Source organism: Nycticebus coucang, chromosome 23 (assembly GCF_027406575.1).
Source record: "Nycticebus coucang isolate mNycCou1 chromosome 23, mNycCou1.pri, whole genome shotgun sequence".
Classification (NCBI taxonomy): domain Eukaryota; kingdom Metazoa; phylum Chordata; class Mammalia; order Primates; family Lorisidae; genus Nycticebus; species Nycticebus coucang.
The window spans coordinates 15,485,004-15,550,123 of record NC_069802.1 but is presented as its reverse complement, the minus strand read 5'-3'; the positions used below and the strand labels follow the sequence as shown (position 1 = coordinate 15,550,123).

General features: G+C 43.6%; 1 pseudogene; it reads right to left on the bottom strand.

Annotated features, from left to right (window-relative positions):
- Nucleotides 1–5,751: 5,751 nt before the first annotated feature.
- Nucleotides 5,752–44,380, bottom strand: LOC128575877 (gap junction alpha-4 protein-like; annotated as a pseudogene).
- Nucleotides 44,381–65,120: the final 20,740 nt, after the last annotated feature.

Here is a 65,120-nt window from a genome sequence, read left to right as displayed (position 1 = left end):
TATGTTTCTTCCACACCCTGCTTAATGCCTGCTAAGGTAGTACTTTTGGTTCCCGGAGGGGGGAGCTTACGCCAAGCACTAATGGCATTTTTTGTTATGGCTTCCAGAAATTGGCGGGGGATGGCCGTCTGTGTCTGAGGAGATGCAAAATCATCAGTTCCTAATAGCATAGCCATAGTGGGCTTAGGTCCCTTTCTACCAGAAAATTGAGTAATAGTATCTTTTGACCTATCTTCATATTCAGTTCTCCATAAGACATAATCACCAGGTGATAAAGTGGCTTTAGCTGTTTGATGCCAATCATAGGGAGTAAGCCAGAGGCTTCCAACTAAGTCTACAATCTGTAAAGTATATGGAGCAGAAGCGCCCGAAGTACGGACAGCCTGCTGCAATTCTTTCAATGTTTTAAGAGGCAGAGGTTCCCAGACGGGGTCCCCACCGTCATTAGCTGACACTTTCACTGGAAAAGCGAAAGTAAAATCCCCTTGTTTCCGTGCTTCCTGCACTGCGCCCTGAAAACCTCGGGCTTTCTGCCTTGCGTTCTGAAAACCCATGGGAGGCAAAGGTGACCAAGGGGCACGAGAGACCCTTTTAGCAGGACGTGCCTTTGTCATGCTTACAAACGCCATGGGGGGCTCATTATCATGATCAAAGAAATCCCCTTCCTCATCTTGTTTGGCCATTTCATCTGCTAAATCCCAATCATCATTATCAGACAAATCATCATTTTGTGGTGGTGGCGGCAATAGCTTTTTTAGAGTCGGCGCGGAGGGGACTACTCCCTCAGTACATGGCGCCGGCTCAGGCTCCGCAAGAGCCTCTGGAGGTACTTCATCATAAATGGGTGCTGCTTTAACTTCAGGGCTTTCAGCCTCAGAAGCGGTTTCCCTTATAAATGCCTCCAAAAATGTATTGTCAGTTAAAAGTTCTCTAATTTGCAACCATAAGGAAAAGGCTTGTGGGGGCAAAGTTTGCTCCCCATGCGCCTGCACATGAGCTCGCATTTCCCGTCCCACTCTTTTCCAATCAGATAGAGATAGCGATCCCTCCTCCACGAACCAAGGACTAACCAATTTTATAAAATGCATAAGCTCCTCCAACCTTTTGAGGGACACATGAAACCCATTTTTAACCAACAAACGCTGTAACATGACACCGAACATACGTTCTTCCTTAACCAATGCGTGCCCCATGGTACCTGCTGATTGCTCACACTTAACCGGTCAGCCTTTACCGGCGGGACTGCAACTCCCTGGTGAGAGTCGCCTTCAACCTGAGAAAAGATAGAAGAGGGGGAAAGAATACCTGTCCGTCGTCCCTGTTCGGGGCGCCACCTGCCGCGGACCACCCTGTCGGTGGGCTTCAGTCCGAGGGAAAGCAGGGAAACGGAGTCAGGTTGGTTGAAAGGTCGACGCAGGAAAATGACAGTCTGGCACACTATGGGTGAAGTATGCAGCTGTACTTTACTGAGTTTTAAGTACGGTTTTTATACAATTTACACAAAGCATTACAGGTTACACAAAGTATTTTTACAACTTGCTGACCTTTACAAGTTATATTTTAAGTTTGCAAACGTGGGTAGTTATCCATTACTATTTTTCAATATCCTGCCCTTAAAGAGAACAAAGGTTAGTGGTTATCAGCAAAAACTATTTGCTTCCTCTTGCTTCCTCTTATCTGAGGAATGTTAGTATAGTGTAATTCTTTACATTTGTGTTTAAGTAATAGTAAAGGCATAATTTGTTTTAAGGCTCTTATTAGATATATAAATTTTAAGTTAATGTTGGTTATATATACTTTTATTATGTGCTTATTATTAATCACATGTGCTTATTCTATTGTGATTTGATTGACTAAAAAGTAAGTGAAGTAAGATGTTTTTTAAGGAAAGTTTTACTGTGGGTGGTGATGGTGTATATCGTGCTGGAACATCTTGTTTGCTGTGCCTGCATTGTCTTAGTCCACTGGCGTTTATGGTGGGGACTTGCTTTTGTGCAGGCTTACTTGGAGCCACTGAGTCTGGCACAGTCATACTTCTAGTGCTGTTTCTGGATCAACTATCATTGTGTTCATTCTTTAAAACCTTATTGCTTACTTATCAGGACAAACAGACATTCAGCTTAACATACACGTACACTGTAACAGAAAGCCATACCCTTAGGTTAATGCGATAAAAAACAGCATGCTGGGCAACATCTCTGTCGCTGCGCACACTGGGGGTGCTGGGGGCTTCGCTCCAGGGAGCACAGACCTCCTTTCCGTCGTTTTACAACGCGGACAGCGCCACCTCGCTGCGGCTTGGTGCCGAGGGTGCGGCATGGAGCCAAACTGACCTTGTCCCCTGGCCGTCTTTAAATGTGGTGCAGGTAAAGGGACATATGGTAATAACAGCAATTGCGCAATTCTCTGTCCTTTATGAATTTGAGTTGTTTCCACTAAAGCTCTAACCATTATTTTAATTGTATTTTGAGTATCTGAATCAATTACTCCTGGAATAACTTCAAAATGTTTAGTATAATTTGAACTTCTCCCAATTATAATTCTAACTGTCCCCGGCAAAAGTTGCCCTTTTACTGCAGTGGGGATTAAAGTAACACCGTCCCATTTGGATAATAATACATCCTTTTTACTTGCAAGATCTAAACTTGCACTCCCAGGAGTGCCCCGTGAAAGGTCATGAATAGTAAATTCAGGGGCTTGAGGATTTAAAGTAGATGAGTGCTGCACATCCTGCACCGCAGCATGATCTCCCTTGGGGTCCGGGCTGGGAGAATGCCTCTCACCTAGTTTTTTGACTTTCGTACTTCCTGATCCTCAGAATCAGTGTCTCCTTTGTCATTTAAGGGGGTTCCATCCTTATGAAATTTTGATTTGCATTCATTTCTCCAATGTCGCCCCTTCTTACAACGAGGGCATAAGCCGGGTGGGTCCCCCCTTGGCTTATTGGCATGGGACTGTTTACAGTCCTTCTGCATGTGTCCTGGCTTGCCACAATTGTAGCAAGTGTTAGCAGGAGCTCTTGGCCCCTTACCTCCTTTATTGAAGGTATTTTTAACATAGGCGCTGAATTTCTGTCCTTGCATTGTTGCAGCATAAGCCATATCCTGGACTATCGCTGGTGAGGCATCCATGCATGCTTTAATATAATCTGGTAAAGTACCTGTTTTTCTTAGAGGACGTATAAGGTCCTGACACAGCGTGTTGGCATTTTCCCATGCTAACTGTTTGAGCAACAGTGATGTGTCCTCAGACGGGGGGAGCATTCTATTAATGGCTTCTTCCAGCCTTGAAATAAAGTCTTGGTACGGCTCCTCCGTACCTTGCCTAATATTGGCTAATGTGCTGCCTTTGGCCCCGGGAGGAGGGAGCTTGCGCCAAGCACTGATGGCATTTTTTGTTATGGCTTCCAGAAATTGGCGGGGGATGGCCGTCTGTGCCTGAGGAGATGCAAAATCATCAGTTCCTAATAGCATAGCCATAGTGGGCTTAGGTCCCCTTCTACCAGAAAATTGAGTAATAGTATCTTTTGACCTATCTTCATATTCAGTTCTCCATAAGACATAATCACCAGGTGATAAAGTGGCTTTAGCTGTTTGATGCCAATCATAGGGAGTAAGCCAGAGGCTTCCAACTAAGTCTACAATCTGTAAAGTATATGGAGCAGAAGCGCCCGAAGTACGGACAGCCTGCTGCAATTCTTTCAATGTTTTAAGAGGCAGGGGTTCCCATACGGGGTCCCCACCGTCATTAGCTGACACTTTCACTGGAAAAGCGAAAGTAAAATCCCCTTGTTTCCGTGCTTCCTGCACTGTGCCCTGAAAACCTCTGGCTTCCTGCCTTGCGTTCTGAAAACCCATGGGAGGCAAAGGTGGCCAAGGGGCACGAGAGACCCTTTTAGCAGGACGTGCCTTTGTTATGCTTACAAACGCCATGGGGGGCTCATTATCATGATCAAAGAAATCCCCTTCCTCATCTTGTTTGGTCATTTCATCTGCTAAATCCCAATTATCATCGGAAGAATCTCCAAGCTTTGGAGGCGGAGGAAAAGAGTCCTCAGGCTCCGGTGGTGGGGGGAGCATCCCCACAGTACGCAGAAGCCCTGGCTCTGCCTCTTCACGAGTCTCTCTTGGTACTTCATCATGTATAGGTGGACTTTTAGCCTCTGGACTTTTAGTCTCTGAAGCAGTTTCTCGTACAAACGCCTCAAGAGACGTAGTATCAGTTAGCAATTCCCTAATCTGTAGCCACAGGGGGAAGGCTTGAGCGGGGAGTGTATGCTCCCCGTGTGCCTGCACATAACGGCGCATCTCCCTCCCAACTCTTTTCCAATCCGCTAGGGAGAGCGATCCCTCCTCCACGAACCAAGGGCTAACATGTCTAAGAAAATGCATAAGCTCCTCCAACCGTTTGAGGGACACATTGAACCCGTTCTTTGCCAACAAACGCTGCAACATAGTACTCAATATTTTTTCTTCCTTAGTTAATGCGTGCCCCATGAATCCTGTGATTGCTTACACTTAACCGGTCAGCCTTTACCGGCGGGACTGCAGCTCCCTGGTAAGAGCCGCCCTCAACCTTGAAAAAGAAAGAAAAGGAGAGAAGATTACCTGTCCTTCAGGTCCCTGTTCGGGCGCCACCTGCCACGGACCACCCTGTCGGTGGGCTCCAGTCCGAGGGAAAGCAGGGAGAAGGAACGAGGAAAGTTGAGAGGTCAGCGCAGGAATGACAGTCTGGCACACTACGGGTTAAAGTATGCAGCTGCAAATTTTACTGAGAGTATATGTTGGTATTTATACATTTTCTTTCTAAGGTTCAAACAATGCAATCTTCATTCTGCTTATGCTTGTAAATTATCTTTGTGTCTGCATATGCGGTTTATCATGCATTACATGTTTTCAAGGTTTTGCTCTCCGGAGGGAGGTGGTTTATCAGTAACACCTGCTTACTCCCTCTTTAGGAATGTCAAGGCTTACAACTCTTCTCAGTCCTGCAACTCTTTTCAGTTTCTTATGATCTTATTTTTAAAACAGCTGGACATATTCTTTTATGTATAATGCTTGACTACTTTTATATATATTTTCTATATATTTTTACTCTTATTAGTAACTATACTTTGATTCATAATTGATTGTTTGTTAAACATTAAACTACTCTATTGATTTGTATTACATGTGAAAATTAGTGAAGCAAGATGTTTGAACAAATCCTTATTGTGGGAGGTCATGTCTTGTAAAAGTTCTGCTTATGCATTCATTCTGTTTTTTCTGTCCCCACTGATATTTATGGTGGGAAAAACCTCTTTGTGTGTTCATTAGTAGTGCTACTGAGTCTAGTAAGCTCATGAGGTGGTGTTATATTTGGATCAACAGTGTATTGTGTTCATTCTTAAGAAAGTACATATTGATAGTTTATCAGAACAAACAGACTTCTGGTACAGAATGACAAACACATGAATAGATGCCACAATCTTTAAACTTAAGCGGGTAACTGAGCATGCTAGGCAACATTTCTGATGCTGTGCATACTGGGGGCGCTGGGGGCTAAGCTCCGTGGAGCACAATCCACCTTCCCGTCGTTCTAGAACGCGGACAGTGCCGCCTCACTACGGCTATGGTGCCGTGGGTGCGGCACCCTAGACAGCCAGCATTTGCTTCCCTAGTCTAGTCACCACTGCAGAGCCTTCAAGGAGGGGCACCCCGGGCAGCCAGACGTCTCAGGACCTCTCTTGTTGGGTGACATAAGCCCCAGGTGCTACACAGACTGCTTCTTGGAAGCAGAGCTGCCAGGGTGACTAGTGGATTTCCGGCCACCCTTGTGGGGAATCAGTGCAGGAAGGGGGGGGCCTGGAAGAAGCCAGCCTCTCCTCCGTGCTCATGTTGGCCCAGTTCTGCTCATTGGATGAGAGCCCATTGTAGGTGGGACATGATGGGGACGAGGGCCCCTGGCCCATGGGGAGGTAGAAGACCTGGTCCGTGTAAGGGTCCGAGGAGCTACCCTGGGCTGGGAGAGCGTCCTGGCCCATCCGGGCCTTTATCCCCTGCTGAAGCATCAACACAGCAGGTGCACCAGTTCCAGTAGGTTCCGCACCAGGGAGATGAGTCCAACATGAGCATGAAGATGATGAAGATAGTCTTCTCTGTGGGGCAAGAGACAAAGCAGTCACGAGGTTAGGGACAGGGTGCTCGCTGGCACACAGACACTCGCTGGCTCCATGGTCCAGCCGGAGAGACACCACTGGCCATAGAGGAAGCCCGCCTCTAGCACACTCATGCAGAGCATGAAGGCCACCTAAGTGCCCAGCAGTGCTCCACGGATCCGCTTGCCACTGAGATCCTGGCCATCTGATGCTCTATGGTCACCAGCGTCTGTTCCACCTGTGGGTCCTTGGCTGGCAGTGCCCACAGCTCCCCTCCTCCCGCCGAGACAGGTAGATGACGTGGCCCAGGCAGACCATGGTGGGTGTGCCGACGAGGAGGAACTGCAGCCCACAGTAGCGGATGTGGAGGATGGGGAAGGCCTGGCCATAGCGGACGGTGCAGCCTGAGTTATGGTAAGCGCAGTATCCTCCTGAGTTAAAGTATTTTTAAAAAATAAAGTAGTTTCTCAACAGCTCCTCTCTTCTTTCTCTTACTTACCTGGCTTAAGTTCATTGGCCCCCTTTCTGTTCCTTTTTATTTTATTTTATTTATTTATTTATTTTATTATTTTTTTCTAGAGACAGAGTCTCACTCTATTGCCCTCCGTAGAGTGCTGTGGCATCACAGCTCACAGCAACCTCCAACTCCTGGGCTTAGGTGATTCTCTGGCCTCAGCCTCCCAAGTAGCTGGTTCTACAGGCACCTGCCACAATTCCCAGCTACTTTTCTGTTGCAGTTTGGCCAGGGCCAGGTTCAAACCCACCACCCTTGGTATAATGCGGCCAGTGCCCTACCCACTGAGCCACAGGCACCACCCTCTGTTTCTTTTTTGTTTGTTTCTTTGTCTGTTTTTAAGAGATGGGTCTCTTGCCCAGGCTGGCCTTGAACTTTAGGCCTCAGGGACCCTCCCACCTCAACCTCCTGAATAGCCAGAACTACGGGCGTGTGCCACGGCACCTGGCCTCCCCTTTCTGTGTCTCCATGCTTACCCCCATCCCACGTCCACGCATCTGCTGTTCTCTCCGTCTGGAACTCTCTACTTCTGGTTCTCAAAGAAGTTACTTCCTTCTTATCCTCACACTCTGTCTGAATGTCCTTCAAGGGAGGACGTTATTCACTGTCCAGTTCAAAGAAGTCCCTGAGTCCCTCTCTTTCAAGTCTCTGCAAAGCCTTTCTCATGCTTATCATTTCAGTGTCTGTCTCCGCCCACTAGAACAGGCTCCGCTGGAGAACAACTGGGTCTTTCTTGCTATGTCTCCCATATGTAGGACAGGGTCCAGCCCACAGCTGGTACTTTAAAGTTATTTATTGAGTGGATGGAAGATTGGAGGAAAGCCACAACAGGAGTCCAGGCTCCCTCCTCCAGCACAAGTTGGGAGGCCTCAAGGCTGTGGGAGACACAGACTTGTTGAGTGGACCCTGCTTGTTAGTTTTCAGTCTACAGTGGGAAAACGATACCCATACAAACCTCTGTGAATTAGTCATGGGGTTCAGAGAAGAAAGAAATCACTTTTGGCTTCATAGGGGGATATTTGTGTTGTGTTGGGCCTTGTTTGATGAGCACAATTGGGATGAGGAAAGATGTTTGAGGGCAAGACAAGGGTGCCGATGTATCCTTAGCCTGAGGAACAAATCTGGGCTCCCACTTAGTCTTAGGTAATTGACCCAGAAAAGCCCCTTCCTGCTTTCAACAGACCAAAACTAGCTGTCTCACTCTTAAAGTTACAGCTCCTTTCAAAGCACAGGGAGTTGCTGACTAAACATCTCCCAGCTGCAAAACTTACTTCATCTCCCTGTCCCAATTATCCGCTGAAAATTTCAAACTGCCTGCCCCTAACGACTCTTCCCGCCAGAGCAGTAACTCCTTATTGGCTATTCTATCATCCCGTCACCATTCTAAGAATTCCCCTAACCGAACCTATATAAAAGTAGGCCCTTCTTTTACTCTGCCCCCTCTCTCTCTTTCTCTTTCCTCTCTTTGACTAATGTAAATAGCAGGTGAGATTTGGAGTTATCTGTCATTCACTCTGCCTGGGCCGAAACGCCAGCCCTACCACATACCAGCGAGCGTCCTTGGGCAACTTATATAATTTTCTAAAGTCTCTGTTTCCTCTTCTATAAAATGGGAATAGTCCTTCTTTAAATTATTTTGGGGAGGTGGTGCCTGTTGCTCAGTGGGTAGGGCACTGGCCCAATATACCGAGGGTGGCGGGTTCAAACCAGCCCCAGCCAAATTGCAACAACAACAATAATAGCCAGGAGTTGTGGCGGGCACCTGTAGTCCCAGCTACTCGAGAGGCAGAGGCAAGGGAATCGCTTAAGCCCAGGAGTTGGAGGTTGCTGTGAACTGTGATGCCACAGCACTCTACTGAGGGTGATAAAACGAAACTCTGTCTCAAAAAAAGAAAATTATTTTTGGAGAGTTAAATAAGATAAGTCACATAAGATAGCTGGCATAAACTGAGCTTACAACTAAAACAGATACATAGATATACACACTGATGGGGAATTCAGAGCACGTCCAATTATTCTTCAGAGTCTGCTAACATCCAAATGGACAGGAGCTTACTACTACTAGATTAACTATCAGCTATCCAAAAGCATATTTCCCAAAGTGTTTTATTTAATTAATTTATTCATTCATCTATTTATTTATTTATTTTTGAGCCAGTCTTAGTCTATCAGCCTGGGTAGACTGCTGTGGTGTCATAGTTCACAGCAACCTCAAACTCCTGTGTTTGAGCAGGTTCTCTTGCTTCAACCTCCCAGATAGCTGGGACTACAGGTGCCCACTACAACATCCAGCTACTTTTCCTATTTTTAGAGACAGAGTCCTGCTTTTGCTCTAACTGCTCTCTAACCCCTGAGCTTAAGCAACCCACCCATCTTGGCCTCCCAGAGTGCCAGGATTACAGGTGTGAGCCACCATTCCTGCCTTCCCAAAGTGTTTTAAATAGTAAAGACTTTATTTAACAAATATTTCTTGAGCATCTATTAAGTGCTAGGAACTGGAGATAGAGCTGTGAATGAAAAAGACAAAAATTTGGGCAGTGCCTGTGGCTCAGTGGGTAGGGCGTCGGCCCTATATACTGAGGGTAGCGGGTTCGAACCTGGCCCAGCCAGCTAAAATAACAGTGGCAACTGCAACAAAAAATAGCCGGGCGTTGTGGCGGGCGCGTGTAGTCCCAGCTACTCAGGAGGCTGAGGCAAAGAGAATCACTTAAGCCCAAGAGTTGGAGGTTGCTGTGAGCTGTGACACAGCACTCTACCAAGGGTGACAAAATAAGACTCTGTCTCAAAAAAAAGAAAAAGACAAAAATTCCTGCCTTGATGGAGCTCATAGCAGGTGAAATAGGTAATAATAATATAAATCTGCAAAACACACAGTAGATGAGATGATGATACGTGTTAAGGAGAAAAAGAAAGTGGTAAATCTGGGGAGGTGCAGAAAGGGAGAGCAGAAGCCATATAAAGATCCAGGGAAAGCAGCCCAAGAGAACATGTTGGGTGAAAAGCCCTGAAAAGAGATCGTTCCTGGCTTGTCCCAGGAACTGCAAGAAGGCCAGAGGGGTGGACTTGGAGTGAGCCGGGAGATGGTATGGATGACAGGGCTGGTGCCCCAGAAGCCAGGTGGAGTTAGGATTGAGGAGCAGAGAATGACAGTGTCATTCCAGTACAGTGAGCCTGGACTTGGCCATCAAGACGCGGTGGTCTAGACAGGAGAGGCCTTGACAGCATCGTGGATGAGGCCTGATTTCATGGGCTCAAGAGAGGGCAACTGAACACTGTAATACTAAACCTCCCCCCTGGAACTTCCCTCAACTGGAAGTTGAGGACAGGAAATGGGCACAAAAAAGAGTTGGGGTGTTTTGTTTTCCGTACATGAAATGAGAAATAACAGCGTATTTGTGTATGGACGAGCTTTTTGGATTGGGGGAGAAGTTTTGACAGTACAGGAAAGAGACAGAAGAATTGCTAGAAAAAGTCGTGCAGTGATGAGAGGGGTCGGAGGTAGTGGACAAGTGGGGGTTCGCCTTGGCTGGGAACACAGGTGTTACTGGTTGTAACAGGGTGAAGGGGAGTAGCAGCATGGAAGGTGTGTCCCTGCAGACCAAGTTCCCCTCTCATGCTTTCTATTTCCTAGCGATTTCAAGCGTGAGATCCAACTAGTGAGCAGAGAGTGAACAGCTACTGGAAGTTGGAGGAGACAAAAAGTCCCAGTAGTCATCTGGAAGGACCAAGGGCAGAGGCACACTAAAGGGTCCATTTGTGATCGATCATCATCATTTAAAGTGAGCCCAGACTGGGCTCCGTGGCTCACACCTGTAATCCCAGCACTTTGAGAGGCCAAGGTGGTTCAGAGCAGGAGTTCAAGACCAGCCTGGGCAACATAGTGAGACCTCCCTCATCTCTACAAAACATTTTAAAATTAGCCAGATGATGTGCTGCACAACTGTAGTCCCAGATACTCAGAGGCTGAAGTGAGAGGATCACTTGAGCCCAGTATTTCAAGACTGCACTAAGCTATGATTGCCCCACTGCACTCCAGGATAGCAGCAGAGTAAGACCCTGTCTCTTAAATAAATGAATAAATGAACAAATAAGTAAATAAATAAGTTAAAAAGTGAATTCAGTCCACATGGTAATGTGTGTTCCCCATTTCTGTTCAGCTGAACTTTAAATGTACACGTAAGAAAGGGTTGTCTGCTTGGTGCCTGTGACACAGTGGTTACGGCGCCAGCCATATGCACCGAGGGTGGCGGTTTAGAACCCAGCCTGAGCCTGCTAAACAACAATGACAACTGCAACAAAAACATAGCCAGCCACTGTGGTGGGCACCTGTAGTACCAGCTACTTGGGAGGCTGAGGCAAAGAGAATCACTTAAGCCCAGGAGTTTGAGGTTGCTGTGAGCTGTGACGTCACAGCACTCTACAGAGGGCGACAAAGTGAGACTCTGTCTCAAAAAAAAAAAAGAAAAGAAAAGAAAAAGAAAGGGTTGTCACTGAAGAAAGATACATAAATTTGCTATAAAGAAAAAATGGCAAGATTCTCAAGAAAGTGACAGAAAATATTAACTAAGTTTTAGATGAATGAACTTGATTTAAATAATTCAAACACTTTCATTAATCCCTAACATGCTTCATGGATTTTTTTTTCAAAATAATTTACATATGACTGTTACCCAAATGTTTAAAAGCATTTTTTATACATCATTTGATGAGTAAAATAACCCCACAGGGGAGGTGGGAAAATAAGAAATTGTCTCAATTTTAGAGAAAGAAATACAAAATCCTTTAGTCACCATGTTAGCAACTGAGGGTCACAAGCCTATTTAGTCTCACATTTGGGCTTTGAAACGAGTTCAGGCTCAGCACCTGTAGCTTAGCAGCTAGGGAGCTGGCCACATACACCAGAGCTGGCAGGTTTGAACCTGGCCCAGGCCTGTTAAACAGCAATGACAACTGCAACCAAAAAATAGCCAGGCGTTGTGGTGGGCACCTGCAGTCCCAGCTACTTGGGAGGCTGAGGCAAGAGAATCACTTAAACCCAAGAGTTGGAGGTTGCTGTGAGCTGTGACACCATAGTACTCTACAGAGGGTGACATAGTGAGACTCTATCTCAAAAAAAAAAAAAAATGTTCAAAAGAGCCACGTCTCCATGTCTTAAAGCTGTAGGTGTCATGAGGGAAATGAAGACAGAAGTCACAGGGCACTTAGATGCCACAGACATGGAAAATCCATGTCTGCTTACAGTGTCCCAAAAGTCGCCCATAAAGTTACCATACACAGAAAAAAATGGGAAATTGTACTAAAATGTACCTTTATTTACAAAACATTCATTAAAATTTTTTATAAAATATTTACAGAAATGGGTGGCGCCTGTGGCTCAGTCGGTAAGGCACCAGCCCCATATACCGAGGGTGGCGGGTTCAAACCCGGCCCCAGCCAAACTGCAACAAAAAAAAATAGCCGGGCGTTGTGGCGGGCGCCTGTAGTCCCAGCTACTCGGGAGGCTGAGGCAGGAGAATCGCCTAAGCCCAGGAGTTGGAGGTTGCTGTGAGCTGTGTGAGGCCACGGCACTCTACCGAGGGCCATAAAGTGAGACTCTGTCTCCACAAAAAAATATATATATATTTACAAAATATCCTCTATGCGTTGGCCACCTCTTTGTAAATTTTATAACGAATATTTTATTAAAGATAGAAAATTCTGGGTGTTTGAGAACAGAGGACTATTTTAGGCAGAATGCCAAGGTTCTGCCTAACACGTCAGAGTTCTGAAAATGGGACATTTAAAGATTTGCTGGTGGAGAGATTTGCAGTATAGACAGTGCTAATATCAGGTATTACCCAGATGGAAATTACGCTCTTGTAGGGCTCATTATGAATGTGCTTGAAATTTGTAAGCCTTCAAAATATACATCTGACTTCAGAGACAGATGTTGTTTGGGATTGCATTTTCAAAACTTGCTTTATAGAAGCATTTCTGATGGATGACTCCCCCACTGCCAAAGAAACCTCACAGGAAGTCACAGACGGATGGCAGCAACAAAAGCTCCAGGGAGCAGATGATGATATTCCATATGGCATATTGTGTGGAGCTCATAAAAGTGGTTTTAACATCCAGAAATGAATTAACAGGCAATCACACTGGAATTAAATCTTCCTGTGTGACCTTCATAGCAGTCCAGGAGTCCATCGCAAAGCAGCACACATCGCAGGCAACACGCGCAAGCGTGACAGAGGCAGGGAGGACAAACACAGGGGTAGACTGAAATGAAATGCAAATCAAGGGTGGCACCTGTCGCTCAAAGAGGTGGGGCACTGGCCCCATATGCCAGAGGTGGTGGGTTCAAGCCCAGCCCTGGCCAAAAAACAAAAAAAAGAAAAAAATGCAAATCAAGCAACAGAACTGTAAAACTTTAGTAGGCTAGTGGGGCTAGATGACAGTGTCAACTCTTAGTTGGAGAAGTGAGGGGTGCTGAGGTTTTATGTGAAGACAGTTAGAACTTTTGTTGTTGTTGTTGCAGTTTGGCCAGGGCCGGGTTCGAACCTGCCACCTTCAGTATATGGGGCTGGCGCCCTACTCACTGAGCCACGAGTGCCGCCCAAGACAGAATTTTAACATGGGAGCCATATTCTAATTAAGGGGTAAGCACACTATAACCTGCAGCTCAAAGAGGGATCACTGCCTGTTTCTGTGCACCCTGTAAGCTAAGGATGGATTTTACTTTACTTTTTTTTTTGAGACAGTCTCACTTTGTTGCCCTCAGTAGAGTGCCCTGGCGTCACAGCGCACAGCAACCTCAAACTCTTAGGCTCAAGCACTTCTCTTGCCACAGCCTCCAGAGTAGCTGGGACTCCAGTAGTAGGTGCCCACTGCAACACCTGGCTATTTTTAGAATTGGGGTCTCACTCTTGCTTAGGCTGGTCTTGAACCTGTGAGCTCAGATAATCCACCCACCTCGGCCTCCCAGAGTGGTAGGATCACAGGCGTGAGCCACCATGACCAGCTGGATTTTACATCTTTAAAGGTTGAAAAAAAATCAAAAGAAAAATAATATTTTATGACACATAAATGTTACGTGGAATTCAAAATTCTATGGGTACTTCCAATAGAATTCCAAAACTTCCAGTGAAGTTGTATTGGAAAACAGCCACGCTTATTTGTTTATGTATGGTTTGTGGCTGCTTTTGTGTTATAACAGCAGAGCTGAGTAGTTGTGAAGACACTCTGGCCTGAAAACCCTAAATGTTAATTGCCTTTTACAGAAAAAGTTTTCTGGCCCCTATATTAACTTCAACAACTTAAAAATGAGAAACTGAGGCCTGCTCTGCAGGTCTGTTGCCAGTAACTTCTTCATAGAATGATATTGCCCAGAGGCTGAGACAGGTGTGGAGGGAGGGAGAGAAGAGGTTAATGGATACCAACACACAGCTGGATAAAAAACAAGTTGTGGTGTTCAGTAGCACAGTGGGGTGAGTAGTCAACAGCAGTATGTTTTATATTGCAAAATAGGTAGGTTTGATATGTTCTCAACATAAAGACAGGACAAATGCTCACCGTGATAGATATTCTAAATACCTCGACTTGGGCAGGGCACGGTGCTTCACTAGCACTCTGGGAGGCTGAAGCGACAGGCTCACTTGAGCCCAGGAGTTCGAGACCAGGCTGAACAACAGCAAGACCCCGTCTCTACTAAAAATAGAAAAATTAGGCAGGCCTGGTGGTGGGCACCTGTAGTCCCAGATACTCAGGAGGCTGAGGCAGGAGGATCTCATGAGTCCAGGAGTCTGAGGTTGCTGTGAGCAAGGCTAACATCGCTGCATTCTAGCCTGGGCAACAGAGTGACACCCTGTCCTAAATAAATAAATAAATAAAATTAAATAAATGCCTTATCTTGACTTTATCATTACACATTCTCTGTATATATCAAAATACCACAGGTACCCCATAAATATTTACAGATATTATGCATCAATAAAAAAAATCTTTAGACTAGGCACCATGGCTCCCTCCTATAATCCTATCACTGTGTAAGATGGAAGGATCACTTGAGATCAGGAGTTCGAGATCAGCCTGAGCAAGAGTAAGATCCTGTCTGTAGAAAAAAATAGAAAAATAAGCCAGGTGTGGTAGTGTATGCCTGTAAGTTTAAGCTACTCAGGAGGCTGAGGCAGGAGGATCAGGTGAGATCAGGAGTTTTTTTTTGTTTTGTAGTTTCAGAATATTATGGGGGTACAAACAATTTGGTCACATAGGTTGCTTTTGTACTGTTTGAGTCAAAGTTATCAGTGTGCCCATCACCTGGACGGCATGCATTATGTCCATTATGTGTGAATTTACCCACCCCCTCCTCTCTCTTCTCACCTATTTGAATTTGATGAGTGTTGTTTCTATAATCAATAATTCCAGGAGTTAGAGGTTGCAGTGAGCTATGATGACACCATTGTATTCTAGCTGGAGGACAGAGCAAGACTCCGTCTCAAAAAAAAAATAATAATAATAAATCTTAACTTCTTCGGCGCTAGGGACTTTGTACTCATAGCAGAGATTTGGTGAGGGTTCTGCGGCACATGTGGTGTTATTCACCTTCACACTTGTCTAATTGTCTCTGATTGAATCGTAAACTCTCGGGGCGGGGACTGGGGCCACCATACCCACCCCAGCATCCTGATATTCATATGCATTGGTTGAGTTTTGTGATTTCCTTCAAAAGCCTCTTTAATACTGCCAGTATGCTTTTCCTAACATAAAAATGTGTTTTTCAGTCTGAATGTCTCCCGAAGTTCACGTGCTAGAACCTAACCACCAATGTAATATAATGTAAAATGTAAGCCTTTAAGGAGGTGTTGAAGGGGTGATGGTGGAGTCCTCATGGTAGGTTTAAGGTCCTTATAAAAAGCCGCTGAATAAATGGATTCATTTCCTTCCATCCCTTCCACCGTGTGAGGACACAGAGTTGGCCTCCTTTGAAGGATGCAGCAAAAAGCCACCACCTTGCGAGCAGACAGCCACCCTTGCCAGACACAGAACTTGCCAGCACCTTGATCTTGGAGTTTGTACCCTCCAGAACTGTGAGAAATAAGTTTCTATTGTTTGTAAATTACCCAGTCTGTGGTATTTTGTTACAGTAGCACAAATAAAGATACAGTATAATGTAAGTTTTTACATTAATAGGTAATAGCAATAGATTGATTGAGACAGTGTCACTTTGTTGCTCTGGGATTGAGTGCTGTGAAAATCATCATAGCTCACAGCGACCTCAAACTCATGGGCTCAAACGATGCTCATGCCTCAGCTTCCCAGGTAGCTGGGACTACAGGCGCTTGATGCCCAGCTAATTGTTTTCTATTTTAGTAGAGATGGGGTCTCACTCTTGCTCAGGCTGACTAAAACTCCTTAGCTGAAGGAATCCAGCTGCCTCAGGCTACTGGAGTGCTAGGATTATAGGAACGAGCCACGGTGCTGTGCCGATAATAGCTATATTTTGTACCAAAATTAAAATCTACAAAAAGGCATACATTAAAAAATGAATCTCTATAGGGGCGGCACCTGTGGCTCAAAGGGGTAGGGCACCGGCCCCATATGCCGGAGGTGGTGGGTTCAAACCCAGCTCCAGCCAAAAACTGCAAAAAAAAAAAAAAGAGGATCTCCCTGGTGGCACCTGTGGCTCAGTAAGTAGGGCGCCAGCCCCATATACCAAGGGTGGTGGGTTCAGCCCCAGCCAAAACTGCAACAACAACAAAAATAAATAAAAATGAATCTTCCTCTCACCCAGTAAGACCCTAATCATACAATTGTCTCTTCCAAAGACAAATACTGTTATTGATTTATTGTGTCTCCTTCCAGAGGTATTCCATGCAGACATAAGCATACGTAAATGTATATTCTTTACTTTAGCCATTGTTAGAATATTATACATACTTTTCTGCCTTTGGTCTAGGTAATACAGCACACTGCAAGGCATAGGTCCCAGCTTCCTGTGGACCAGATGGTGTAGCTGAGAAGTGTGAATCTCAACCAGTCGGGAACAGGAGACAGGAGTCAAGTAGTTAAGTTTTGCCTCCTTTCTCTCTTGCAGGGACGCCTCCGGCATATGGGGCCAGCACCCTACTCCTTTGAGCCACAGGCACTGCCCTTCTTTCCTTTTTGAAGTAGCTTCAACCTCAGTGGTTCCCACCTGGGCTGCCCAATAGAATCACCTGGAGACTTTTAGAGAAGACGTACCTGGGCTCAACACCCAGAGCTTCTCATCCAAATGGTTTAGGGAAGGAGTTTTAAAACTTCCCAGGTGGTTCTATTGTTTAATCAGGGCTGAAACCCCCCCCACCCATATCAGGACAACAGAATGGTGTGCTTAGCAGGTAGCTTGGAATCCTATCTATTCTGAGGATCATTTTGAAAACTCTGAGTGCTGCTGAAAAGAAAAGGAAGCTGTCATAGCAAGGGTGAATGTTTCCAGCTGTCCCTGACAGGAAATGTTTACACATATTTGCAGAACTTCTCTATCCGCATTGAGCAAGTTTGTGCTGTTTTTGAAGAAGAGCCAAATGGACACTTATAACCTAGGATTCATAAGAAATCATAAAAAAAAATTTGTTGCAGATTTTTTTTTTTTTTGCAGTTTTCGCCAGGGCTGGGTTTGAACCCGCCACCTCTGGCATATGGGGCCAGCGTGCTACTCCTTTGAGCTACAGGTGCCGCCCTGTTGCAGGTATTTTAGAAGTAATTCTGTGGAGCTATGCTGAGTTGCTCTTAAGCGTGCAAGATGGATTAAATTGTTGACCTTAAGATTAACCCACTCAATGAAAAATGACTATAAACAAGGGAGGGTATGCACCATTGCAACATCATCTCCCTACAGGTTTCTAATTGCAAAGGAGAAAAAAAAAATAGCATTTCAATGTAAAGTTCTGGAAGGCACCACTTTATTCTAATCTGGTGATCACATTCAGTGTCAGTCATAGTCAGACGCTTGACATCATGTGACTGCGGGTGGGATGAAATATGAAATATACAGGATCCCTTTGGGAGATTTAACCTCAATCTTGTCAAACCTCTGGACTTAACTTCCACGTGACAGGAGATACCTGGGTGAAAGAAACAAGCTGAAAGACACTGTAAGAAAACAAGCAGGTAAATCCAGAATGTGCAACTTTCTAAAAAACGACTACCTGGCCTGATCTCCTCCAAAGGATAGTGCTGGATAATTGTTTTAACACTCTATTATTGAAACATACAAGATAATAGACATAATAATCAATTGCAATGTCTTGATTACATCTTGTTTTGTTTTTTTTAAGGGAAGGTAGAAAAAAAGTCCTTATAAAAGTTATATTAGGGGCCAGACGCAGTGACGCACCCCTGTAATTGTAGCACTCTGGGAGGACGAGGTGAGTGGATTGCTTGAATTCATGAGTTTGAGACCAGCCTGAGCAAAATCGAGACCCCATCTCTACTGAAAATGGAAAAACTGAGGCAAGAGGGTCTCTTGAGCCCAAGAGTTGGAGGTTACTGTGAGCTATGACACCATGGCACCTACCCAGGGTGAAAGCTTGAGACCCTGTCTCAAAAAAAAAAGTTACATGAGGGACATTTGGGGGGAAATTTGATTATGGACTGGATATTACAAGATATTAGGGAATAGTTGTTATCTGTTTAAAGTGTAATAATGGTATCATGTTATGTTGAAAATTTTCCTTATTAGCTGAATTATTTTGGAATAAAATGTCTTCAATATCTGAAACTTAACTTCAAATATAACAACATATGTACACATATACATGTATTTATACACACACTATACAAGTGAAACAAAATGTTGTAGTTCTTTTTTTTTTTAACAATTTTTTTTTTTTTTTTTTTTTTTTTAATTTGGCCAGGGCTGGGTTTGAACCCGCCACCTCCGGCATATGGGACCGGCGCCCTACCCGCTGAGCCACAGGCGCCGCCCAAAATGTTGTAGTTCTTAATGTTGTAGTTCTTATTCAGCCAGCAAATTGTTATTTGGTTTCATATATTTAAAATATGTCAATATTTATTTATTTATTCATTCATTCATTTCTTAGGATCACATTCTATCACCCTAGGTAGAGGGCTATAGCCTCATAGGTCACAGCAACCTTAAACTGGGGCTTAAGCTATCCTCCTACCTCAGCCTCCCTAGTAGCTGAGATTACAGGCGGTTGCCAGGACACCTCGCTAATTTCTCTATTTCTGGTAGAGATGGGATCTTGATCCTTCTCAGGCTGTTCTCCAACTCATGAGATCAAGCAATCCACCCACCTCAGCCTCCCAGAGTGCTGGGATTACAGGTGTGAGCCACCACACCCAGCAGAAATAGCTAAACAGGGCGGTGCCTGTGGCTCAGTGAGTAGGGCGCCGGCCCCATATGCCGAGGGTGGCGGGTTCAAACCCAGCCCCGGCCAAATTGCAACAAAAAAATAGCCGGGCGTTGCGGCGGGCGCCTGTAGTCCCAGCTACTCGGGAGGCTGAGGCAAGAGAATCGCGTAAGCCCAAGAGTTAGAGGTTGCTGTGAGCCGTGTGACGCCACGGCACTCTACCCGAGGGCAGTACAGTGAGACTCTGTCTCTACAAAAAAAAAAAAAAAAAAAAAAAAAAAGAAATAGCTAAACATTTAAATCACTTTTCTCAATCTCAGCTAAAGAAAGATGCTGTGAGAAAGCTGAAAGCACGTGGGAACTTTGCAGCATGACCCGCCACTAATGGTAAAGCAGAAAAGAGCAGGAATCAGGAGCCTGGAGTTGGCCACACGAGCCTTTCTTGAACAGTGTTCTTACCAGAACTAAGAAAATAAATGTGTATTAGCACAATTAAGGGTTCTATACACACACGTATGTTCATGTGGTGGGAAACCTGTGGCTTTCTTGATCCTTGTATGCAACCTTTGAAATGAATCCAAATTTTACAGAGCCAATCTTTTTCATAAAGAGATGTAGTCTCTGGAAGTGCCTGTGGCTCAAAGGAGTAGGGCACCGGCCCTGGCCAAAAACTGCAAAAAAAAAAAAAATAAATAATAATAATAAGATGATTTTATTCTGTGAAATTTGGACTTGGTCAAGGGACCGTACTTGGGGTTCTGAAGGGCCATATTGGCCTGAGGCCGGTTTTCCCACCTTTCAAATCTGGATGGTACCACATCCTGCACGCCTAGGCTGTGTGACATGGACTAATGATTTTGGACTACAAATCCATGCAGCATGTTCTGAAAATAATACGCAATCATGACAGTAAGTCTTTGTGTGTATGAACATGTGTAAACTTTGAAAAGGTGGACTAAAAATACAGTATAAAAGATTGTTTTCAATGGTATCCCGGCACAGGACACTCACCATGAAGGAAGCTTACAAAATTAGAAGTCTCCGGGTTGTAGACTTTATAAATACTATACACTTAGCTACACTAAATTTATGTTAAAAATTATTCTTTCTTCAGTAATAAATTAACCTTACCTTCCTGTATTGTTTTACTTTGTACATCCTTGAATTTTGTGAACATTCTTTTTTGTAATAAAAGTTTACATAGCCCAACTGTACAAAAGTATTTTCTTTCTTTATATCCTTATTCCATAAGTTTTTTCTATTTTTATGATTTTCTTCATCTATTGTACATAATGCAATGGTACATGTTAAAACTATTCAGTGTGGAGCATAAATGTCTTACTATGAAAAATGAGCAAGTCAGGTGTTAGTTATCTTAAGAAGCTTGATGTAAGCTTTGCAACCTGTATATCAATTTAGCACAATGTACCCTATAAATGCATTAATATACACAGTCATGATTTCTAGAATTAAAAATGAAAGTCATTCTTATTAACAAAAATTGAAGAATGTAATCAATGGCAAAGTGATTTGCCAAAGGTCCAACAGAACGTGGCTAATAAAGGCAGCATTTAATACTTAAAAAAGAATTTTCTTCTGACCTTTAAAGCTTTTTTGTGACTGAATGCAGTGGCTCATGCTTGTAATTCTAACACTCTGGGAGGCTGAAGCTGGTGGATCGCTTGAGCTCAGGAGTTCAAGAGCAGCCTAAGCAAGAGTGAGACTCCATCGCTACTAAAAATAGAAAAAACTAGCCAGACGTAGCAGGTGCCTGTAGTCCCAGCTGCTTGGGAAACTGAGGCAAGAAGATTCCTAGAGCCTGAGAGTCTGAAGTTTGAGGTTGCTGTGTGCTATGACTCCATAGCACTCAACCCCAAGGCGAATGAGTGAGACTCGGGCTCAAAACAACAACAACAATTTTCTTTTGTTAAATACTAAGATGCAGGCACATACATTAGCCTAGTCCTACACAGGGTCAGGAACATTGCTACCACCTTTTCAGCACCACATGTTGTCCCACTGGAAGGTCTTCAGGGAAAACAACATACACGCAGATATCTCCTACAATAACAATGCCTTTTTCTGAAATACCACCTGAAAAACATACCGAAGGTACCTGGAATAGAGTTTGGGGGGAAGGGTCTATAAAATGAAGAAGAGGCCAGTTCATGCTTTGGGAACAATTTATTAGCAGAGACAGGAGACAGAAAGGGTAGAGTGGAGTGAGCCCAGGATCCAGCTGGACTCTCACACAGTCTCAGTAAGGCTGAATGTGGCAGGGTGTTCAGGGGAGTCATTCCTTCTACAGAGACACTAATTTTTATACTCCAGGAAAATCTGCGGGTTGTTCCCTTATTTGGCCACTGGAGTTAACGAAGGTGTAAAAATAAAGGTTACTGCTCAGGAAGATGCCTGACTGGTAGCAAACCTCAGCAGAGGCTCCTGACCAGAGGAAGGAAAAGTGGACAGAATCGGATACTTTGAAGCCAAAGGTGGAGAGCTGAGCCCAGAAAGAAGTTCAGCAAGCTGTAAGTCCAAGGAAGAACATTCAAGAAAACAAATTACAGATACAAAGCCTACTGCCTGGAGGACAGGAAACCCCTCCCCTATGTAGGAGGCCCACCACAGCCTGCGAGCAAGCAGGAAACAAAAGTCCTCTCATTTCACCTCGCTGGAAAGAGCTGCTAAAAACCAGATCTCTTTCTACAGGGAGGTCCCAGTTATGAACCTAGACACAACACCACCATACACAAAATTGAACAGACATTTTCCCCCACAAGTCCAAACTCCCAGTCTACCCTTGCCACCTAGCATGGTGGTCTGAAGTTCTGCCCCCTGCGGAGGGCACAGTGTTTGGTCATTTCCTGAGTGATTGGGGCATAGTGTTGACGGCCAAACATCAGGATGAAATCTGTGAGAACCGGGGAAAAAAGAGGTTATGAGAATAAAGGGATACTCGATGGGAGGAGGAACAGTGCCCTGGTTATGACTATGCACAGCCAGTGGTGGTGTTAACCCTGAGTTCAGGCTGAGCCTGGTGGAATGGGGTGCAGAACACACAGTGGGACAGTGGTTGCCACGTGTGGACTGAGTTCAGTAGGCAGGGATGGGCCTGTGAGCAGAGGCTTTCCAGGTGAGGACTGAGACCTAAAGACAGGGTGTGGTCCCCTGACTCCAACGGAGGTTGGGAACAGAGGCTTGCCAGCCAGTGGACTGAGACTGCCAGGCAGGTTTATGGTCCCCTGACTCCAACTGGTCTGGCAAGTAAAGACTTGCTGGGTGTGAACTGAGACTGGTGGGCAGGTACGTGGCCCCTGACTCCAACTGGGCCTGTGAGCAGAGAAGCGGACAACAGGGTGGGCTGGGTCTGGTGGGGGAGACTGTGGATCCCTGGCTCCAACTGTGTTGTTGGAGATCCTTGAATCCCTTTCTTTTGGGCAGGTTTAGTATTGCCTGAGACAATTTGGTTGGAACCTATGTCTGGGGCTGTCTACTCAAGGACACTCTGAGGTTGACTTTTGAAGTTCTGTAGCAAAAAAGAACTGAAGGGTGAGGGCTGAGCAAGACAGCTGTTTGTATTTCTTCACAGTCGAGATTTAAATGTAATACTGTGCTGCTTCAATTGCCTGGGGAGTCCTCCTCAAAAAATGTTCACCCAGACCAATTGCTTCAAGAGTTCTCCCTGCACTTTTTTCAAGTATTTTTATAGTTTCCTGTCTTAAGTTTAAACCTTTTATCCAGTAAGAGTCTATCTTAGTTCATGTTGAAAGGTGTGGGTCCAGTTTCAGTCTTCTGCAGGTTGCCAGCCAGTTTACCCCGCACCATTTGTTAAAGAGGGAATCTTTTCCCCATTGAATGTTTTTAATTGGCTTCTCAAAGATCAAATAATGGTAAGTAGCTGGATTCATCTCTTGGTTCTCTATTCTGTTCCAGACATCTATTTCTCTGTTTTTGTGCCAGTACCATGCTGTTCTGATCACTATCGATTTATAGTAGTCTCAGTCTGGTAGCGTAATTCCTCCTGCTTTGTTTTTATTACTGAGTAACGTTTTGGCTATTTGAGTTTTTTCTGATTCCATATAAAACGAAGTATTATTTTTTCAAGCTCTTTAAAATATGACAAGGGAGTTTTAATAGGATTTGTATTAAAATTATATATTGCTTTGGGTAAAATAGATTCCTGGGACTTGATCATTCTAAAAAGCTTCTGCACAGCCAAGAACATAGCGAGTAAAGCAAGCAGACAGCACAAAGAATGGGAGAAAATATTTGCGTGTTATACTTCCAATAAAGGCTTAATAACCAGAATCCACAGAGAACTCAAACGTATGAGCAAGAAAAGAACAAGTGATCCCATCTCAGGGTGGGCAAAGGACTTGAAGAGAAACTTCTCTAAAGAAGACAGATGCACAATCTACAGACACATGAAAAAAGCTCATCATCCATAATCATCAGAGAAATGCAAATCAAAACTACATTGAGATATCACCTGAACCCAGTAAGAGTAGCCCACATAACAAAATCCCAAAACCAGTGATGTTGGCGTGAATGTGGAGAAAAGGGCACATTTCTACACTGCTGGTGGAAATGCACACTAATACGTTCTTTTTGAAACGATGTTTGGAGACTACTCAGAGATCTAAAAATAAACCTGCCATTCGATGCTATAATTCCTTTATTGGGAATATACCCAGAAGACCAAAATCACAATATATTAAAGACATCCGTACCAGAATATTTATTGCAGCCCAATTCATAATTGCTAAGTCATGGAAGAAGCCCAAGTGCCCATCAACCCACAAATGGACTAGCAAATTGTGGTACATGTACACCATGGAATATGCTGCAGCCTTAAAGAAAGATGGAGACTTTACCTCTTTCATGCTTACATGGATGGAGCTAAAACATATTCTTCTTAGCAAAGTATCTCAAGAATGGAAGAAAAAGTATCCAATGTACTCAGTCCTACTCGGAAGCTAATTTATAGTTTTCATATGAAGGCTATAACCCAACTATAGCACAAGAATATGGGGAAAGGGCCAAGGGAGGGGAAGGGAGCGGTGAGGTTGGGGTGGAGGGAGGGTAAAGGGTGGGGCCACACCTACCGTGCATCTTTGGCTGGGTACAGCCGAAACTGCATACAATAAGAAATATGTCTGCATACAATATGAAAATGCCATGAAGGCTATGTTGAACAGTTTGATGAGAATATTTCAGATTGTATATGAAACCAGCACACTGTACCCCTTGATTGCACTAATGTACACAGCTATGATTTAACAATAAAATTTTTTTAAATAAAATAGTCTTGAAAAAGAAAATAAATGTAATACTGTGTGCTCCTAGGATAGAGTAGTGTTTGGCTGGTATCAAAACAAAGCTAGCTTGTGCTATCTCACCAAGTAGGTCCTCAGAGGCTCTGGCTAAAACTCTAAAAGGGGCCTTTGTACGGTTGTAGTAGAAAAGCCACAATTACGAAGCCTAGCACATTGGTAAGGAGCTATCTCTACTACCTAGGAACCAGAGTTCAATCTCTCCCTACCAGTTCTAATAACCAAACAGTGGAAAATAAACATGGCGTGGACACAACAGAAGAACTCCGGCAGCATGAATAACCAGAGTAGATCAACCACACAAGAAATGATAAAGGAGATACAACTGAAGGTGCCATGCATAGGCAAATGGCAGAAATGTCAATTCAGAATATGGAATGAAACTATGATAAAGAGAATGGAAGAAAAAATAGAAATTGAATTCCAAAGAGTAGTTCTCAAGTTGTTCCAAGAAATTAATGAATACAAAGCTCAAGTCACCAAAGATGTAGACGTAATGAGAAAAGAGATAGCAGAACTCAAGGAAATGAAAAAGTCAACAAGAGGAGCTCCTCAGTAATAGAGTTGACCAGACAGAAGAAAGGATCTCTGAAACTGAAGACAAAGTTTTCCGTGCTTCCAAATGCTCAAAGAGACACAAATGGAGAGCAAAAACTGATCGCTCCAAGGGAGAGTGAGGAATCACTCCAAAAGATCAAACATTCATCTCATAGGAATGCCTGAAGGAGAAGAGAATGGTCCTAAAGATACAGATGCTCTACTCCATGTGATCTTGGAGGAGAAATTCCTAAGCATTGTGAGAGATACAGAACTTCAAATAGTAGACAGTTTTAGACCCCCAGCAAGACTAGGTCCAAATAAAGCATCTCCTAGGCACAATTGTGTTTATCTTGGCCAAAATTAAGAAGAAAGAGAAGATTCTGCAAGCAGCCATACATAAGAAAAGCATCACCTACAAAGGGGGAGATAACAGAATGGTGTAAGATCATTCAGCCACAACATTCCAAGCAGGAAGAGGATGGTCATCGACCTTCGACCTCCAGAAACAAAACAACTTGCAGCCCAGGATGCTCTATCCAGCTAAACTGAGTTTCATTTGTGATGGAGAAATCAAATACTTTAATGACATGCCCAAGTTGAAGAAATTTGCCATAAGTAGACCAGCTCTCCAGGATACTCTCAGACGCATACTCCACAATGAACAGCGCAATGCTTTACCTCCCAAGTAAACTCACCCAGGAAATTTTTAACAAAACCCAACTTCCACAGTGATGAAACGATTAAGAATGCCCACTGGACATTTGAAAATCATGAACACTCAACACGCAACTAGGCTTGTCAATTCTCTCACCTAACGTGAATGGTTTAAATTGTCTTCTAAAGGGCACAGTCTGTCTGACTGGATACGTAAACTAAGACTGGATACCTGCCATATGCAAGAATCTCATCTTACTTAAGGATAAAGATAGACTCAGGGGTGAAGGGATGGACTTTTATAATACAGGCACATGGAAAGCAGAAAAAAGCAAGGGTTGCAATTGTAGTTGAAGACACAATTGGCTTTAAACCAACAAAGATAAAGAAAGATAGGGATGTTCACTCCACATTTAGCAAGACAAACACCCAACAAGAAGAGATTATGATAATTAACATTTATGCACCCTACCAGACTACTCCTCAATTCATAAAGCAAACCCTAATGGATATGAACAATGTGATAACTCCCTGCACTACAATAGTTGGAGATTTTAACACCCTTCGACAGTTTTGGATAGATCCTCCAAGAAGAAGCTCATCAAAGAAATATTAGACTTAAACCTGACCCTAGAACAAATGGACTTTACAGACCACTACAGAACATTTCATCCTAATAAAACCAAATATACAGTCTTCTCATCAGCCCATGGATCATCCTCCAACATAGATCATATCCTAGGATACAATCTAACCTCAGAAAATTTAAAAGAATAAAAATTATTCCTTCTATCTTTTTTCTGTTTTTCTTTCTTTTTTTTTTTATTAAATCATAAAGAGGTAGATCATGTATATGTTAATCATTTAGTGGGTAGAATGTGCTCAGTTCACCTACAATTTGAAATGCTTACATTGTACTGGTTCATATATCCCTCACCTCATTTACTTACTTATTGTGTTAAGACATTTATACTCTATCCTTAATAGATCCTAGACCACCATGGAATAAAAGTTGAACTCAAAGGAAACAGGAATCTTCAAACTCAAAGACATGAAAACTAAATACTAGTTTACTTAATTATTAGCCTATAATTAATAGACTGAATGATAGCTGGGGCCCAGATGAGATTAAGAAGGAAACTGCCAAATTTTTGGAACAAAATCAGAATGAACACACAAATTATCAAAACAGTGGGATACTACGAAGGCAGTTCTAAGAGGGAAATTTACAGCATTGGAAGTCTTCCTCAAGAAAACAATGCTTTACCTGGGAGGTAAAGAGAAGAAGCCAACAACTTAATGGATCATCTCAAGCAAGTGGAAAAGGAAGAACATACAAACACCAAAACCAGCAGAAAAAAGAAATAACCAACAATTAGGGCAGAATTAAATGAAATTGAAAACAAAAGAGTCATTCAGAAGATCTATGAAAAAAAGATTGTTTTTTTTTTTTTTTTTTGAAAATATTAATACAACTGATAAAAATTTGGCCAACTGAACCAGAAATAGAAAAGTAAAATCTCTAATATCGTCTATCAGAAATGATAAAAGAGAACTAACAACAGACACTTCAGAAATTAAAAAAATCCACAAGGATTAATATCAAAAACTCTAATGGACAGAAATATGAACATCTGAAGGAAAAAGACCAATACCTGGAAGCACACCTCAGACAAATTAGAAATCTTGAATAGACTTATATCAATCACTACAGTAACATCAACAATACAAAAACTCCACAGAAAAGGAAAATCCTGGAACAGAAGCCTTCACATCTGAATTCTATGAAGCATTTCAAGAGGAAGTAGTACGTATAATATACAACCTTTGGTGTAGCATAGAAAAAGATGAAATGCTTCCCAACACATTCTAGGAAGCAAATATTACCCTCATTCCAAAACCAAAAAAGGATCCAATAAGGAAAGAAAATCAGAGACCAATATCATGAATGAATAGCGATACAAAAATATTCCATAAGATCTTAGCAAACAGAATTTAACAACGCAACAAAAAATATCGCACAGCACGATCAAGTTGGTTTTATTACAGGGGTACACGGTTGGTTCAACATTTCCAAATATACAAATATAATAAATCACATCAATAAAATAAAAGGCAAATACTATATGATTCTCTCAATTGAGGCAGAAAAAGCCTTTGATAATATATCCAGCATCCTTTCATGATCCAAACATTTCAGAAAACAGGTATACAAGGGACATTTCTTAAATCGATAGAAGCCATCTACACAAACCCACAGCTAATATCATATTGAAGGGTATAAAGCTGAAAACATTTCTACTCAGATCAAGAACCAGGCAAGGATGCCCACTGTCTCCACTGCTATTCAACACAGTAATGGAAGTTTATGCATTGCAATCCAGGGAAGAGAAGGCAATCAAGGGTATCCAAATAGGGTCAGAGGAGATCAACAGCTCACTCTTCACTGATGATATGATCCTATACCTGGAAAATTGCAGAGACTCAACTTCAAAACTCTTAGAAGAAGGAATGCAACAGCCTCTCAGGATGCAAAATCAATCCTTGCAAATAAGTAGCCTTTGAATATGCCAATAATAGTCAAGCTGAAAATAGTCAAGGATTCTATTCCTTTTTTAGTAGGGTCAAAGAAGATAAAATATCTGGTAATGGACCTAACAAAGATCTCTATATGAAAGATCTCTATAAAGAGAACCATGAAATTCTGAGAAAACAGATAGCTGAAGATGTTAACAAATGGGAAAACATACCATGCTCATGGCTGGGAAGAATAAACATTGTTAAATTGTCCACATTAACCAAAGCAATCTACAGATTTAATGCAATCCCCATTGAAGTACCAGCGTCATACTTTAAAGAACTTGAAACAATAGAACTTCCTTTTATATAAAATCAGAAAAAAAACCCCAAAACATCAAATAGCAAATACATTACTCAGAAATAAGAACAAAGCCGGAGGTATCACGTTACCGGACTTCAGTGTATACAATAAACATATGGTGCTCAAAACGGCATGCTACTGGCACAAAAACACAGAGGTAGATTTATGGAACAGATTCGATAACCAAGAGATGAACTCAGTTACTTATCATCATTTGGTCTTCAAGAAGCCTGTGAAAAATCTTCAGTGGGAGAAAGACTCCCTATTTAACAAATGGTGCTGGGAGAACTGGCTGGGAACCTATAGAAGACTGAAACTGGACCTGCACCTTTCACCATTAACAAAAATTGATTTTCACTGCATAAAAGATTTATACTTAAGACATGAAACTCTAAAAATAATAGAAGCCGGTGCAGGGAAAACACTTAAAGAAATCGGCCTGGGAGGATATTTTGCGATGGGGAACCCCCGGGCAATGGAAGCAACACCAAAAATACATCACTGAGATCTGATCAAACTGCAAAGCTTTTGCAGAGCCTAGAGCACGGTAAGTAAGGCAAACAGACAACCTTCAGAATAGGACAAGATTTTTGTAGGTTATGCTTCTGACAAAAGTCTGATAACTAGACTTTACATGGAACTCAAATCAATAAGAAAAGAACAAATAGCTCCTTTGCTATGTGGGCAAGAGACACGAACAGAAACTTTTCAGAGTAAGGCAGGCTCACGGCCTAAAAACACATGAAGAAATGCTCATCATCCTTCATCATCAGAGAAATGCAGAGAAATCAAAACCACTTTGAGATATCGTCTGACTCCAGGAAGATGACCCACATCACAAAAATCCCCAAGCTACAGGTGTTGGCATGGATGTGGAGATAAGGGAACACTGCTACACTGCTGGTGGGAATGCAAGCTAATAACAACCTTTTTGGAATGAAGTTTGGAGAACACGCAAGCAACTAAAAACAGACCTACCATTCGATCCTGCAAATCCTCTACTAGGTATATACCCAGATGATCAAAAATTATTTTACAACAAAAACATTTGCACCAGAATGTTTATTGCAGTCCAATTCATGACTGCCAAGACACGGAAACAGCCCAAGTGCCCATCGACCCATGAATGGATTAACAAATTGTGGTATATGTACACCATGGAATATGCTGCAGCCTTAAAGAAAGATGGAGACTTTACCTCTTTCATGCTTACATGGATGGAGCTAAAACATATTCTTCTTAGCAAAGTATCTCAAGAATGGAAGAAAAAGTATCCAATGTACTCAGTCCTACTCGGAAGCTAATTTATAGTTTTCATATGAAGGCTATAACCCAACTATAGCACAAGAATATGGGGAAAGGGCCAAGGGAGGGGAAGGGAGCGGTGAGGTTGGGGTGGAGGGAGGGTAAAGGGTGGGGCCACACCTACCGTGCATCTTTGGCTGGGTACAGCCGAAACTTACTAAATGCAGAATACAAATGTCTGCATACAATAAGAAAATGCCATGAAGGCTATGTTGAACAGTTTGATGAGAATATTTCAGATTGTATATGAAACCAGCACACTGTACCCCTTGATTGCACTAATGTACACAGCTATGATTTAACAATAAAATTTTTTTTAAATAAAATAGTCTTGAAAAAGAAAATAAATGTAATACTGTGTGCTCCTAGGATAGAGTAGTGTTTGGCTGGTATCAAAACAAAGCTAGCTTGTGCTATCTCACCAAGTAGGTCCTCAGAGGCTCTGGCTAAAACTCTAAAAGGGGCCTTTGTACGGTTGTAGTAGAAAAGCCACAATTACGAAGCCTAGCACATTGGTAAGGAGCTATCTCTACTACCTAGGAACCAGAGTTCAATCTCTCCCTACCAGTTCTAATAACCAAACAGTGGAAAATAAACATGGCGTGGACACAACAGAAGAACTCCGGCAGCATGAATAACCAGAGTAGATCAACCACACAAGAAATGATAAAGGAGATACAACTGAAGGTGCCATGCATAGGCAAATGGCAGAAATGTCAATTCAGAATATGGAATGAAACTATGATAAAGAGAATGGAAGAAAAAATAGAAATTGAATTCCAAAGAGTAGTTCTCAAGTTGTTCCAAGAAATTAATGAATTCAAAGCTCAAGTCACCAAAGATGTAGACGTAATGAGAAAAGAGATAGCAGAACTCAAGGAAATGAAAAAGTCAACAAGAGGAGCTCCTCAGTAATAGAGTTGACCAGACAGAAGAAAGGATCTCTGAAACTGAAGACAAAGTTTTCCGTGCTTCCAAATGCTCAAAGAGACACAAATGGAGAGCAAAAACTGATCGCTCCAAGGGAGAGTGAGGAATCACTCCAAAAGATCAAACATTCATCTCATAGGAATGCCTGAAGGAGAAGAGAATGGTCCTAAAGATACAGATGCTCTACTCCATGTGATCTTGGAGGAGAAATTCCTAAGCATTGTGAGAGATACAGAACTTCAAATAGTAGACAGTTTTAGACCCCCAGCAAGACTAGGTCCAAATAAAGCATCTCCTAGGCACAATTGTGTTTATCTTGGCCAAAATTAAGAAGAAAGAGAAGATTCTGCAAGCAGCCATACATAAGAAAAGCATCACCTACAAAGGGGGAGATAACAGAATGGTGTAAGATCATTCAGCCACAACATTCCAAGCAGGAAGAGGATGGTCATCGACCTTCGACCTCCAGAAACAAAACAACTTGCAGCCCAGGATGCTCTATCCGGCTAAACTGAGTTTCATTTGTGATGGAGAAATCAAATACTTTAATGACATGCCCAAGTTGAAGAAATTTGCCATAAGTAGACCAGCTCTCCAGGATACTCTCAGACGCATACTCCACAATGAACAGCGCAATGCTTTACCTCCCAAGTAAACTCACCCAGGAAATTTTTAACAAAACCCAACTTCCACAGTGATGAAACGATTAAGAATGCCCACTGGACATTTGAAAATCATGAACACTCAACACGCAACTAGGCTTGTCAATTCTCTCACCTAACGTGAATGGTTTAAATTGTCTTCTAAAGGGCACAGTCTGTCTGACTGGATACGTAAACTAAGACTGGATACCTGCCATATGCAAGAATCTCATCTTACTTAAGGATAAAGATAGACTCAGGGGTGAAGGGATGGACTTTTATAATACAGGCACATGGAAAGCAGAAAAAAGCAAGGGTTGCAATTGTAGTTGAAGACACAATTGGCTTTAAACCAACAAAGATAAAGAAAGATAGGGATGTTCACTCCACATTTGGCAAGACAAACACCCAACAAGAAGAGATTATGATAATTAACATTTATGCACCCTACCAGACTACTCCTCAATTCATAAAGCAAACCCTAATGGATATGAACAATGTGATAACTCCCTGCACTACAATAGTTGGAGATTTTAACACCCTTCGACAGTTTTGGATAGATCCTCCAAGAAGAAGCTCATCAAAGAAATATTAGACTTAAACCTGACCCTAGAACAAATGGACTTTACAGACCACTACAGAACATTTCATCCTAATAAAACCAAATATACAGTCTTCTCATCAGCCCATGGATCATCCTCCAACATAGATCATATCCTAGGATACAATCTAACCTCAGAAAATTTAAAAGAATAAAAATTATTCCTTCTATCTTTTTTCTGTTTTTCTTTCTTTTTTTTTTTATTAAATCATAAAGAGGTAGATCATGTATATGTTAATCATTTAGTGGGTAGAATGTGCTCAGTTCACCTACAATTTGAAATGCTTACATTGTACTGGTTCATATATCCCTCACCTCATTTACTTACTTATTGTGTTAAGACATTTATACTCTATCCTTAATAGATCCTAGACCACCATGGAATAAAAGTTGAACTCAAAGGAAACAGGAATCTTCAAACTCAAAGACATGAAAACTAAATACTAGTTTACTTAATTATTAGCCTATAATTAATAGACTGAATGATAGCTGGGGCCCAGATGAGATTAAGAAGGAAACTGCCAAATTTTTGGAACAAAATCAGAATGAACACACAAATTATCAAAACAGTGGGATACTACGAAGGCAGTTCTAAGAGGGAAATTTACAGCATTGGAAGTCTTCCTCAAGAAAACAATGCTTTACCTGGGAGGTAAAGAGAAGAAGCCAACAACTTAATGGATCATCTCAAGCAAGTGGAAAAGGAAGAACATACAAACACCAAAACCAGCAGAAAAAAGAAATAACCAACAATTAGGGCAGAATTAAATGAAATTGAAAACAAAAGAGTCATTCAGAAGATCTATGAAAAAAAGATTGTTTTTTTTTTTTGAAAATATTAATACAACTGATAAAAATTTGGCCAACTGAACCAGAAATAGAAAAGTAAAATCTCTAATATCGTCTATCAGAAATGATAAAAGAGAACTAACAACAGACACTTCAGAAATTAAAAAAATCCACAAGGATTAATATCAAAAACTCTAATGGACAGAAATATGAACATCTGAAGGAAAAGGACCAATACCTGGAAGCACACCTCAGACAAATTAGAAATCTTGAATAGACTTATATCAATCACTACAGTAACATCAACAATACAAAAACTCCACAGAAAAGGAAAATCCTGGAACAGAAGCCTTCACATCTGAATTCTATGAAGCATTTCAAGAGGAAGTAGTACGTATAATATACAACCTTTGGTGTAGCATAGAAAAAGATGAAATGCTTCCCAACACATTCTAGGAAGCAAATATTACCCTCATTCCAAAACCAAAAAAGGATCCAATAAGGAAAGAAAATCAGAGACCAATATCATGAATGAATAGCGATACAAAAATATTCCATAAGATCTTAGCAAACAGAATTTAACAACGCAACAAAAAATATCGCACAGCACGATCAAGTTGGTTTTATTACAGGGGTACACGGTTGGTTCAACATTTCCAAATATACAAATATAATAAATCACATCAATAAAATAAAAGGCAAATACTATATGATTCTCTCAATTGAGGCAGAAAAAGCCTTTGATAATATATCCAGCATCCTTTCATGATCCAAACATTTCAGAAAACAGGTATACAAGGGACATTTCTTAAATCGATAGAGGCCATCTACACAAACCCACAGCTAATATCATATTGAAGGGTATAAAGCTGAAAACATTTCTACTCAGATCAAGAACCAGGCAAGGATGCCCACTGTCTCCACTGCTATTCAACACAGTAATGGAAGTTTATGCATTGCAATCCAGGGAAGAGAAGGCAATCAAGGGTATCCAAATAGGGTCAGAGGAGATCAACAGCTCACTCTTCACTGATGATATGATCCTATACCTGGAAAATTGCAGAGACTCAACTTCAAAACTCTTAGAAGAAGGAATGCAACAGCCTCTCAGGATGCAAAATCAATCCTTGCAAATAAGTAGCCTTTGAATATGCCAATAATAGTCAAGCTGAAAATAGTCAAGGATTCTATTCCTTTTTTAGTAGGGTCAAAGAAGATAAAATATCTGGTAATGGACCTAACAAAGATCTCTATATGAAAGATCTCTATAAAGAGAACCATGAAATTCTGAGAAAACAGATAGCTGAAGATGTTAACAAATGGGAAAACATACCATGCTCATGGCTGGGAAGAATAAACATTGTTAAATTGTCCACATTAACCAAAGCAATCTACAGATTTAATGCAATCCCCATTGAAGTACCAGCGTCATACTTTAAAGAACTTGAAACAATAGAACTTCCTTTTATATAAAATCAGAAAAAAAACCCCAAAACATCAAATAGCAAATACATTACTCAGAAATAAGAACAAAGCCGGAGGTATCACGTTACCGGACTTCAGTGTATACAATAAACATATGGTGCTCAAAACGGCATGCTACTGGCACAAAAACACAGAGGTAGATTTATGGAACAGATTCGATAACCAAGAGATGAACTCAGTTACTTATCATCATTTGGTCTTCAAGAAGCCTGTGAAAAATCTTCAGTGGGAGAAAGACTCCCTATTTAACAAATGGTGCTGGGAGAACTGGCTGGGAACCTATAGAAGACTGAAACTGGACCTGCACCTTTCACCATTAACAAAAATTGATTTTCACTGCATAAAAGATTTATACTTAAGACATGAAACTCTAAAAATAATAGAAGCCGGTGCAGGGAAAACACTTAAAGAAATCGGCCTGGGAGGATATTTTGCGATGGGGAACCCCCGGGCAATGGAAGCAACACCAAAAATACATCACTGAGATCTGATCAAACTGCAAAGCTTTTGCAGAGCCTAGAGCACGGTAAGTAAGGCAAACAGACAACCTTCAGAATAGGACAAGATTTTTGTAGGTTATGCTTCTGACAAAAGTCTGATAACTAGACTTTACATGGAACTCAAATCAATAAGAAAAGAACAAATAGCTCCTTTGCTATGTGGGCAAGAGACACGAACAGAAACTTTTCAGAGTAAGGCAGGCTCACGGCCTAAAAACACATGAAGAAATGCTCATCATCCTTCATCATCAGAGAAATGCAGAGAAATCAAAACCACTTTGAGATATCGTCTGACTCCAGGAAGATGACCCACATCACAAAAATCCCCAAGCTACAGGTGTTGGCATGGATGTGGAGATAAGGGAACACTGCTACACTGCTGGTGGGAATGCAAGCTAATAACAACCTTTTTGGAATGAAGTTTGGAGAACACGCAAGCAACTAAAAACAGACCTACCATTCGATCCTGCAAATCCTCTACTAGGTATATACCCAGATGATCAAAAATTATTTTACAACAAAGACATTTGCACCAGAATGTTTATTGCAGTCCAATTCATGACTGCCAAGACACGGAAACAGCCCAAGTGTCCATCGACCCATGAATGGATTAACAAATTGTGGTATATGTACACCATGGAATATGCTGCAGCCTTAAAGAAAGATGGAGAGTTTATCTCTTTCATGCTTACATGGATGGAGCTAAAACATATTCTTCTTAGCAAAGTATCTCAAGAATGGAAGAAAAAGTATCCATTGTCCTCAATGCTACTATGAAATCATTGTATAATCACCTACACACTAATATGAATGGAAAATCATAACTATAGTCTAGAAAGCAGAAGGGAAAAGAAGAGGGGAGAGGAGGGATATGGAAGAAAGGGTATTTGAGGGTACCTCACCTAATGTGCATGATGCAATAGTACATTTCAAAACTATTAGGAAATGAGTATAACTGTGATGGCTGTGTTATTTAGTTGAATGTAAGTATTTCACATTGTATATCAAAGCAGTACACGGAACTTCATTAATGCATCAGTGTACAAAGTTATGATTTAGTAAAAAAATTAAAAAAATAACAGAATGGAAGCTAGGAAGCACTATTAAAAAATATAAAAATACAGCATTATGATGCCAATTGATGAACCACACAATGTATAGAAGGAATTTAAAATAATTCAATAATTCTTTCAGAGATGTTTGTGCTAAATTAGATAATGCATAGAAAATAAAGCAAAAGGAATATGAGTTAATTAACATATATACACAAAACAATCAATGTCCATGTTCAGTAAGGATAATTTTGAATCCTTCACTATCAATTGTGGTTAATATTATCTTTAGTTTGTGTCCTGTTGGGATTTCTGCAAAATTTCACAAGAAGATAGGAGGATTAAATTTAAACATTAAATTGAAATACTAAATCAAAGCATGAAAGCACTAAACATGTACATTACTTGCTGAAAACAAAACAAAACCCTGATTTCTGTTTGTTTTCTTAAAGAATTATTCACTCTATGGTGGGAATCTTTCCATAACCTAGTGCCATGGTTTTAAATAAGTTGGCTTCCATAATACCTACTGGGCCAGGTCTGCGTTTGTGGGAGGATTGACCATAAAGCAACAGCCACTCACTAAGGCAGCAGGTGAGCCTGCATCACCTGGAGAGAGGGCAGGAGAAAGGACCATGGCCGCAGGGAAGGGAACAGGGATGGCCAAGGTCAGTGATCCGAGAACTCACTGGCTGTGGTGAGAAGGTTTGACTAATTCAAAAACTTCAACCAATGGAAGGAGGGAAGTATAACCAAGTACTAGGGGAGCCTAGGAGATAGTGTCGCTTTTAGAGTATAACCCATATACTTTAGCTTTTTTTTTACATTAGTTGGGTCACACTAGGATAGGTGGTTAACACGATTATTATCGAGAAATATCACGAAGTGCCTTCTTCCTGCATAACGGTGCTCTCCTGAGGATATGAAGACGTATCTCTACTTAAGTACATGGATTTGACTTACAAGAGATTTATTTTATTACTAATTACTATTTACTATTTATTTACTATTACTATTAGTAATAAAATAAATCTCATTTCTATTTCTGGGAGTCTTGTCCATTGTTTGCTTTCTTTGGGGAACCATTTTCACTTCCAGCCCACTGGCTCTTTGTAACTAAAATGACAATATGACTGTGATATTTCTCTCTTTGGCTAACCTTACGTGTGCATACCTCTATATATTCAAATTTGTACATTTTCAATATTCCATAAAATAAAATAATTTAAAATTTCTCGTATCCTGAGGTCTCTGTAACATATTTACTTATAGTGCATTAGTTTAATCATTGATGAGAGAGGATTAGAGATCATTCATAGCCACTATTGTCAGAAATACTTACAAGAAGGAACCTTTACAATTGGCACTTATGAAAACAGAGGGGTGAGAAAATGGCAATTACAAATGAGTTTTTAAAAAGCAGGAGAGGAACAAGTGGATTAGAGATCAAATGAGTTTTTAAAAAGCAGGAGAGGAACAAGTGAAATATTTTCTAAAAAACATTATATGCAATTATGCTTCTAAAAAGTGATGTGTGTGTTGAATGTTGTCTTAGGAACTCTTTATCTTCCATTCCTGCAATTCCTGTGAGTGATGTTGCATAATTCACTGAATTAAAAAAAACAAAAAAACTGATGTTACTGTTCTGGGCTTGAAATGCTCAATGCACCACAGTGTACAACCTTAAAGTTAAGCTCCCTTCCCACAGCAACCAATGTATAGCTCCTCAAGCGGCTTTGGACCCAACTGCATGTACACACTGAGGCCCCCTGGTCTTTGATGCACCATTTAGAAGTTTTATTGGTTATATAGGCACAAGCCTGTGGGGTTTTTTTTCCTTCATTTGAAAACTCAGCGATAATTTTGCTGCAAGAGGTGAGTGGCAGTGCCCCCTGGGAAAGCACTAGTGGGATTCCAATTATTTCACAAGGTAAAGCAGGGGTGGTACCTGTAGCCACAAGCTCAACTAAACTGAAAGATTGAATCAGCTTTGACATGGCCATAAATTCTGGGGTAGCTGCTAAGCTATGCTAGGGAAGAGGTGGCAAGTGAAAAGAATGCATGGGGTAGTGCAGGGAGGATGGCACACGTCTGTAGGTTTTCTTGTTTTTTAGACAGTCTCACATGGTTGCCACAGGCTACAGTGCCTTGGTGTCAGAGCTCACAGCAACCCCAAACTCCTGGGCTTCAATGATCTGATCCTCTTGCCTCAGCCTCCCCAATAGCTGTGACTTCAGGTGCCTACCAGGTGCACATCTAATTTTTCTATTTTTCATAGAGACAAGGTCTCCCTCTTGCTCAGGCTGGTCTCCACCTCCTTAGCTCAGGCAATCCACCCACCTCAGCCTCCCAGTGTGATAGGATGACAACCGCCAGCTATTGTGCCCAGCCAAATTTTTGTGTCACCTGAAGCCTCTCACTTTTTTATTTTTCTTTCTTTATTTATTTATTACTTGCAGTTTTTAGCTGGGGCCTGGTTCAAAGCCACCACACACATTATGTGGAGCCAGCACCCTACTCCTTGAGCCAAAAAAGCCTCTCGCTTTTTTAAAGAATCTATTCTTATGCCTCTCTGAGCTTAAAAATAGGACTCATATTTTTAAAATAACAATATTATTAACGACCAGAAATTTTAAATGAGAACTTTTCTTATGACTGTATGTAATTATAAGGGTGACACAATGTGCCGACCACTGTTCAAAGCACTTTATAAATATAAACCCTTTTAATGCTCACAGCAATTTTATTAACACAATCTTCATTTCATAGTGAAGGCAAAGAAGCCGTTGCTTAAATAATATTCCCGAGGACTCACAAAGAGTAAGTAACAGAGCTAGGAAAGAACCCGGCTGTCTCGCCTTACCATTACCTTCCATTACAGACTTCAGAAAAAAAATGTAAGAAATAGAACAAACCACGGGAGTATATACTCTCCTCCAACACTATCACGAGCAAGGAGAATAGGACCTTCTTTAGAGAATCTAAATTTTTTTTATCAGAAGTGAAGTTTCTCCAACCCACAGGCAGGCCCTCAAATTTTGGTGATGAGGAATTAAAATCATTAGTACTCTAAAGTCAAATGATAACAGAAGATGCTTCAAGCACATGGAGGAGCTAGTGAGAAACACCAGGTAGTGTAAGCTTAGGGTAGCGCTGCTGCTAGCAAACTGATCAATAGGAGTAGAAAAAAATTACTACTAGACTAATCCAGACCATTTCGGCTACAATAGTGTAGAATGGTCCCCTGGTCCAGAAAATGTGGCTTGGACAGCACCAATGAAGCTCTTATTGATGGTCATCTCCTCCAAAATCTATTGTTCTATGACAACCGAACTCTAGAAAACACATCTGTTCTGGCATTTTCATCACCCTTCAGGCCGTCTGCGTCTCCAGAGTGGAGTCGGCGGGACAAACTCTACCACCATAGGGAAACCTATGTGCACCCCTTTTGCCAGCCACCCTTTTCAGCTGAACCAACCTCTCCTCTTCCTCCCCCTGCTCAGCCAGCATGAGTGGAGAATGAGGATGAAGACCTTTGTGGTGAAACACATCCACTTTTGGTAGTAAAGATCAAGTTGTGTTTTGTCTGGTGTTGGTATCAGGGTGAAAGTGCTGGCACGAAGTCAGTTTGGAAGTGTGCTAAATCCATGCCACGAAGTGTAGAAGACAAGAATTAGGAAGCTTTTTGAAAGCAGACACTAGACAATCCTCCAGATGTTATTAATGAGGTGGTCTTTGCAGAAACTCTATACAGGAGAGATGGAGCTCCACACAGCTACCTTGAGTTCACACAGATAAGCGACAGCCTCAGATCATGAAGAGTTTCATGTCTGTGGCATCCATGTGTTCACAGAGCACACTCTCAAAATTATACAGACTATCCACAAAAGCTATTCAGAAAAAAATCATGAAGAAAAATGATAACATTTATTACTTTTAGTAAAAACCAGGGATGAGGCGCAAGTAATAAGGAATATAGATAACAGGAAAAGGGAGTGTTAGCGCGGAGTAAATGCTCATGTTTCCAGGGGGGTGTAAGGGAGTGGCAGGGGAGCTTAAATAAAGGTAGCTCAAATGTGGGCACAGTCCCAGGACAGGTCTCCTCGGCCTTGATGTTGTTGTTGGCCTATTCAAATGGTGGCTCCAGCTCACAGTAGAAGTTGTGGCTACAGGACAGAGAGACAGCTATGAGGCCACCAGGAACAAAATTCAGGTCCCCCACCCAGGGTCTGCCTGGCAGGCCTGGACTCCTGGCGCTCAGCAGTCACCATGCACCAGGGACTGTTGGTGACCAGGGAATTACGGCCACAGGCTCTTTGCAGCTAGCCACCAGGGTCCTGAGCAGAGATACACAAAGGTCCCCCTACCCTCCGCCAATCTTGCAGGCACTCACCTATTGTACGGGTCCAGTCCCTTCATGGTTTGGAACCAGGACTGAATTTCTTTGTCCGGTTGAAAATAGAAATTATTGGCAGTCACCTGCAGCAACTGCAGCTGCTGGACGATCTTGAAGGCCCGGAGCCAGAGAGAAGGATGGATGCTGACTGGGCCTGGGGGAAAGATTATGAAGGGGCCATGTTGGGGAGGGCAAGGGGCCGATCTCTGGCGCCTTTCTCTGGAGTGGTTCCCTTCTCGCCTCCCATCCTCTGAAGGCCCAGTCTGTCCTCAGAGTTGGATATAAACTGCCTTTCTCCAGGAGCTGGTTTTCATTTCCATCCTGCACATTTCATGGGGTGGACTGCCCCTTCCCGGTATGTCAAACCCTCCCAGGTGTATGGTGCCCCATGATCACATTAATGTACACCGCTATGATTTAATAAAAATAAATTTAAAAATAAAAACCCTCCCAGGAAATCTACGATGTGGAGCATGGAGCCAGGGAATGTCCACCCAGGGCGGCCTCTGATTTCCACATGTGCTTCCCCAGAGAGAGGCCCCAGTAGTCCACCTTCCCCTTTTTATTATGTCGAGCACATTTCTGTGCAAGGCACAGCCAATGCCCGGGACAGAGGCCCCCTACCCATGACTCTCTACTCTTTGGGCTCCCTTGCTGCGTGTCATCCAGGCTCACCGGCCAGAGGACCTGCACAGAAAAGCACTTGCACCCACATCACGATGTGGGTTGTGATGTAGGGGGTGTGGGGCCTGATTCTCAGGGGCCTTCTGTCCCAACACTCCCTCATGACAAGTAGGTACACACAAACTCTCCTTGCACACAAAGAGAGTTTGGAGCCATATGGGAGCTGCCCGAGTGTGGAGGGGCCAATTTCAACTCCTCCCGTGGGCAGCACCTGAGGGAGAGGCTGAGTCCAGCTCAGCCAGACTCTCGGGCAGCTCAACAGTCAGGCAGCTCTGCAGCTTCTGCCTCGGGAGCAGGGACTGGAGGCTGACGTCGGGCCTGACACCCCAGCTCACAGGGCTGCCTGGAAGCAGTTTTGCTGAGTGCTGAGCTCAGGGCTCCATCTAGGAATGTCTCCCCCCAGCCTTAGGATTCTGGTCCCCAGCATGCAAGCCCCAGGTGCACTCGCAGCCACATCATTGTCTGTCCACTTCTGCAGCAGAGTTAGGTCATTGAGGAAGAGTCCAAGAAAGGGAATGATGCCCTGTGCCATTGGGGTGGGAGTGGTGATGAGCACCCACCTGCAGGTGGCCTTCCCAGTTCTGTTGCCCGGAATCTCACACCCCACCCCGGTCTCCTAGACCCCTCCTCAAGATCTCCGACTTGGAGCAGCCAGAGACCTTCAGCTCCCTCCTTCAATTCTATCCCTCTCCTCCCCCAGCTGCACCCATGGTCACCTACAGCCCTGGGATGTTCACAGGTCACAATGTCTTGTGGTCCCGGACCCCACCCTTCCCGTAGGGCATGCTGAGCCCAGCTCTTCCAGGCCTTTGTCCTGGTCCCTCTGCTGAGGGCATTTCCAGCACCAGCTACAGGAAGGAGGGCCTAGCAGGAGGCCCTTGCTCTCCTGATGGGGAGACTCCAGATGGGAGGGAGGCCCTGCCCTCTGTCCCAGTGGCCCTCCCCACCCACACCAAAGGAGGCTCACCTTCTGTCTCCGCTGCCTCATCTGGGTTCTCTGGAGGTTTCTTTCCAGACTGGCCAGCTTGGAGATCCCCAGCTGCCAGGGTCAGGAAAAGGTCAGTGAGACTATCTCGTCCTCACCCAGCTACTCCCAGGACCCTGACGTTGCACTGTGGACATCTGGCCACAGTCAGCTGGTGAGGTGCTACAGTCACTCAGTGAGCTCTGGTTCTAGACCCACCCCTGTGTCCTACTTGCTATGTCACTTGGGGCATGCAGCTCAGCCCCTCGTTTGTCTGGAGACCCTGCCCAAGCTGCCCACACCACACACCAGCAATAGAGGCCTGGCTTTCTGAAGAATTTCTGGCTGGTTTCGGGAAAGAAAGAAGCCACCACCACCCTACCCCACCCCCGCCACCATCACGTTTCCCCATCTCCTGGTGGAAGCTCCATAACCAGAGGGACCAATGCAAGTGCCAGAGCCCCGCTAATTATCTGGCTCATCCCTGATGAACAGCCAGTAAAGGTCCAGGGCCAGAGCCCCTGCCTGCACCCACCTGTCCCTGGACAGACCCTTCTCTCTTCTGAATAGGACTGGCGACTAGTACTTTTCAGGTAAACGTTGAGTTAGAAAATTACCCCCAAATCACCTGGTCCTTTAACCTTTCCAAATTCCCCTCTCCCGGCCCACTAAACATTTGGCCCCAGCCCCAGCCCCACTGTGCCTTTATCAGCTTTTTTTGTGTCATGCCATCATCGCATGCACACAGTTGTTAATACGCTCTGGCGCTTTACCTTTGCAGAGGTGAAAGAAAGTCGGATAAATCAGAGAGTAGCGGGGAGGAGGGTGAATTCACATTCCTTGAACTGGGAATGAAAAGGATCCAAACTGGCAGGATTTGTGTTTCCTCTGGGCTCCTGATTCCCGGGGGCTCTACAGGACTGGGGCGGGAGCTGACCTGCTGTTAATCTAGACCATCCCGATTTCAACTGGGCAGCTCAGTTTCTCAGTTTAGATGTGCTGTGCACTAGACATGGGAGTATCTCCAATGTGGCAAAGACCCATGCCCCACGGTGAAGAAAACTTGGTGCTGAGTTAGACATTCAGTGCTAACATCCCAGTGGACTGAGAGACCCTGCAAGGCCGCCCATTCCTGCCTCCAGAGGCCCTGGGCTCCCCTCCCCTCCCAGTGTAGTGAGGGAGCACCGCAGACCCGGGAGAGGTGCTGGGTGCAGCTCAGGAGACAGACGCCCACCCACCTGGATACTGTCCTCCAGGTTTCCTGGAGCCTATGGATGGGTGCAGCCTTCAGGGCTTTGACTGTGTCATGAGTCATGGATGAGTAGTTTGTCAACTTGTCACACTCCTGGGGAGGGAAAAGGATACACCGTGAGGTGGGGAGTTGGAGCCCCACTGCTCCAGCTTTGCCCCCTGTGCAGACCTTTCCTCTGTGGGGACGCAGAGGCCCAGGGAGGCACAGAAGAGCAGTCTGGGCCCCAGTGAGTTTCACACTCTGGGAGGACAATTACAGTTCAACCCAAGGTAGGTGTTCAGGTGGAAAGGGCGCACCAACACTGGGCATGGAAGTCAAGGTCAGTGTGCCCCTGACAGGAAGGAAGGGCTGGGGGCTGTTCAGGGGCTTGGACTCTGTTCAGCAAATTTGACATCTGACAGAGGAGAAAATGAGTGTCCTCGGGCCTCCCATGCTTTACCTAGGCCACCTGGATCCCGGACCCTCCCACGGCTTACCCTGGGCACCTCCATCCAAAGCTCCAGCACCCTGGCCCTGTCCTGGGCCTTCATGTTGCGGGTCTCCAAGCACATGGTTACCACAAAATATGCCACACTATCAAAGTGAATGAGGGCAGCGCAGACTGTGGGTGCCACCAGCGCCATGTCCATCCACTCCCGCTCAACCAAAATGGAGCCCAGGCACTCCCAGGGCAGCAACTTCGTGAATTGCTCCTGGGGAGGAAGAAAGATCCATATGGGCCCGGTCCAGGACAGCTCTGAGTCTAAAGTCACCCCTTGACTCAGGCAGGTGACCAGATTCTGAGCTTTGGCATTGGCTCTCCCAGAGTAGTCGGAGCCCCGGGTTTCATTCCCCTTTCAGTGAGGACGCGACTCGCGTAGAGCAGGGCAAGTAGAGAAGAGCATGTGGTGTTTCCCCCAGGCCGGCCTCATGGACCCCACACTCCACAAGGTGGCTCACCCCTGCCTTTCCTGAGGCCACCTGTATGCGAGGCCTTCTTTCTGTTGAGAAGCACATTGCCTGTGGCAGCCACCTCCAAGGTCTCAGTGCGGGAGTCTGGTCTGAAATGGAGTCTGTGCCAGATGTGTAGTAATTGCTGAGGCTGCTGAGGCCTCCCGGGCAAGGGCTGAGCAGCCGGGGGGGCGTGCTCAGTGGGCTACTCCTGCATCTAATGGGCCAGGCCCCCACCCTGTTCTCTGTCACCTCCCATGGGCCCAGCAGCTGTATGTAGCTGCCACAGACACAGGAACAGTATCTACAGAAAGAAAGTCAAACAGCTGCCATGACTCGTAAGACGGGGAGCAGAGTGGGACCAGATCGTTGGCCTCTGGTCAGGGAAAGGGGTTTGAGCAGCTGCTCACCGCGTCCATGAGTGTCAGCTGCTCAGCCAGATGTTTGGCTGTGTAGGCCATGATGGGAGATGGCCCCGCCCTGCACAGCTCTTTCTCAGGCATAGTCCAAGGATGGCAGAGGCCTGGAATTGTCTCTTGGTTGTGCCTTTCCTGTTGTCACTGGTGGTGGCTCTGTCCTAGGTGCTGGTGCTGCTCTTGACTCTGGCCCTGTTGGTGGCTCCGTCCGTATACAGGGTCAGATCCAGGAATGCAGGTGCCCCTGGCTCCGGCGCAGGCCTCTGCTCTCCCAGATCTGCCGGGGCTGGTTCTATGGTCAGCACTGGGAGTGCCTGTTGTTCTGAAGATTGCGCAGGAGATGGAAAAGGAGATGAAGTCAACCACATCTGTCACTCCCTACTGGGTTATCCAAACATCCCATTACCTCCCCATGACAAAGAGAATTTGAGCCCCAAACTCTACCTTTGTGAAGCTGGTCAACTGTGGCCATCTCATCCTCTGGGTCTACGCCAGTGGGCGCGAGTTGCCCCAGCCAGGCAAGAGCAGTGTTTGCTAGATGTCCCAGGTGTGATGTGGACGCGGTGACCTCTATACGAGTTGCCTCAAACATGAGCCCGGCAATGTTCATATACTGGTGGAAGACCACAGGGTATCCTTCTGGCCAGGAGATGCAGATGGAAGAGGTGGTTCTGGGGATGACAAGCGGAAGCTGAGTCAGAGGCCTGGCTTTTCCTCTGACACCCTTCCCAGGACATTCCTGTGTGTTTATGGGTCCCTGGGCATGCTCCTCCAGTCTAGAGGACAGGCTGAACTCCCCCAGCTGTCTCTGGTACCCTGGAAGGAACAGAACTGGTCATGGATCAGGACTAGACAACTATTGTGGGCCTTGCCCTCCCACTTGCCATTGTCACCCCAGGTCAACCGCAAGGACCTCTGCACCCCTGGGCCTTCAGGGCTGTGACTGGAGGCCAGAGGGCCAGCAGGGTGCTCACCATCACTGCAGTCTGGGCTCCTGGTGCTGTGGTCAGGGAGGGGGTGTGGGCTGGAGGAGACAGGCAGAGCTGGGAAGTGACCGTGCTGAGGATGGGCCCCTCAGGGGCAGCTCTGAGCCCCGCTTCTCCTATCTGCAGGGACCTGTGACCCACCCACAGCTCTAAACAAGTCATTTCTTCCCTGAAATCCCCTGACCTTAGCCCTCTCATGAGGGTCCTCAAGTGGCTGGAACCCAGATTCTGTTTTGTCTCCCCAGCCACAGTCCACAGAGCCCCATACTCTGAGTGGAATAGGAGTTCTCTCCTTGGATCACAAATGCATGCCCTTTGAGTCACTCATGGGGTTCATGATGGAAAATCCCAGAATCTGGGATCTTTCTCCATACATAGAAGATGCTGGGTGGTCCTCCAGGATCTCCTCCCTGCACAGAACTGCAGCCCGAAGACTGTCACCTTCTTTGTTCATTAAATTAAGTTAATAGAACATGCCTGCACAAGCAGCTGGTTAGTGAATGACTCTGACAGAACCTTGGCAGATATCTAAGTGGTTCTCGGTACTCTTTCCCCACCCCAGGAAACCCCGTTCTCTCAAGGACAGGGACAAGGTGGAAGGAAATTCAAACTTCTACAAGTGGGACCAGGTTTGCTCTCTCTGTGCTTTTCCCACAAAGGGAGACAGATGTATGGGCTACTGAGGTTTTAGGCAGAGGGCGCCTTCTGTGAGGAGACAGATGGTAAATGTGAACAGCCACAGTAGCCCGTGAAGCCTCTCCACAGAGCCAGCAGTGAGGGAACCACCTGCCACCTCTTATTCTATTGATATTCCACCAAACCTCATAAATTTAATCCTCTGACCACTCCACTTTTCAGAGGAGTGAGGCGAGGCTCAGGGGAACTAAATGACACCACAGACATAGTTGGTAAGTGGTGAGCAACGCTATGCCTTGGCCACTCACCTCCTGAACAGTTTCTCCAAGAACCATGACGTGGTGTTGACATCCAGGTAGAAGCCCTGGGAGGTCATGAAGAAGATGGTTCGAGCCGGAAAGACCGGCACCAGGGAGCTCACCAGCATGTGCCGGGTGGCTGGCTGGGAGGTCCTCATTAGTTTGAGCTCGGTGAAGTAGAGGGTCGACTCATTTCCATACTAGCGGGGACAAAGAGAGACACAAAGTCCGTGACCGTGACCTTCAAGAGAATGGGGTCTGATGCTCAATGCAGGAAGCTCCAGCCCTTCAGAGACTCGTACCTTTAGAAGTCATGGGTGTCCACGACTCTACCCTATTCACGTAAAATGTGATGAGCACAAAGAGCTGCATGAAACCCCTGACACCCTGCAGGCTGCCTCAGGGGGCTTGTTAGGCAGAACAACAATGCCCTGCTCAGACACCCTGTATGAAGAGCACAGTGCCCGTGAGTCCCCAAGTGGCCCTCACTGTGCAAATGAGAAAACTCAGGCTCTGGGATGTCACCTGGCTGTCACCCGCACGTGGGTCAGAGCTGCGGCCCTGACAGGGAGGGCTGCGTGAATTTTTTTTTTTTTATCTCCACCCTCCTCCACAACATTGTTCCTAGATTTGGCCTCCCAACTGCACTCAGCCACAACAGCCCAGCTTTCATTAGCCAGATCACCCCCCAAACCTCACAAGCCCTAGCAGTCCAGTGGCGCTTCCATGTGCCTTACAGGCCCTGATCATCAGGGAAAGCAGAACAAATGAACAAAATCCCTAAACAACATCTCACCAAATTAGTACTTCAACACCAACAAGATTGGGTTAAGTTTCTCCCCATCTCTTTACTCCGCATTCCCTCCACCCTTCGCAAACCCCTCTTTTACTGCCCTTTTGAAATAATGTACAGCAGAACCATTATTCTAGGCCCTGGACCCCGTTCAGATTCCATCATAGGAAACTATCTTCCCATCCTCCAGGGAACCAGGGATGAACTCAGAAAAACAATCAACACCAGCTTTTGCCCCAAACCTCAGCAGAGAAAGTCAGGAACCAACTGGCAGGACATCAAGTTTTCCTCAAATCTCCCTTGCCCTGCAGGACGCTGTCCCCTCACTGGACAGGCCCTCACACCATTCTCTACAGTAGCCTCACAACCATTCACCTCTTGGACCCCCCCACTCCCACTCTGGATCCACTGATCCCAAACAAAGCTGTGCCCTACAGAAAATCTTCCAACACTGGAAGACCCGCACGGGAAATCACAAGTTCTCTCCCCCACCACCTTAAAATGCACCAGGATCCCTGAAGGGTCCATTTCCCCATAAATGTGTAACATTCTCTCCCACTTCTTCATTTTTCTCCATAACTTTTCTTGAGAAGCCTGACTATACTCACACGTCCAAAGCTGGGATGACCTCTTTGAAGCCTTTAGGTATCTGTGGCTACAAGGCACCTTCCAAGACTTTCCCCCTGAGGAAACCCAACTTTTCCTCTTACTACTTCTTTTCCTTCTGGCTACCCCTCCTGTCACTCCCAGCCCTTCTCCCCTCCCTTTCTTACCCTGTCTGAATGTACAGGTTGTCTTACCAACCTTGTATCTCCGGGAATACCAACATCCGTTCCCACATCAACTACACCAGAGTCTGACCTCAGACCTCTTCTTTCACCAGCTACACTTACATGCCAGTGTGCTGTCTGTTACCAAGCCTCTGAATGTTCTTACGGAGGAAACAGGTACTGGACTGGCAAAATAATGAGCAGTGGATGCCCTGGAGGTGGAGTCGGGACTACTCTCTGCTGGACATACCTCATGCCAGGACATAGCATGTCAGCAAGAAACAGGACAACGCATAGAAAACCTCTTCTCGGTTGGGGCGGAGCAAGATGGCAGCCGAGTAACAGCTTCCTTGCATCTGGGCACCGTGAGTCTGGGGATATAGGACTCCAGGCATCTCTGGCTGGTGGGATCTGCCTATCATCACCCCTGAGAGGATACAGGGAGTCAGCGAGAGACTTCTGGACCCCAAGAGGAGGACTAAAACAGTGGAAAACCGGCAAGTGGTCGTGTGTGTTCAATCCGTCTAAACCCGCCTGCAACAGGCACGAGAACTTAAAGAGCAAGAGGAAGTGAAAGGAAAATTAGGGCAAGGAAACAGATAAAAGAAATAACCCATGAGGAAGAATCAGCAGAAAACTCCAGGCAATATGAAGAACCAGTCCAGAACAACCCCGCCAAGGGACCATGAGGTAGCTACTGCAGAGGATTCCACCTATACAGAAATGTTAGGAATGACAGAAAGGGAATTTAGAATACACATGTTGCAAACAATGAAAGAAATGATGGAAACAATGAAGGAAACTGCTAATAAAGTGGAAAATAACCAAAAGGAAATCCAAAAACAGAATCAAATCAGAGATGAACGATATGAAGAATATAAAAAGGATATAGCAGAGCTGAAGGAAATGAAACAGTCAATCAGGGAACTTAAAGATGCAATGGAAAGTATCAGCAACAGGTTAGACCATGCAGAAGAAAGAATTTCAGAGGTAGAAGACAAAGTTTTTCAGATAACTCAGATAGTAAAAGAGGCAGAAAAGAAGAGAGAGAAAGCAGAACGTTCACTGTCAGAATTATGGGACTTTATGAAGCGTTCCAACATACGAGTTATAGGAATTCCAGAAGGGGAAGAAGAATGCCCCAGAGGAATGGAAGCCATACTAGAGAATATTATAAAAGAAAATTTCCCAAACATCACCAAAGATTCTGACACACTGCTTTCAGAGGGATATCGGACCCCAGGTCGCCTCAACTCTAACCGAGCTTCTCCAAGACACATTGTGATGAACCTGTCCAAAGTCAAGACAAAAGAAAAGATTCTGCAAGCTGCCAGGAATAAGCGCCAGTTGACCTACAGGGGCAAATCCATCAGAGTGACCGCAGACTTCTCTAATGAAACTTTCCAAGCAAGAAGACAATGGTCATCTACCTTTAATCTACTTAAACAGAACAATTTCCAGCCCAGAATTCTGTACCCTGCTAAGCTAAGCTTCAAAATTGATGGAGAAATCAAATCATTTGCGGATATACAAACATTGAGGAAATTTGCCACAACAAGACCGGCTCTACAGGAAATATTTCAACCTGTTCTGCACACTGACCACCACAATGGATCAGCAGCAAAGTAAGAACTCAGAAATTAAAGGACAGAAACAAACCTCCACACTGGTGCAAAAGATAAAACTAAGCAATGGACTCTCACAAAATAAGATGAATAGAATACTACCACACTTATCAATTATCTCTATAAATGTTAATGGCTTGAATTCCCCACTGAAGAGACATAGATTGGTTGACTGGATTAAAAAACACAAGCCATCCATTTGCTGTCTGCAAGAAACACACCTGGCTTCAAAAGACAAATTAAAGCTCCGAGTCAAGGGTTGGAAGACAATTTTTCAGGCAAATGGAATTCAGAAGAAAAGAGGAGTTGCAATCTTATTTTCAGGTACATGTGGATTTAAAGCAACTAAAGTCAAAAAAGACAAAGACGGTCACTTTATATTGGTCAAGGGAAAAATACAACAAGAAGACATTTCAATTCTAAATATTTATGCACCCAATTTAAATGCTCCCAGATTCTTGAAACAGACCTTACTAAGTCTGAGCAATATGATATCTGATAATACCATAATAAGACGGGGCTTTAACACTCCTCTTACAGAGCTGGACAGATCCTGTAAACAGAAATTAAACAAAGATATAAGAGATTTAAATGAGACCCTAGAACAACTGTGCTTGATAGACGCATATAGGACACTCCATCTCAAAGATAAAGAATATACATTCTTCTCAGCACCCCATGGAACATTGTCCAAAATTGATCATATCCTGGGACACAAAACAAATATCAACAGAATCAAAAGAATTGAAATTTTACCTTGTATCTTCTCAGAGCATAAGGCACTAAAGGTGGAACTCAACTCTAACAAAAATGCTCGACCCCACCCAAAGGCATGGAAACTAAACAATCTTCTGTTGAATAACAGATGGGTGAAGGAAGAAATCAAACAGGAAATCATTAACTTCCTTGAGCATAACAACAATGAAGACACAAGCTACCAAAACCTGTGGGATACTGCAAAAGCAGTTTTGAGAGGAAAATTCATTGCTTTAGATGCCTACATTCGAAAAACAGAAAGAGAGCACATCAACAATCTCACAAGAGAGCTTATGGAATTGGAAAAAGAAGAACAATCTAAGCCTAAACTCAGTAGAAGAAAAGAAATATCCAAAATCAAATCAGAGATCAATGAAATTGAAAACAAAAGAATCATTCAGAAAATTAATGAAACAAGGAGTTGGTTTTTTGAAAAAATAAATAAAATAGATAAACCATTGGCCAGACTAACGAGGAATAGAAAAGTAAAATCTCTAGTAACCTCAATCAGAAATGATAAAGGGGAAATAACAATTGATCCCACAGAGATACAAGAGACCATCTCTGAATACTACCAGAAACTCTATGCCCAGAAATTTGACAATGTGAAAGAAATGGATCAATATTTGGAATCACACCCTCTCCCTAGACTCAGCCAGGAAGAAATAGAGCTCCTGAACAGACCAATTTCAAGCACTGAGATCAAAGAAATAATAAAAAAGCTTCCAACTAAAAAATGCCCTGGTCCAGATGGCTTCATCCAGAATTCTATCAAACCTTCAAGGAAGAGCTTATTCCTGTTCTGCAGAAATTATTCCAAAAAATTGAGGAAGAAGGAATCTTCCCCAACACATTCTATGAAGCAAACATCACCCTGATACCAAAACCAGGAAAAGACCCAAACAAAAAGGAGAATTTCAGACCAATCTCACTCATGAACATAGACGCAAAAATTCTCAACAAAATCCTAGCCAATAGATTACAGCTTATCATCAAAAAAGTCATTCATCATGATCAAGTAGGCTTCATCCCAGGGATGCGAGGCTGGTTTAACATATGCAAGTCCATAAACGTTATCCACCATATTAACAGAGGCAAAAATAAAGATCACATGATCCTCTCAATAGATGCAGAAAAAGCATTTGATAAAGTCCAGCATCCTTTTCTAATTAGAACACTGAAGAGTATAGGCATAGGTGGCACATTTCTAAAACTGATTGAAGCTAGCTATGACAAACCCACAGCCAATATTTTACTGAATGGAGTAAAACTGAAAGCTTTTCCCCTTAGAACTGGAACCAGACAAGGTTGTCCTCTGTCACCTTTACTATTCAACGTAGTGCTGGAAGTTCTGGCCAATACAATTAGGCAAGACAAGGAAATAAAGGGAATCCAAATGGGAGTAGAGGAGGTCAAACTCTCCCTCTTTGCTGACGACATGATCTTATACTTAGAGAACCCCAAAGACTCAACCACAAGACTCCTAGAAGTCATCAAAAAATACAGTAATATTTTAGGATATAAAATCAATGTCCACAAGTCAGTAGCCTTTGTGTACACCAATAACAGTCAAGATGAGAAGCTAATTAAGGACACAACTCCCTTCACCATAGTTTCAAAGAAAATGAAATACCTAGGAATATACCTAACGAAGGAGGTGAAGGACCTCTATAAAGAAAACTATGAAATCCTCAGAAAGGAAATAGCAGAGGATATTAACAAATGGAAGAACATACCATGCTCATGGATAGGAAGAATCAACATTGTTAAAATGTCTATACTTCCCAAAGCAATCTACCTATTCAATGCCATTCCTATCAAAATACCAACATCGTACTTTCAAGATTTGGAAAAAATGATTCTGCGTTTTGTATGGAACCAGAAAAAACCCCGTATAGCTAAGGCAGTTCTCTGTAACAAAAATAAAGCTGGGGGCATCAGCATACCAGATTTTAGTCTGTACTACAAAGCCATAGTGCTCAAGACAGCATGGTACTGGCACAAAAACAGAGACATAGACACTTGGAATCGAATTGAACACCAAGAAATGAAACTAACATTTTACAACCACCTAATCTTTGATAAACCAAACAAGAACATACCTTGGGGGAAAGACTCCCTATTCAATAAATGGTGTTGGGAGAACTGGATATCTACATGTAAAAGACTGAAACTGGACCCACACCTTTCCCCACTCACAAAAATTGATTCAAGATGGATAAAGGACTTAAACTTAAGGCATGAAACAATAAAAATCCTCCAAGAAAGCATAGGAAAAACACTGGGAGATATTGGCCTGGGGGAAGACTTCATGAAGAAGACTGCCATGGCAATTGCAACAACAACAAAAATAAACAAATGGGACTTCATTAAACTGAAAAGCTTCTGTACAGCTAAGGAGACAATAACCAAAGCAAAGAGACAACCTACACAATGGGAAAGGATATTTTCATATTTTCAATCAGACCAAAGCTTGATAACCAGGATCTATAGAGAACTCAAATTAATCCACATGAAAAAAGCCAACAATCCCTTATATCAATGGGCAAGAGACATGAATAGAACTTTCTCTAAAGACGACAGACGAATGTCTAACAAACACATGAGAAAATGTTCATCATCTCTATATATTAGAGAAATGCAAATCAAAACAACCCTGAGATATCATCTAACCCCAGTGAGAATGGCCCACATCACAAAATCTCAAAACTGCAGATGCTGGCGTGGATGTGGAGAGAAGGGAACACTTTTACACTGCTGGTGGGACTGCAAACTAGTACAACCTTTCTGGAAGGAAGTATGGAGAAACCTCAAAGCACTCAAGCTAGACCTCCCATTCGATCCTGCAATCCCATTACAGGGCATCTACCCAGAAGGAAAGAAATCCTTTTATCATAAGGACACTTGTACTAGACTGTTTATTGCAGCTCAATTTACAATTGCCAAAATGTGGAAACAGCCTAAATGCCCACCAACCCAGGAATGGATTAACAAGCTGTGGTATATGTATACCATGGAATACTATTCAGGCATTAAAAAAAATGGAGACTTTACATCCTTCGTATTAACCTGGATGGAAGTGGAAGACATTATTCTTAGTAAAGCATCACAAAAATGGAGAAGCATGAATCCTATGTACTAAATCTTGATATGAGGACAATTAATGACAATTAAGGTTATGGGGGGGGAAGCAGAAAGAGGGATGGAGGGAGGAGGGTGGGGCCTTAGTGTGTGTCACACTTTATGGGGGCAAGACACGATTGCAAGAGGGACTTTACCTAACAATTGCAATCAGTGTAACTGGCTTATTGTACCCTCAATGAATCCCCATCAATAAAAAAAAAAAAAAAAAATGTTCATCATCTCTATATATTAGAGAAATGCAAATCAAAACAACCCTGAGATATCATCTAACCCCAGTGAGAATGGCCCACATCACAAAATCTCAAAACTGCAGATGCTGGCGTGGATGTGGAGAGAAGGAAACACTTTTACACTGCTGGTGGGACTGCAAACTAGTACAACCCTTCTCGAAGGTAGTATGGAGAAACCTCAAAGCACTCAAGCTAGACCTCCCATTCGATCCTGCAATCCCATTACTGGGCATCTACCCAGAAGGAAAGAAATCCTTTTTTCATAAGGACACTTGTACTAGACTGTTTATTGCAGCTCAATTTACAATTGCCAAAATGTGGAAACAGCCTAAATGCCCACCAACCCAGGAATGGATTAACAAGCTGTGGTATATGTATACCATGGAATACTATTCAGGCATTAAAAAAAATGGAGACTTTACATCCTTCGTATTAACCTGGATGGAAGTGGAAGACATTATTCCTAGTAAAGCATCACCAGAATGGAGAAGCATGAATCCTATGTACTCAATCTTGATATGAGAACAATTAATGACAATTAAGGTTATGGGTGGGGAGGAAGCAGAAAAGGGATGGAGGGAGAGGGGTGGGGCCTTAGTGTGTGTCACACTTTATGGGGGCAAGACATGATTGCAAGAGGGACTTTACCTAACAATTGTAATCAGTGTAACTGGCTTATTGTACCCTCAATGAATCCCCAACAATAAAAAAAAAAAAAGAAAGTAAAAAAAAATAATATGATTTACTTTAATTCATTTTTTAAAACCCCCCCATCTTCTTTTTAATCATAATTTCTCTTTCTTTGGATGTGTGAAATCTCTTGGGCTCCTTTTTTGGAAGACTTAAGGTCCGACTACATAAATGCTTGTCATCAGATGCCTCTTCTGGGCAGTAATAGCACCAATGGTGGGAAAGGCTGATTTTCTTCTCACTTATTAGCAGAAGCTTATATACTCTCGAAAGTATTTCAGAATTCTATTTCTATTCAAAAAGGGAAAATCTCAGATCTAAATGTTTTTTTTTTTTTTATTGTTTGGGATTCATTGAGGTAACAAAGAGTTAGGTTTCACTGATTTCATTTGTTAAGGTCCTGCTTATAATTTTGTCCGGCCCCGAAGAGGAATTCCATATATCGTGACCCCCCTTACCCCTCCTTCCCCCCCTCTCTCCGCTCTCTCATTCCCCTACCTCCCCCCCCCATTAGCCCATCTGCTGCCTTCATATTAGAATGGGTACATTGGATTCTTGCTTCTCCATTCTTGTGATGCTTTACTAAGAAGAATATGTTCCATCTCCATCCAGGTTAATACAAAAGATGTAAAGTCTCCACCTTCTTTAGTGGCCAAATAGTATTCCATGGTATACATAGAGCACAGCTTGTTAATCCATTTCTGGGTTGGTGGACATTTAGGTTGTTTCCACATTTTGGTGATTGTAAATTGAGCTGCAATAAACAGTCTAGTGCAAATGTCCTTATGATAAAAGGATTTTTTTTCTTTGGGGTAGATGCGTAGTAATGGGATTACAGGATCAAATGGGAGTCTAGTTTGAGTTCTTTGAAGATTGTCCACATCTAAGATCTTGTGATGACTACTCTGATAACCCTGAATATTTAACATATGCTTCAACTTAATGTGTATATTATACTGTATTCTATGAAATGATTTAAATAAAAATTACCATTCTCCCATATCATCTTTAGCACCATTGTATGTAAAATGTCTGCTACAATAAATTAGCTGTTTACATTATGTTAGTTTAAAATAATTGTAAAATTGGGTGGGTGTAGTGGCTCACACGTGTGGTCCTAGCACTTTGGGAGGGCAAGGTAGATGGATCACTTGAGCTCCAGAGTTTGAGACGAACCTGAGTAGGAGTGAGAGACCTCATCTCTACTAAAAATAGAAACACTAGCCGGATGTTGTGGCAGGCACCTGTGGTCCCAGCTACTTGGGAGGCTGAGGGAAAAGGATTGCTTTAGCCCAGGAGTTTGAGATTGCTGTGAGCTGTGACACCATGGCACTCTACCCAGGGTGACAGAGTGAGACTCTATCTCAAAAAATAAAAATTAAAAAAATTGTAAAGTGTTTATCATTTCCCTTTTCTTTTATGACCATCTTCGACTTAATTCGTGTAAAGCTTTTTATTGGCCCTAAAATTATGCTTGAGAAAAATATTCTTAATTGGTGCTTCTTCTCTTAAAAATTTGTTGTTTTTATCATATATGGAAGAACAAAAAATGGAATGTGGACATTAGAATCCTAGAATTTTCAAACTGGGAGAGATTTTGGAGATTATCTGGTCTGGTATCCTGTTTTCAGAGTTGAGTAAATGGTGTTCTAAAGTGATGTGATTGGCTCAGCACCTGTGGCTCAAGCAACTAAGGCTCCAGCCACATACATCTGAGCTGGTGGGTTCGAATCCAGCCTGGGCCCGCCAAACAACAATGACAGCTGCAACCAAAAAACAGCCAGGTGTTGTGGTGGGCGCCTGTAGTCCTAGCTACTTGGGAGGCTGAGGCAGGAGAATCGCTTAAGCCCAGGAGTTGAAGGTTGCTGTGAGCTGTGAAGCCACAGCACTCTACCCAGGGCAACAGCTTGAGGCTCTGTCTCAATAATAATAATGATAATGTGGTGTGATTTATTTTGTCCAGATGACACAAGCCTAGCAATTGAGATAACCCTTTTAACGAGTTACAAATGGACTTGGTAAATGGTTAGGTTTTGTCTTAATGGAATAATAGGTCCTTTAATGTAGAACTTTGTATCTTGGAATGTGTTTTCCCAACAGGTGGCTAGGGGGCAGTGTTGTGTAGTGGAAAACGTCTTCTAAGTCAGACAGAGCTGGGGCCTGGCTCCTGCCACTTGATGGGCAAATTACTAGGGCTATAAATGAAAATAATAATACATACTCTATGGGGCTTAAAGGAGATGCAAAGTGCTTGGATGACAAATAGATCTTCAATTAATAGCAGGTGTCATTATCATTAGCTGTATTTTTTTATTACTAGAGGTATATTTTATTATTAGCTGTATGTTTTGTATAGTAAAAGCTATATACTTTTACTGGTGGTATTTTTTATGCTTGTATGCATTTTCCATCTGCAGTCCATCCCCTTCATTTCTAGTTACATGCCTTCCTTCTCCATATTTTCCGACATCCCTATCAGAGTACCTTGTACCATATTTAATTCCCTGATGCTTCAGTTCCCTCATTTGTAACAGGGGAGAGGAGTTGAAGAAAACCATTTAAAATCTTTTCTAGCTCTAAATTTCCAGGTGCTCATCAGTTGGTTTATGAAGCCCTACATCCCTACTTCTTTTTATTTTATTTTTTTTCAGACATAGTCTCACTTTGAGGCCCTCAGTAGAGCGCTGTGGCATCACAGCTCACAGCAACCTCAAACTCTTGGGCTTAAGCAATTCTCTTGTGTCAGCCTCCTGAGTAGCTGTGACTACAGGCACCTGCCACAATACCTGGCTATTTTTAGAGACAAGGTCTCAGTCTGGTCTCAAACTTGTGAGCTCAGGCAATCCATCTGCCTCGGCCTCCCAGAATGCTAGGATCCCAGATCCCTACTTTTTAAAGGAAAGTTTTTAGCTGAATTATCTACATTAGTTTTCTGCAATGATTAACTCCTCCGACTACACAGTAAAAAAATGGTAGATTCAAAAATCTTTGTCAGGAATTCAAAAAATTGTTAGGTATGTGGGTAGTGGATAAATCACTGTTTAATAAATATTGTCAAGCAAGCAGATAACAGGATGGAAAAAAAATGGCCTCCATACTGCACATGATATATTAAAGTAAACTTCAGATGGGTCAAAGAGTTAAATACAAATCTATTAAAGGAAAAAAATCTCTTGGAAAATGTCCTACCAAATTTAATTCAGCTGTGGAGGGGAGCTAAATATTTGAAGCTTTAAAAAGTGTGGACTCTGACCAGAGATGCAATGCGTGTAATCAAAAATGTCAAGTCAGACTGAAATACATATGCACACAATTTTTAAAGTAAACATGGAATGAAATGAACAAGATAGAGGAAACAAATGCTACATCATCAGATAAAAAGCTTTATTATTCCAACATAGCAAGCACATGGAAGTAAGAATCAACGGGTAGAAAACATTCAGTAGGCAATTAAAGGTGATCCCACATGGAAAAGGAGGCTTCTAGCTATTAGAAAATCAGGAATATAAAATATAGTAGCAAAAATTAATAGAAATAATAATCTCCAAAGTAGCCAGGGCTACATGGTCCCTGTGGGAAACAAAAAATTCTTTTCCACTGCTGAAGGGTTTTATTTTTCTGGAGAAAGTTTATAATATGTAGCTGGGTCTTTAAAAATTCTTCATATCCTCTAACCCCATAATTCTATTTTGGAAACATACCCTAAAGCAATAAACTTAAAAGAAACAACATCAGGGTGGTGCCTGTGGCTCAGTGAGCAGGGCGTCGGCCCCATATACCGAGGGTGGTGGGTTCGAACCCGGCCCTGGCCAAACTGCAACAACAATAACAAAAAATAGCCGGGCGTTGTGGTGGGCACCTGTAGTCCCACCTACTCGGGAGGCTGAGGCAAGAGAGTTGGAAGTTGCTGTGAGCTGTGATGCTACCGCACTCTACTGAGGGCGACAAAGTGAGACTGTCTCTAAAAAATAAAAAGAAAAAAGAAACATCAGTTATAGTACAAATATAGCTACACCATTTATAGTACAAAATAAACAAATAGAAATGGGAAGTTCATTCCAACAAAAAAGATGCAATGTGTGACACACACGTAATACACACAAGAGCATGCTCTGTAGGGAGAAAATGTTTATGTGGTCTGTGTAAATAGTTGGAATTGTTTTAGGAAAACTAATCTTAAGGTAAAAAAGAGAAGCACGAGATAGTAGTTATTATTTATTGAGTATAGCTGCAAAAATTCATGCACTTGAGTTTACGCCTCCTGCTCTCTGTTTTCCCTGTGAGGCAGAGAGTTGCTTGTTCCAAGTTCTCGGGAATGAGTAGGACAGGAGATGGTGGAGGCAGAAGGGCATCTAAAAATCACAGCGGCTGTTTGAGGGAACGGGATGAGGAGCTAATCCGGGAAGGCTCACGGCCAAGGTTACAGGGCCAGAGTTTCTAAAGTTGTTCCAGTCTGGACAGTCTGATTTTTTTCTTCTCCCAGCATTGATCCAAAGCCAGGATGTGGGAAGAAAGAGCCAGTGAACCAAGGCTGGAGTTTGTAGACAGATGAAACGAATGACAGAGATGCAAGTGAGTTGAAGTAATAGATGTGACCCATTCAGCTAAGCAGAAAACAGATAGCTTGCTGATCCAAGGAAAGGTGGATGAACAAGGCTTGAACCCTTGGGAACCAAGAACACCCATTACAGGAATGACTAACTCCCTTGGGAACCAAGAACAGCCATATGGGAAGGACTAATTAGGACAACATTGCTGGAGTGGTTGTGGTGGTGCCAAGGGGCCCACCGCCACCTCTGGCCCTGCCGAGTCCAGAAGTGGCCACCGTGAATGCTTTCTAACCTACCCATTTTCTCTGGGAGTCAAGAGTTGAGACCTCAGACAGGAACATCCAATTGGCTAAGTCCTGGTCACATGTCCCATCTCTGCTTCCAGGAGGAAAAGAGAAGTGGCCTCTTCTGTTTCCATACCTTCCAGTAGACTCACACTATGGGAATTCTCCATAATTAGAAGTGTTGGGGGGCCTGACCCAGCTGCAAAGGAACCTTTTCACCTCCTCCTCTTCCTCTCTTCCTAAGTCAAAGAAACAAAGGATCTGGGTAGTTTGTACCAGAAGTTTGTACAAAAAGACCCCAACCTGACAGGCAACCTGTGGATTGTGCCCATCCCCCATGGCCTCATATGAACTTGGTCTCTAACTGCCCCCTGGGTGCAGATGGCATCTTTGCACTGCGTGCGTGTGTGTGTGTGTGTGTGTGTGTGTGTGTGTGTGTGTGTGTGTCTGGGTGGTGGGGGGTAACCCTTCCCTTTCAATGAACCTGTCTTGAACTTCTCTGCAGCCTCATCTCTGGGCACCACTGTTTACACCTTTCAAGAAGGGCAGTTTAGATACTGACAAGGAAAACAAACAAACATGAAAACACTGCCATTTGTTGTAGTAGGAAAGCGGTTGGGTGTTTGGACCATTGTTAGGTTTAGACCTGCCCCAGCTCACAGCAGAAGAGCCTGACACTGAAATGAGTATGTGGGTGAATTCTGAACGGATTCTTCTGCTATAGAGTTTTCTAAGTTTCTGATTTCTTTTTTTACAAAAGGCAGAAAGTTAAACCTAACATTTGCTCTGACAATGACTTTATCTTACTGCCTGACCTCAAGATAGGATATAACAGAGCTGGCAAAGGCTAAAAAAAAAAAAAACAGTCTGATTAGCTTTTGACCTTATTAACTGGGTATTCATGTTGCTTTATTTATATAGACAAGCTGAACAGTCGTGGTTCACCTGTCCATGGTTAGGTTTGAAGGGCAGGTTTGGAGCGGGCTAAATCTCTTGCCTGTTTGCTGTAGATCCACTCTCGGCCCTCCTCCTGCTCTGCTCCATAATGCAAGGACCTGACTTTCTCAGGCTTCTTTGCCAAGTGGCTTCTCCATAGGTTTGGCCTAAGGGAGGCACTAAAAGAAGACTTGGGACAATGAGGAAGGAATCTCAGTTTCTCTGTCCCCGCTCCGTGGTCACTGAGTCTGCTCCTGACCTCACCTCCTGCCCAACAGCATTCCCTCCCTGTGTGCGTCTCCACTGGAAGGCCCCATCTCTGGGGCTCTGATAACACACCTCAACTATTGCCCTTCCAGTCTTGTTCCTCTCATCTCTGGGTGCTCTCACTGTTCCCCATTTGACTTTTCAGTCCTTTTCTAAATTCCTTTCATGAAATTTTCATTGTCTGAAAGGCCTAGAATGTTATCTGTTCTCTCGACTGGATCCTTTATAATATTTTATAACTAAATATTATAAAATTTGCTTGCTTTCCCCACTGCTCTGTGAGGGTCTGGATTCCCACCATAACTGAAAGAGAAACTTTCACAATGTCTGGAGCCCGTGATGTCCTGCAGATGAAGAAGGAGATGTCCTCAAATTCCTCGCAGCAGGAACCCAACCTTGACTTCCAAATGGAACAGTACGTCTACAAAAGGAACAGTGACGGCATCTACATCATAAATCGGAAGAGGAGCTGGGAGAAGCTTCTGTTGGCAGCTCAGGCCATTGTTGCCATAGAAAACCCTGCTGATGTCAGCGTCGTATCCTCCAGGAATACCAGCCAGCGAGCTGTGCTGAAGTTTGCCGCTGCTTCACTCCCAGAATCCTCACTAACCAGATCCAGGCAGCCTTCTGGGAGCGCATCTTCTAGTGGTTACTGACCCTAGAGCTGACCACCAGCCTCTCACCAAGGCATCTTATGTTAACCTGTCTACCTTTGCTTTGTGTCACACAGATTCTCTTTGCATTATGTGGTCACCGCCACCCCAGGCAACAACAAGGGAGCTCACTCAGTAGGTCTGATGTGGTGGTTGCTGGCCCGGGAAGTTCTCTGCATGCGTGGCACCATCTCCCATGAACACCCGTGGGAGGTCATACCTGACCTCTACTTCACAGAGATCCTGAGGAGATTGAAAAGGAAGAGCAGGTTGCTGCTGAGAGAGCCGTGACCCAGGAGGAATCTCAGGGTGAATGGACTGCCCCAGCTCCTGAGATCTCTGCTACTCAGCTTGAGGTTGCAGACTGGTCGGAAGGCTGCAGGTGCCCTCTGTGCCTGGGCAGCAGGTCCCACTGAAGACTGCAGCTCCCACTGCTCAGGCCACTGAATGGGTGGGAACCACCCCTGAGTGATCTTAGCTGTTCTTCAACAAGCTCCTAAACAAGATGGAAATAAGGTTGGTGGGAAATAAACATCAGTTTTTTGAAAATAAAAATATGAAAATAAATAAAATTTGCTGATCTTCCTCTGAATTCTAAAGTCATCACTTTCTAACAGAGCTTCCTGGCACGTGAGAATGCTTCTATTTATTTATTTTTGGCCAGGGCTGGGTTTGAACCCGCCACCTCCGGCATATGGGACCGGCGCCCTACTCCTTGAGCCACAGGCGCCACCCGAGAATGCTTCTATTTAAATGGGGAGTTAGAACGGCAAGCAGTCTGTGTCCTGCTGTCCATCAAATCCTCTCTTTTTCCTCCTAGACACTCAGCTGGACTTGGTTTCCCGACCACACTGGCACTGAAGTGCTGGCAAAGGGAATGTGCATAGATTTATGTCTGAAATTTCCAGAGCCAAATCACAAAAATCTTCCTTCTCTCTCTTCTTTCTGCTGACTGTTCTTCAACACTCAGCATAACCCTAGAAGTATATGTTGGAGAGTTTGGGTCCTCCATCTGCCTGGGTCTTTAACTGTCTAAGGGGAGCAGAATTTTCCCGCATAAACCACTATCAACTGGACTTGTTATGAGGGAGAGGGAAATTGTTATGGGGGTTTATCTGTTATAGAACCCAATTCTACTTTTAACTAATATATGATATGAGAAAATGTTTTTTTAGGGAGCGTAGTGGTTAAGAATGGAGGTAGATAAGATTGAAATCCCAGCTCTGCCACTTACTAGCTGTATGACTTTAAGTCAGCCACTAAATGTCCCTAAGCCTCAGCTATAAAATGTCCTCAGCTTGGCTCGGCACCTGTGGCTCAGCGGCCAAGGCATCAGCCACATACACCTGAGCTGGTGTGCTTGAATCCAGCCCGGGCCCACCAAACAACAATGATGGCTGTAACCAAAAAATAGCTGGGTGTTGTGGAGGACACCTGTAATCCCAGCTACTTGGGAAGTGGAGGCAAAAGAATCGCTTGAGCCCAGGAGTTGGAGGTTGCTGTGAGCTGTGATGTCACGGTACTCTACTCAGGGTGACAGCTTGAGGCTCCATCTCAAAAAAAAAAAAAAAAAAGAAGTCCTCAGCTATAAGGGATTATTTTCTTACTATTTAGTACTATTCCATCTTGATAGTGTAAGAAATTACCGTAACACAGTTCTCTACATAATAGGAACACTGACAATTAAGTTTGCAAACTCATCCTAGAAAAAGTACTGCACACATACCTCATTGCTGAATATCACTATGGTCATGTTAGAAGTTGTGCACTGATGCCAGTGCCTAGACCACCTTTCAAAACAATTTTGGAACTCTTCTCTAGAATGACAATTGCAGCTGTGGTACAAAGCCCAACAATTAAGTTCTCAACCTTGCTACCGTGCTTACATTGGTAAGACTGTACAAACAATTTGGTAAGATTTCATAACCTTGGTCTATCAGGGTCTCACAGCTGTGTTCTTGTCGACATGTGGCAGTGTCTTGCTGAGTGGTCTTCATTATTCTTGTGTGTTTTTTAGTGCCGTACAATGACATCTCTGATGGTTATTCCAGGAAAAGAGTTCCAAAATTGCTTTGAAGGGTGACCTAGGTGCTGGTGTTGGTGCATTACTTCCCACGGGGAGTACTACAGTGGTGACCGTAGTGATATAGAACAATGAGGTATGTAGCACTTTTTCTAGAATGAGTTTGCAAATTTAATTGTCAGGCCTCTGAATCTATATACATAATTTCATCCATGATGACGATTCTAGACTATATTATACTGTGTTACTAGTTGGGAACTCAACACTGTTAACCATTTTTGTTTTTACTAGGCAACTAGAAAGTAGATTAGATCTCAAAATAGCTTTACTTGCTTGGTTTGCTATTTTAAGTAGTTAGTGTCTCATGTAACTGGAAGATGTATCAATGTAAGTTGAGCAAAGTACTATTTTTAGATAAATGGAACTTCATGATATTGTCAATCACACAGCCGTTGAACTTTCTTTCTCCATTGAACTTTCTTTCTGAGGTTGTTGTCATCAGATTTTCCCACTGCAGTTGCTGGAAAATAATGTGGCTGATTCCCCGATCTTCCTAGGGAAACTTCAGTGTGCAACTAAAAGGGTAAATAAGGGTGGCCCTGTGGCTCAAAGGAGTAAGGCGCCAGCCCCCTATGCCGGAGGTGGTGGGTTCAAATCCAGCCCCGGCCAAAAACTGCAAAAAATAAAATAAAAATAAAAAGGGTAAATGAGAGTAGGATTTAATAGGTCGCACCTCCCCTGACCTCCCCCAGTAGAACTGATGATTCCTTTCTCATCTTCACCATACACTTGACACTATAGCACATTCGTTCACTGCCAAACCTGCCTCCTTGTCTCAACATCAGGAAATAATTGAAAGAAAATTTAAGGAAGGGAAAGGGGCCATTTACAGGTCAAGGGGAACCAAGAAGAATGCTAACGGTCTTCCAGGCTGAACTGCAGGGAGCCACCTTCAGCCCTGAGCCTGAACAGCCTGGAAAGGAAAGTTCCTTGTCACTCTGGGAGGAGCCACCCCACTGAGAAAGTGGGAGGAGGGCATCTCCAGTGAGCAGCACGGGGCCGGGCGCAGTGATTGTGGGACCCACGGGACGGCAGCTGGGATGCCTAGTCTCACAAGAAGTTGCAAAAATACTACAGATGGGACAATTGGATGTCTACATGCAAGAGAATGAAGTTGGACCCTTTCCTCACACCATACATGAAAATTATCCAAAGTGGTTCATAGAACTAAAGGCAAGAGCTAAAACTAGTGGGGGAGACAAGATGGCGGACTGAACCCAGCTTTCAACAGAGGCTCCCGTCCAGAAGGAGAGTTAATGGACAGGAATTTAGTAAGTATCCTGGTGGACTTGAGCCTCACCAAGAGAGAAGGTTGAAGAACGCACATCAACACCGCTGAGGCAAGCTGTGATCACAAGGACGCAAACAAAAGGTACAAAATCCACCACCAAGCAGACGGGAGTCCCCCTCCCCCATGGGACCGGCTCAAGAGCCCCACAATTAATCAAGCGGGCAGAAATTAAAGGCCTTCCCACTACACTCCACGGGAGAGACCTTCTAAAAACTGGACCTACCTCCCCTACTGGGGTGCCGTGGTGTTCTCCTGCCAGGCATAAAACTGAATAAAACTTTAAAAATCCTTTGCCGGCAACCCTGAATCCCCAACACTCCCCTCCCGACCACTGAGGTCTGGAGGCCAGTCCCCCAGGAGTTCGGATCCTTGAGTGATTTCTCAAGGTGAGTGGACAGTCCCCAAGTTGCGACTGGTCAGCATTGACTCTGAGGCACGCGAGTGAGGAGAGGGCATCGGGCTGAGGGGGAGTCACGCCTCGGCGGCACTTCCCTGTGGTGCAATGCAACAGCCCTCCCCGTGCATCAATACAGCCAGACATAAAACTGAATGAAACTCTAGCTTCCCCCCCCCCAACTCTCACTCGGGGTCTGGGGACCTGTCCCCCAGGAGTTCGGATCCTTGGGTGATTTCTCGAGGGGAGCGCACAGTGCCCGAGCCGCGACTGGTCAGCGCTGACTCTGAGACACACGGGCGAGGAGAAAGCACTCTACTGAGGGGGAGTCACGCCTCGGCGGCACTTCCCTGTGGATTAGGTGCAGCAGCCCCCCCCCGGGCAACATTACGGGGCAG